Source organism: Aricia agestis, chromosome Z, assembly GCF_905147365.1.
Source record: "Aricia agestis chromosome Z, ilAriAges1.1, whole genome shotgun sequence".
Lineage (NCBI taxonomy): Eukaryota > Metazoa > Arthropoda > Insecta > Lepidoptera > Lycaenidae > Aricia > Aricia agestis.
This window is the reverse complement of record NC_056428.1, coordinates 34,017,564-34,077,779: the sequence shown is the minus strand read 5'-3', so window position 1 is coordinate 34,077,779 and position 60,216 is coordinate 34,017,564. Positions and strand designations below refer to the sequence as shown.

Sequence of the window (60,216 nt, the reverse complement as noted above, 5' to 3'; positions counted from 1 at the left end):
GTAAACAATTTTTGCAATATTATCACTATCATAGTAACAATACAAGTATCATCATTTTCACCTTACCTTAATAAAATAAAGGTTAATAACATTTTTCTAGTAAAAGTTAAAACCATGTAACCTACTAGATGCTTATCTAGCAAAATCCACTGACGATCTCCTCTCGTTCGTTGAGAGGTGCTTAAGTCAAGGTAACTCATCACTGTTGTACCACACTTTGTCTTTTGCTAGTACGCTATTTTAAAGTTTTAAAATTTGACCGAGATTTTTAGAACGACCCCGTTTTTAAAAACTGACTTTTTTAAAATTTGCATAATATTATTCAAAGGTTTCGTAGAATAAATAGGAAAAATTATTCGTATTATATCGTAGAATTAAGATGAGATGTTAAAGATAGGAACAATAATGATTGTTAATACAAAGGCAGTTCTATAAGCACATTCCCTACATGATGAGACCAATCTTAATAAAGATAATAATTCTATAACAATATTATTTATAGAAAGAAATACCAACAAACACGAGATAAAACAAACTAAAGATAAAACACAAAGTTAGAGTTTACAAAAGCTGCGATATAATATTATGTAGGTATGGAAAATACCACAAAAGCGTTGTAGTCTTATCTAAAAAAGCCTACGGTTCGAAACAAAACAAACCTACACTACATTCGTATCTGTGACACAAATATACTCACGTTTTTCATCGCAAAGTAATTATTAAAGTTCAACTAAATGCCTGAGCAAAAATACGTTATTAAAAGTTTTTTCTCGAAATTGTAATAAATCCTCCAATATTACGTAATAAATTCCTCGTTTTCTGTCGGGAAAATACAACAAAAAGTGTCATTACCTATTACCATAAACATTTAAAGAAAGAAATACCAATATCTTCTAATATTAGTCTTTCCTTCTATAAATGTTTATGAATATATTATCTTCTTCTTAAACTCATATTATAAATGCAATAGTGTGTCTGTCTCTCTGTTATCCCTTTATGCTTAAACCACAGAACTGATGTTGCTGGGTATGGAGATACCTGCTTTGGGTCCCTGGAAAAATGTACGGTTACAGCGCGATAAACGAATTTTGGCACAACGAAGTTGCGGGCAACAACTATAAGTAACTAGACTATATATATAAAACTCAAAGGTGACTGACTGATTGACATAGTGATCTATCAACGCACAGCCCAAACCACTGGACGGATCAGGCTGAAATTTGGCATGCAGGTAGATGTTATGACGTAGGCATCCGCTAAGAAAGGATTTTGATAAATTCCAACCCCAAGGGGTTCAAATAGGGGATGAAAGTTTGTATATAATAATACTTCTTAGCGCGAGCGAAGCCGCGGGCAAAAGCTCGTATTTATATAAAATCGCTGTGTGGCGTTGTTTGTTACCAAAGTCCTTCAAAACGTCTGAAATGTATCTGATGAACTTTTGTGTGAAATCTGGGAATCGAGCAACTATATTTCGTACCGTTTCCGGATCAACTAGTAGATAATAAGGCGTAAATAAGTAATTATTACATACGACCTTCTGTCGCCCGCAACTTTGAGCGAAATTGTAGTTATCGTACTGGAAGAGTACCTACGTTTTGTCCGTGGTAAAACTGTTCTGTGTTCTATTGCAGTTAAAAAAAGTTCATAAGAATTTAAATCGGTTTTGCCGCTTAATCATGAAGTTGTACTTGCTACTACAGACATACATACTCACCAATTTTTACGCAAACGTATTTATAATATTAGTATAGATAGTTTATGTTGTTAAAAACCTGTTTAAACCGACTTCACAATAGAATTTCATGAGAAAGATAACAAAAGATTTCTTATTGTTAACCAACACGACTTGACTGGGCGACCTTGCTTACTGAAATCTAAGTTGCCCCAGAAAAAGCGAGAAGAAAGACATTGAGATACCATAAGTTTTTTATTAAAAACACATTCTGGCATTGATTTTTTAGTTTCTTATATTGTCGGTCAGGCTTTAAAATATTTTTATAGAAATGTAAATACTTAGACAAAAATTAGAAATAATTAGTAAAAATTTAATGTAATATAAATTATCTAAAACACAATTTATTTACATAATAATATATTAAGTATATATATACAGTATACAGTATACACTATACAGTACATTAATATAGCCAGGTCTCCATACTAGGCCTAGCCTGGCCTGTATTTTAAAACACATTAGGAATATAATAGAGCTCAGTTAAAAGTTTTTGAATTATGATTGCTATAATTGGAGTTCCATATTTGTTATTATTTTCATTCCATTATAGTGCTCGTATTTACGTAGTTGCATTACAACACAATGCAAGCTTAAAATAAAGAAAATCGGCCAAGTGCGAGGCGAACTCGCACATGAAGGGTTCCGTACCATTATAGAGCAAAAATAGGCCAAAAATTGTGTTTTTGTATGGGAGCCGCCCTTAATTTTTTTTTTTTTAATAAATATAAAAGTGCAAGTATGACTAAGGATATTGTGAAAATTTCAAGAGCCTAGCTGGAACCATTATTGACTATTCGGAGCAAAATATCACGTTTCTTGTATGGGAATTTAAATATTAACTTTATTTTGTTTTTAGTATTTGTTGTTATAGCGGCAACAGATATACACAATCTGTGAAAATTTGAGAACTCTAGCTATAGCGGTTCTTAAGTTACAGCCTGATGACATACAGACAGACAGACGGACATACAGACAGACGGACATACAGACAGATGGACGGACAGACAGACGGACAGATATCGAAGTCTCAGTAATAGGGTCCCATTTTTACCCTTTAGGTACGGAACCTTAAAAAGGTATGGTCGAGATACTTTTAAAGATGCTTTTTATTCTAGAAAAATGTACGATTCCCGCGCGATTAATTAATTGCAAACGTCATGTCGATAATAACTCTGCTTAACTATGAACATCAAACAAGTACCTTTATTTAACAGAGTCCATCCAAATCGTGGAAAACTCCACAATTTTTAACAATACAAAGTGATAATGCTTTAGGGTTTTTATGTGTCTGCAGTGAAAGTGGCAGCGCTAAAAGAGGATTTTTTTTGTTTACACAAAAAAAATGATCATACATATTAATATTATCTATGGCCAAGCGCCCAAACGTCATTTTCCCATACAAAAGTAAAATAAAAGTTACTATTGCAGCGCTGATACTTTTACAGTGAACTTGATATAGAGTACTCATAGACACCCTAAAGTCACCTAGTTTTGTTATACCCTGATAGTGTGTAGTGTATACTCTAGGTAACTCTACAATAAGTAGACAAGTCTGGAGCCTAGACTGTTCTAGACTCGACTTTGGTTCATCTTATTCTTGCCGGTTCGGAGCGTAATTGCTTACATTACAATTTACAACCGTTACTAACGTTACAACCGTTGTGTATTATTGACTTCGATTGTAATTTCGTTTTCATTCCATTCATAACAAACTCTTTTGGACGTAACTAGAGCAAGGGCACACCAAGGTCGCAAGTGTCTCTTATATTTGCAGTGCTTATTGCTAATTTAAAATTTGGGGCCGCATGAAGCTGAAATGTGCTCGCTGAATAATAGACTAAAATAAAAAAATTAAAACTAGATACAGTTGTTTAGTTTAAGGCTATTAATGTTTCTAAAAAAACCTTGCATCGTAGTTAATTTTCGAGTGATTAGCTTTACATCGATTATGATCAAAAATTCCTCTTTGAGTGAAAGTTGTTACCTAAAATCTATTAGGTACTCTTTACTATCTAATCTCCAACTGTATCCAATGGTACAGTTGGTGTTTCAGATAAATACTTCTGTAACTTCAAGGCTTATGTAGTATATATTTTCAATTATTGCTGGCAAGTTAAGTCGTATCCTTTGTTTCACCTCCCGTTATCATCACGTTACCAGAAATGACTCACAATGCACCTGGCAACTTGCCAGCAGCTTAGTCCCGTGCTGCATTACAGGTACGTACACATTATGCCGAGCGGCGTGTCGGGGCGGTGTGTAAAAGGGCCCCCACACAAAACTTCGAATGCATCGCATAGTAATACCATTTTTAGTATGAGTTTTGTTGCAGATTTTTGCGATGCGATGCTAATTCCCAGTTTTGTGTGAAGCCCAAAATCCGCCCAATCGCATTAAAATTACATTAAGGGTTTTCGACATCTTATTTACCGGTAGGAAGAAGGGTAGGGAACAAGAATAGCCCGGTGGACTCGCGTTAAAAAAACTGAAACGCGAATTGAAAAAAACTCGTTTATTGTAATTATCATATTGGCAGGCTTATGCAGCTCGAGTTTTTGCGAGACGGACTTGCGTCCGTGTAACGCAGCCCGTTCCGCTGCTTAGCGTTTGCTGAGTTTTCTTTACTCGTCCAAGGTGACGGGGGCCCTATCTTTATAGTAGGGACTAAAGACAGAGCTCGTCTTTTGGTTTCTTTTATTCCTTTCCTTTTTATTTTATTTCAATCTTAACAGTTTTTTTATATATTTTCACGTATAGTGTGCTTTAGCAACTGGATTAATGAGCACACACTGTATTCTGGCAGTACCCTGTACTGAAACACTCGCTGCGGCTCGGCATAGTGTGTACGAACCTTCACAGGTACCTGGGAAAATATAGAGCTATAACCTCTATACTTTTAGCATGGCCCATTTTTGCCATAGCTGGGGCAGCTTTTGCTGACATCAATTCCTAAGGTTTTTCTCAGTCTAAAATTATTTCAAGTAATAAATTGTATTTAAACTAGGTACATTATCCTGTGTAAAAATACTCGTAGGAGCCGTTGGCGATAAAAAGTTGACTGTCTTTCCCCCTTACTTTATTTATCTGCGCCAATTTTCATCAAATTCTGTCATCCGTTTATGTATAATGCCGTGAGTAGGAAAAATATTATGGATTTATTTTTATAAGAGATGAATTGTATTTAAACTTTAAATCAAACCTTGTCCTAATGTAAGATCAAATTGTTCAATTTAGTGCAGTAGTTCCGAAGTAATGATGATAACGTAATCTTGTATAAAAAATAATATATTGTTGTAGGTAGACCCTGACGTCAAACTGTGTTGTGAACTTATAATAAAAATCTTCAGCGAAAGGTTTATTATTCACATAGTTACAATTAAAATTCAGCTCTTTAAACCTTACAGTAATTGAAATTAAAGTTAAATAACAATTTAAAATAATCCGGCCCATGTGCCTGGGGCCATGCAGCCACCGACTCGCTCTCATTACGCATCAACGACTTTACCACCCACGCCCCACACCACACCACGATTCCAATGCGCTTTTTGTACCGCAATATACGAATATGGGATACATAAAAACAAGTACCTGGATGATCGAGCTTTGCTCGGTATAGCAAACACTCATTGACTTCGTGTTACTTAATAACGCCATCTGCTGGTCGTTAAAACAATTAGTTGCTCACAAATAGTATCATTATTCGCCAATAGATGTCAGGAAGAGTCATATTTTTCAGTTTATCGATTATCGATAAAACACGAATAAAAAGTCATTTTCTGAAAATGATTCCTAGCTAGATTTAAGATATGTTGTTGTCTTTACATCTCATTTTATTTTGAAACTCAAACTATTTTATTCAGAATATTTTTTACAAATGTTTTCTGAATGTCTAAATGGAGCGGGGAGTCACCACCGGTTCATGAACTAATCCGGCGAAAGAAACTCATACGGAACCATCTTTAATCAAAAAGATGGTTTCTTTATGACTAAGTAAAAACTAAATACAGCAAGTGTACAATATTACACAGAAACAGCTCTGCAGGGGGCGGGTGACCCACTTCCCACGGTGTACTATCATTCATGAAAACGAATAACCTACAATTCGCCGTCTGGGCGTTTATTCTCGTGTAATGTCGTTTCGATCGCAGGATGTCTCAACAGTCAGGCGCGAGTGAGACAGCCTGCGATCGAATGAGATTCAAGGAAAGAGAATCAGGGCCCCCCAGGGGAAAATATCTAATTTGGCTTAGCTATAGTTCGTGAGCTGCTTATAAAATCAAAACGTTGCAAAAACAATTACTTTATGATTTAAAAATATATCTAAAATTAAATAATATTATAAAGATGACGTTTGACTCGTCTAATGTCAATTCCATACATTTTAACCGTCGATTGTATAATATAAAAGTGATAAAGAAAAAGTCTTGGCCAGGTGCTCTGTTTATAAGACTATATTTACTATTTGATTTACTAATTCAAATTCGAATTCAATTGTTTTAATTCGGATTTCCATTCATAGTGAACCTTTTGTTACTAACACTATGAATGAAAATTACTCGTGCCAGTTAGGCAGTTACCAATGCCCAATTTCTAAGGTTATTTACAGGGGGTTAATCTTTATATTAGCGTTTCTGGGTGGTTTAATTTTTACAGTAGAAAATATATGAATTGCAGCTAAAATGTAAAAAGTTATATTTAATTAAGTTTAAGTTTGCTTCTTGTATTGATTAAGTAGTGATAAAACACTATACCGAACACTATACAAACAAAAGCTACTCATTAATCAACAAATATCTGCAGAACAAGCTCGCAGAAACAAATAGTGTGGTGGATGCAGATGTTCTATCAGCCTTTAGCTGTTTAAATTTTCGCAAGCTGTAGCTTGAAATATAATACTTGTTTAGCTATAATTGCGTAACCTGTGTAGTATAAAAATAACCACATTAATTTATTTGTTATTTTGCTAAACAATTTTGCCATGCTGCTTAAATTGTGCGTTAATTATGCTCATTTGATGAGCATAAATAACTTGCATTTTTAACCGACTTCAAAGAAAGGAGGTTATCAATTCGACTCGTACGTACCTCATATTTCCAGAACTGCCCAGTAATGTGTCAACTGTCAAATTTCAAAAGTGGGTAATGCATGTTTATGTACGTTTTTAATTTTTACGTTTGTGTTCGCATATCTCTAGAACTCGTATATTTTCCTTAGTCTATGATGGCCTATTTAAGTAATTCTTTTTTTAATGTACTAGGTATTCTTCAACTTAGAGAATGCTGCAAGTTTCATCACAATCGGTTTAGTAGTTTTTGAGATAGGTACCTAACTTTAATTCTTAATGACGTACAATTTTGAAATCGGTTTTATCTTTTTCAATACCGTTATTTATAATATTAATTGTTTACCTTTTTTACCAAAACCACCTACTTACATCAAAATTAATAAATTCTCTGGTATATAGATATTATATAATATGTCTTTTGTCATGGTATTATTCCATAAAAATAAAAGTACACAGAATTAATTCCCCTAAAAGTAAGATCCTCACGTGATAACGTGAAGTATAAGAATTTCATATAGGTACTAAGTCCTTTGTCATGGCATTATTCCGTTAAAATAAAAAGGAAACAAAATACATTCTCCTAAAAGTTAATGAAAAATTTGATCCGAGCATCAAATGGACTAGGTACTGGCCTACTTTCATAGTTCATACGTTTTAGTGTAAGAACTAAAAGCCATGTAACATAGGTTATGAGCAGACATCGGATTATATGCACGATCAAAGTGCCTAAATATGCATGCAAATATGCACGAAAAAATTGCCGCAATATGCACAAAATATACACAGTCAAAAGCCACTTACTATAAAAATGTATTATTTTTGGAAGAGTTTTCCGGTGTTGCTCATAATAAATGCGCCAATTTTCATAATTCCATTAAATCCAAGACTTTTTTCTTCGTTCCGATTACAATCTTAGTGCCCACAGAAGTTCATTACCCACTTTTTTTTTTTAAATGTGGCCAACTACAAAGAAACATTTTGTTTCTAGAAAGATACTGTACTTCGAGTGTGGGCTAAAAAGGGTGGGCTACATATACATAATATTATTTGAAGTATTTTGATCTATCATACCTCTGTTTCGTGGCCTCGATGTGTATTATGATAGCTAGTTTGGAAACTACGAGGGCGTAATGTGGCCGAAATATGCACTATCAACGAAAAAATGCCAAAATATGCACTATCGCCTAAAAAGCCCCATTATATGCATCTGCATATGCAAGTATGCAAATGCATATAATCCGATGTCTAGTTATGAGTTTCGTCTACACAGTACAGGATTAGTGAATATTTTACGAAAAAATTGCTGAAAAATTACGTGAAAATTCATTGAGTTGCGTGAAAATCATGTAAGGTGTCGATTTTGTTGTAATAATCCGACTTTGTGTATGTTATGACGACAGGGATATTTTCATTCAATAATATTATGACGCTAGACGGCAGCTGCACCAGCATAATATACTTACAGTAAAAAAAAATCTAGATGGCCCGGTAAACTCCTTATCATTACGGACTATATTATTACGGACCGTATTGACGTTTTTTTATTTTACTCGCTTTTTTCTTAATGATGACTGTACTGTAAACCTTGCTTGGACATAAAAGAATATATTTTAAATACTAAAATAAGCCAAACAAAACAAAATTTGAAATTCAATTTTATTAATCTAGATTAAGTAGTCCAAGTTGTCATGAATAAGTATTTAATTATGAATAATATAATATAGTAGTATACTCTTTTTAAATTAACTGACAATGCTCGAATTTGTGTATATATATATATATATATATATATATATATATATATATTGTATTTTATTGGTAGCATTGCAAACGCGATTTCTTTAAATAAAGTTCAATATAAAAATTGACGAATATTCTAGAAATCTAAATTACAAAGTTCTGAGGCAAGCTTTAGACAGTTTGTGAGTTCTAATACTAGACCAAGATGAAAGATGGTTCAAGTTCGATAGTTTCAAGCGGTTCTAGACCACATCTTTACGAGGTTGAGCACTAATTTGATCGCCTCATGCTCGGTTTCGTATGAATCCATACTTAATATTATAAATGTGAAAGTTTGTCTGCCTGTTACATCTTCACGTCCATGCAGCTGAGGGCTGAGGCTGAGGGGAATTGCCCTAGGGTTGATTCAAACCGAAACGCGACGCGTAGATATGCATTTCTAAATTAGTATGGATTTGACAGATTCGCAAGACGTCTGACGTAATTGAAATCTGTCAAATCCATATAAATTTAGAAATGCATCTAACGCATTAAATTATTGAATGCGCCAATACGAAAGTTGATGACGAAAATTGAAGATGAAAGCGCAAAGTGTGGACATAGCTAGCAGCGCTGCGTTGAGACGGGTCAGTCCGCACGTCGCGAGCGCCCGCGCCTGGCAGCCGCAGCGAACGCAGCGAACGCCCTGATACGATTTTGTTGAAATTTGATATGGAGATACTCTGCGTCTCGGGAAAGGACATAGGCTATATTTTATCGCGGAAGAATGAACGGTTCCCGCACGATAAAAAAAATTTTGGCGCAACGGAGTGTCGGACTTCATGTAGGTACTGAATAAAGTCTATTTAAAGATTGCGGAAAATAGAACCGGTAGTAAGTTAGTTCTTCCGCGCACTGAAAACTTCTCATGTTCCGAGTGTAAATGGGCGACGGTAGTTGCTTTCCAGCAGGTGACCCGTTTGCTCCCTTAAATACAAAAAAGTAAATAACATTATGTTGCCTGCAACCTTGGAAACGTTACATTTACGTGACAATAACTATTCTCACATCGTGTTATTTGTCTGCTTCTTTCCCGGTTTACTCGTATCTAGATAAGTTTAAATAAAAATGAATTCAAAATGTTGGCAGAATCTCTAAAACTCAAAAACGGTTGAGCCAATTTTGCTAATATTAATCGTCTAGTCTTGAAACATTCGTGGAAGTCCAGGGATATTGGGAGGGAAATGATAATAAGTTCACCGAGTCATCTAGGCTTATAATAGTTTAAGAAACTAAGTACGAAACCCTAAAACACGCTTTTAGCACGCCCTAAAAGGTCATCTTGGATGCCCGCCTTGTTGGATTTAAGTCACGTGACTATTTTTTCGTATTCCTGATAGCTAACCCTTTGATTGGATACCTATATCATGGGGGTGCGTTTCAAATAGCCTGTCCGACATCTTGGGGAGGCCGCCACTTTTCTTACATTTCTTAGCTAGTCATGTATTGTCATCAGAACTCAGAGCGTGGGCAAAATTTCATCCTAATCGAAGACGGGGAAGTGGGTCAAATTAATATTCCAAGATTTTCTTACAAGCGAAGCTAATAAAAGCGTGTTAAAAAAATTACGCTTATAAAATGGAATTGGTACCACTTACGTTTCGCCGTAGCATTGTTAAATAATAGTCATTAATAATAGCTCCCACAGCGGTTTCGGTGACGGTGGCCGGTTTCATTGATACCAGACCAGGTACGCAGGAGTAATTTTAAAGTGCCCAAGTGTGTGCGCAGTACACAAGAGCACTCTTTATTTCTTTAGTCTCATAACCCAGTGGGACGGCAGACCGACACGACCGGCGTGAGGTCAGGCGCAGGACCGACTTTTTACATGCCCGTCCGACGCATGGATCATCTTACTTGTCAAACAATCAGGTGATCAGCCTGCATTGCCTAACCAAACTCGGAAATAACCTGTTTCCAACATGGGAATCGAATCCACGACCTCCAAGTCAAGAGCCGCGCTCTATAATACCACTAGACCACGGAGGCGTTGAGTTGAGAAGCCTACTTATCAGTGACTAGCTGTTGCCCGCGACTTCGTCCGCGTGGACTTCAGTTTATAGCGCGCGATGTCAACAAAATTGGTGTCAAAAGCTTTTATAAAAAAACCCTGGTACCCCTTAAATCAATACAGCTGTGCAGTGTGCACACAATAAGTATTTCATTTTTTTATATTAAACTTTATATTTTATGCCAAATTTTAAAGCTTATTTAGCCCTCCAATTACACAACTTTACCCATAAACTATTTATCATTGATAGATTTAAGGTTACGTCACTGCACAGATAAAGTACTGAGTTATTTAATACCGTAGAATAGATATAACAATCGAAAAAAATCGAAACTTAAATGTAAGATGATACCACGTCTTATAGAAAGACTTTTGAGCAAGCGTCAGCGCGATGTAGAAGACGCACGGCGCCATCTATTATGAATTGTTGGAACTAACTTAATTTGAACAAATTTACGCATTTTCACCCCCTTACAACCCTTTTTTCCAGTAAAAAAGTAGCCTATGTCCTTTCTCAGGCTTTAGACTATCTGTATACAAAATTTCATTACAATCGGTTCGGAAGTTTTGGCGTTTGGCGTGAAAGCGAGACTGACAGACAGACAGACAGAGATACTTTTGGCGTTTGGCGTGAAAGCGAGACTGACAGACAGACAGAGATACTTTCGCATTTATAATATTAGTATAGATTATGTGCACACTGCATAGCTGTTTTTGGGTATTTTGATTAATTAAGGGCCGCGCTACACCGCAAGCACTTACCAGGGTTTTAAAAAGTTTTTAAATTTGACACAAATTTTGTTGACACCGCGCGCTATAAACTAAAGTCCACGCAGACGATGTCGCGGGCAACAGCTAGTTATGAATAAAAACAATATTATATAGTAAAGTAGGTATGATTAGTTCTGTTACAATAATAAAGTAAAAATTAAAACGCCATCTGTTTTCATATATTAGAATTAAAATGTTGATTGCATTGATATATTTTCTGGATGGAATATAGGCCAACACGGTACACTCGAACTCCTTTATTTTAGAGCGCCTTCTGTTGTCAACTTGTCACATATATTAGAAATGCAGTAGGAGTTCTATAAGATAAGATAGATTGATTATTATTATACCAAGTGATTATATTATTAAACATAATATTCTAACGTATTAAAAACTATAAACAAAAACATACTAACTAATAAGTATGATTAGTTCTATGTTACAATAAAGTAAAAAATAAAACGCCATCTGTTGAATCGTATTAGAACTAAAATGTTCATTCCATCGATATATTTCTGGATTTTTTGTAATATTATACATAAAATATGTTTAAGATTTTTGAAATTTTATTTTCATACACATCCAAGACCCAGGAACATTGAAAACTTTTTGTTCCGCCTGCGGGGAATAAGATATTTTCCCACATCAAAATGTAGCCTATGTCCTTTCTCAGACTCTAGAATAACTGTATACAAAATTTTATTGCAATCGGTTCAGTAGTTTTGGCGTGAAAGCAAGACAGACAGACAGACAGACAGACAGAGATACTTTCGCATTTATAATATTAGTATGGATTATTATATCATTAATAATAATATAATTACTGATAAGTAGGCTTCTCAATGCGGAAAATGTACAACGTATATAATGTATTCTCCCGTTTCCAATTAGCGTAGATTCATGATTATATTAAAATATATTAATAACTAGCTGTTGCCCGCGACTTCGTCCGCGTGGACTTCAGTTTATAGCGCGCGATGTCAACAAAATTGGTGTCAAAAGCTTTTATAAAAAAAAAAAAAAAAATATATATATATATATATATATATATATATATATATATATATATATATATATATATATATATATATATGTAAGAGACGCACGGCGCCATCTAGTATGAATTTTTGGAACTAACTTAATTTGAACAAATTTTCGTATTTTCACCCCCTTACAACCCTTTTTTCCAGTAAAAAATGTCCTTTCTCAGGCTTTAGACTATCTGAATCGGCTCCAACGATTTTCATGAAATTTAGTATATAGGGGGTTTCGGGGGCGATAAATCGATCTAAAATGTCATTTTATTCGTGTTTTATCAAATACCGAGCTGAGCTCGGTCAAATAGCTAGTTATTACTTAAATTATACGCGGGAGAGCCATGCTTCGGCATGAATGGGCCGGCTCGACCGGAGAAATACCACGTTCTTACAGAAAACCGGCGTGAAACAGCGCTTGCGCTGTATTTCGCCGAGTGAGTGAGTTTACCGGAGGCCCAATCCCCTAACTTATTCCCTTCCCTGCCCTCCCCTATTCCCTTCCCTTCCCTACCTTCCCCTATTCCCTTCCCTTTCCTACCCTCCCCTATTACCCTATTCCCTCTTAAAAGGCCGGCAACGCACTTGCAGCTCTTCTGATGCTGCGAGTGTCCATGTGCGACAGATGTTGCTATCCATCAGGTGATCCGATTGCTCGTTTGCCTCCTTATTTCATAAAAAAAATGCCATTAAGCTTCCAAATATCGACTACAATAATAATTACCTGTTACTTTATCCGACTACAAAAAAGGGGTGGAGTCTAGGCAAGTTTAGAACACTTCTTTCGAGTAAAAAAACTAGATTTTTATTAAATTAAAATATATATTTCGAAACTCAAAGAAGAAAACTTAACCACTTATGATAAATCTTTTATGAATTTTTAAATTAGGAAGCTTTTTATTACATTCTCATATTTCATTTCATTCCAAATGATTATACCGATAGAATATATTATGTTATCTATACTAATATTATAAATGCGAAAGTATCTCTGTCTGTCTGTCTGTCTGTCTCGCTTTCACGCCAAAACTACTGAACCGATAGTAATGAAATTTTGTACACAGATAGTCTAAAGCCTGAGAAAGGACATAGGCTACTTTTTAACTGGAAAAAGGGGTTGTAAGGGGGTGAAAATGCGTAAATTTGGTCAAATTAACTTAGTTCCAAAAACTTAAAACAGATGGCGCCAAGAGTCCCCTAGATCGCGCTATTGCTTGCTCATACGTATTTCTATAAGAGGTGGTACCATATTGAGCTAGATTTTTCGATTCTTTCGACTGTTATACACGTTATTAACTAATAACTCACCTACCAACTTAGACATCAAATTCAAAAACAACAGCGCCAAAACTACTGAACCGATTGTAATGAAATTTTGTACACAGATAGTCTAAAGCTTGAGAAAGGACATAGGCTACTTTTTAACTGGAAAAAGGGGTTGTAAGGGGGTGAAAATGCGTAAATTTGGTTAAATTAACTTAGTTCCAAAAAACTCAAAACAGATGGCGCCAAGAGTCCCCTAGATCGCGCTATTGCTTGCTCATGCGTATTTCTATAAGAGGTGGTACCATGTTGAGGTAGGTTTTACGATTCTTTCGATTGTTATACACGTTAATATTAACTAACTAGCTGTTGCCCGCGACTTCGTCCGCGTGGACTTTAGTTTATAGCGCGCGGTGTCAACAAAATTTGTATCAAATTTAAAAACTTTTTAAAACCCTGGTAAGTGGTACCCCTCTTAGGGCCGCGTTACACCGGAATGGCAGCGCTGAAAGTGCTCGCCTCGCCGCTGCCATTCCGGTGTAGCGCGGCCCTTAATTAATCAAAATACCCAAAAACAGCTGTGCAGTGTGCACATAATCTATACTAATATTATAAATGCGAAAGTATCTTTGTCTGTCTGTCTGACTGTCAGTCTCGCTTTCACGCCAAACGCCAAAAGTATCTCTGTCTGTCTGTCTGTCTGTCTGTCAGTCTCGCTTTCACGCCAAACGCCAAAACTACCGAACCGATGGTAATGAAATTTTGTATACAGATAGTCTAAAGCCTGAGAAAGGACATAGGCTACTTTTTTTACTGGAAAAAAGGGTTGTAAGGGGGTGAAAATGCGTAAATTTGTTCAAATTAAGTTAGTTTCAACAATTCATAATAGATGGCGCCGTGCGTCTTCTACATCGCGCTGACGCTTGCTCAAAAGTCTTCCTATAAGACGTGGTATCATCTTACATTTAAGTTTCGATTTTTTTCGATTGTTATATCTATTCTACGGTATTAAATAACTCACTACTTTATCTGTGCAGTGACGTAACCTTAAATCTATCAATGATAAATAGTTTATGGGTAAAGTTGTGTAATCGGAGGGCTAAATAAGCTTTAAAATTTGGCATAAAATATAAAGTTTAATATAAAAAAATGAAATACTTATTGTGTGCACACTGCACAGCTGTATTGATTTAAGGGGTACCAGGGTTTTTTTATAAAAGCTTTTGACACCAATTTTGTTGACATCGCGCGCTATAAAGTACTATAAACTGAAGTCCACGCGGACGAAGTCGCGGGCAACAGCTAGTTATAATAATAATAATACTATGCAGGCTTTAAGAGATTGTCATTTTGTATTGTGGCTTAGTGCAGCTTTATAATGAGGTATAAAATTTAATACCACCTTTGATAAGCGATTACTTACTGCAATATTAATTTGCTTGTTAAACTTAAATATTAATATAAAGTTACCTGCATCGTCGTCTTGTGTAATTTATGTTTATATCATCAGATCTACGAATAATAAAACTTTTTATTATTCGTAGCATCAGATAAATAGATTTCCGGCCTATATAATTTGGTCGAGTTATGTCAAACTCAGCTGACAGACCACGATTGATTGACATTTCATAACCCGACTAAATATCGTCCGTCATTTGCTTATGAATCAATGTGAATCCACTTCCCTGCGAGTGCCTGCGGGGCTAAAATGGTCGCTTTGTGGGTGAATTAACTTATGAATTCAATTGATTTTTAATGTGGAAATACATTTTCTCTTTGAACCTACGTTACTATAAGGTTCGTTAACACATTTATTATGAAGTTTTTATAAAAATTACACGATATAAATACGTCGATTATGCAAATAAACCGTTTTATTTGCAATACTCGTTTTATTTGCAAAAAATGTATATTATAATCAATTTCATTTCTGTAATGAAGAAGAATTTAGGATTCGATATCGTCTGAAAAATTTAAATTCGGAATTCTGACAAATGAACAAAAATAAACAAATCGCATGTCAAATGAAAATGATCACAGATAAGTAATTTTCGTCTGGACAATGTTTCAAAAAGTATCAGATTTGAAATTCCCAGAACATTTTTGAAAGCTATGACAGTCTGCAGTTCCTTCTTTTGACATTTAATTTGCATTTTTGATAGTTAATAGTGAAGCAATGAACGAAAACAAACAAATCGCTATTCAAATTAAAAATGTTCATAGATTAGTTAATTTTCGGCTGATCAATGTATCAGAAACTCAAACTGATTTGACATCCATGCTAAATTAACAGCAGTGTTAGTTGATCAGTGATTTGACAGGCCTTTCAGAAACCGGGGGAGTATTTTGGAATAGAAAGGAGGAAAGAAAACCAGTTGATTTCACTAATCTTTTCTTTCTGTAGATAGCTTCGTTGACACTTGGCGGATTTAAATATATAGTTATCGCGACAGTGACAATTCGTTAGTTTTCACGGCGTCGGTCAGTGATTCGTTATTCGAGCTGAATGTTCGTTTAACAACTGACTCGTGAAGACAAAAACTGCTTTGTTTATAGTATGGTGGGTGGGATTATGTCACGCTCTCGACGCGTGACTCGTGAACAAGGATTTTTTATTTCGCTACCTTCAATTATAAAAAAAAATATTTTTTTAAAATTCAGGTTCATTCAGGAACTATCGATGAACCTATAGCGGTTCATCTTCTATCTAACTTTGGTTCTAAGCTGGTTATTGCTACCTATTTTGATCTTGGACTTGAAGCAATCCGTGACTAAAACCGCAAACCTGTAACTCGATTCTACTTCATTAAATATTAATAAAGCTGCGATCCAGTGTAGTTCCTATTGAACAGCAGAACAGTGCTTTCAAGTACGTCTAAAAAAAGTCGAAGATGCATTATGACCAAAAGCAGCGGTATAGAATTATTGTACTACTAAAATAATTCTATACCGATACCTACGATATCTACGTATCGTAGTTAAACGTACCGCAGTCCGTAGTAGGACACAAGTCCTACTACGGACTGCGCTACGGAGTACAAACTCCGTAGCATTATTCGCGTAGAGTGTCGTAGCATGTTTTACGACGTAGCATGTTGTTGGAAGGTTACATATATACGTAACAAGATATTTTAGAGGTACATTAGTTACCTACGTAACCTATACGTAACTAATATTTTTTAGAGGTACATTAGTTACCTACGTAACCTATACGTAACTAATATATTTTAGAGGTATTATATATTCTTGTCTAGCTAGCCTCCCTTAAATTTTTATTTCATTGAGTATTGTTAGGTATTAAGTATTATTAAGTATTTATTAAGTACATATTAAGTATTATTAATTATCAAAGTACACAGATAATTGAGGATTTTAAGAAAATTTCAAGTGCCTACCTGTTGCCATTATTGAAGTCGAGATCACCGATATCAATAATGGCAACAGACAAGACCGAAGAAATCACGTTTGTCGTATGGGAGCCCCCCTTAAATATGAATTTTATTTTGTTTTATAGAAACGTCAGAAACAAATTTGTTATTAAATAAATAAAAAATATAATACACGATATTCCTATGAAACGTCGAGCACTTTTTAGTTGACTGAATACGAAATAAACGAAGTTATTCAAAACCAAATTTTAAATATCGTTGCCAATGCTTTTGATTTTTTAATTCGGAAACTATTTGATTTGATGCATCCAACTTAAAAGTGTGTTAAATATGAATAGTGAATACCGATATTCACGTTTTTGTTTGGTAATACTTAATAGTAATACATACATAATACAACTATGTTGGAAGCACAAATATAAACGTTTTATCATTATTCATTACTATCACCGTCGCGTTGTTATTCATAATAATAATAATAATATAACTCTTTATTGCACACCAAAATACAGTACATAATACGAAAGATACAATAATAAATATTACTAATTGATGTACAAAAGGCGAACTTATTGCTACTAAGCAATCTCTACCAGTCAACCTTTTGTAGCTACGATAGAAAATTGGGAATGATATAAAAATCGTGTAGGTGCGCAAACTAAACTAATACTAGTGCTTATGTTACTAAAACTAAGACAAATTCTAAAACTATTACTAACTATTACTAAAACCAGGTCTATTTATGTTGGCAGTTAACTATAATTATTGATGATAAAGCAGATATGACTGTGACAGGAATAAGCTAGTGCATATTAAGAAAATGAGATTTAGGTTTATGACATTTCATTAACTTGTTATTATTATAAATTACTTAAATTAAGAGAAACAAAGTTGTTTTCATGAATTATATGATATAATAATAATTATATTATTTTAAATGGATACGAGTTTCAAACACCGGTACCGGTTCTTCTCGCTAGGTTAGCGTCGTTACTATTGCACTGGCACCAGTAGTAACGACGTTCAGAAAACATTTGCAAAAAAATATTCTGAATATTATAGGAAACGGTGTGGATCGATTGATGAACGAGGCTAAATTCTTGTTGAATTAAAAGAAGAATTAAAGTACTTAAACATTGGAAACTTAGAAAAAAGTGTAGGATTTTGTAGCCGAATAATGTGGTTTATCCTTTTTAATTCGGTTCTAATCTTTTTAGTTTTTATAACTTGGAACAAGTGGAGTCCGTCTAGAAGATTCTAGACTATCTTTTTGTTATCTAGATGACTTTGCCAGTTGTAGGACAAATGTCGTTGAACCCAGCCGTCGCGGCGAGACTCTGGGTTAAGGGCTATGTAAATGTTAAAGTATTCTATGTAACGTTTTAATTATATCTCATAGACGGTGTACATCAGCGATTTTCAAACTTATTTGATGGCGGAACCCTTTCGAGAAATCGCATTTTTAGGGACCTCTCAAAAAAAGTTTTGTCTTTAAATTAATAAATTATTGTCTAGTGTCAAAAAAACTATTTATTAATCGCTCGCGGAGCCCTTACAAGGCCCCAGGGCTCCACGGATCACACTTTGAGAATCGCTGGTTGGTGTACATGATGACTATGAAAGATGGCTGTACTAAGCTACTTAGCGTAGGTTCTGAAATATAAACTGCTGGCGAGATGTGCTCAGGACGCCCAGTGACAATCCTGTAACAATAAAAAATAAACGAACTTAGCGTAATATTCGAATCATAACAAATAATGATCGAATAATACTTATTCGTCGTTGAAAAGCAGTTCTGAAATTGCTCTCAATTTATTTCATTCAGAAAACTTACAGCTTGCAAAAAGAGAGTAAGGTTTTAAATTGTTATTAGGAGTAGTATATAAAATTTTATAAACTGTATTTTTAATTAAATGAAAATGGTTTTTAAACTCGTCCGTTTCGTGTGCGTGCCCAGCTCAGACGAATTTATTACGCTAGTTTTAATCGCTTTGTAACAGACTAAATATTCGCTGCAATTAGCTCACGTTTTCTCCTGAAGCTACAATAATTACTACTAATATAATCTAGCTATAGGAGATACAGCACTCACTAATTAACTGGTATGAACTAAGGATCTTCTTTGTAGAGAAAGATGAAAACAAAATAAAAAAATCTTGGAAAAACATTTTAATGTACGAACTACGAAGCATAAAATATACTATAATATTTTTAACATAGTAAAATTCAATGTAACGCAAGCATAGACTATATGTATCTAGAGAGAAAAACCGGCGAAGTGCGTGTCCGCTAGTACCGCTTTTTGATAATAATTTTTGAATGGTAAATTTTGAATAATATTTACCGCCTTTAAGTTCAAATAATTCCTAACTCGTGTAAAGTAATATTTTAGTTCATAATTGTTGTCAAGGTGTGTCGGGGGACCGCTAATGTAGATGTTTGATTTCACATAACATAAGTAGGGGCATGATAAGTCTAAAAAAATATATGATGTACATTACTATAAAAACTACCAACGAACATTGTTTTGAACGAGATCTAGCAAGTAGTTTTTTTTATACGTCATAAATGGTAAACCCACCGATCGTGGAATAACGAGACACAATAGCTTATCTATTGTTATCGCGGCCGGATGCGGCCGCTTAGGGCTTCATGAATTATACCAACAAAAAAAATTTTTTTTCATCTAACCTTAGCGTGTGGGGTATCTATGGACAGGTCTTCAAAAATCATATGATCAACTGAATAATTTACTAGAAATCCATACATATAAGTATTATAAATGCAAAAGTGTGTTTGTACGTTTGTGTGTTCTGTTCACGGCCAAAACGCTGAACCGATTTTCCTGAAATTCAGTATGGAGATACTTTGAGTTCCGGGAAACGACATAATACTTTTTATCCTGGAAAAATGTACGGTTCCAGCACCACAGGGTTGCGGGCATCATCGAGTTTTTAACAATTAATGATAACTAGAGATCGGCCAATGGTCGAAATTCGACCTTACTTGCAACGACATTAGGATTACTACCGATATTTTGTAAAAAATATTATTGACTTTATCATAGTTTTTTTCAACTCTTGTCTCTGGGACTCAGCTGATCTCAGACTGGCCGTATAAGCATTGTCTAATAGTATCTAAAATTAAATAAAAAAAACAATTATCCATTTTCAATTTGTCACCTTGTTGTCAACAGACTTCAACCATAAATAAAAGAGTATAATTCGTATGTATAGGCTTGTCACTCAAAAATCTGTCATTTTTCCTAGTAGTTGTGTCGTAGTGTGTGTAACGTTTTATTTGTTAAAAATATATATGATAAAAGCATAATTTTAAAATAATATTAGCTCGATGCACTCCTTCACCATATAAACTATAACTGTGCGAAATTACATGCACTACGTTTCCCCATTTTACGTAAAAAGGGTTACAAAGTTTTTTTCTCACGTATTAATATATAGATATAATTAGAATGTTAAAGATACAAGTTATGACGTGTTGACAAAAATTCGTAGTAAATAATTTGGCTTTTCCGACATGACTGTCTCAAGTCGCAACACCTAATATAGCCACAATAAAAACTCGGTAAGAACCTTTTTAAAAATAAAGTGAGAAAATAGAACGTAAACCGGCGCGCCACTTTCTGTAAAGAGATGGACGTTAAAGGTAATTGCTGCGATTTTAGCTCAAAATAGTAATTTATGTCGCTACTCACTCGTCCTCTTTCTGTCCCGCTCTTAGTTCCGTTCATGTAGCGCGACGTCTTATTAATACAATTTGTAAGATCGTAAGATTTTCTGGGCCTGTAGACGAGTGGCAAAGCGCTAACGCTAACGCTAGCACTACAAAATGTATGCGATTTGACATAAGTCATCGCTTCGCTAGCGAATACTAATGTCAAATCCATACATTTTGTAGCGCTAGCGTTAGCGTTAACGTTTTGCCACTTGTCTACGGGGGCTGTTGAGACAAAGAGCAATCGAGAATCTGTGTAATAATGTTTCATGTTTGACATGACAGATTCAAATGTTGTTTTAAATGGAGGTAGCGAAGCACAGGTTCAAAAGTTTAGTTTCCGTTACGATCATATTTTTTTGTTCTCCAAATATGGGAGGCTAAAAAAACTGGGATAACCTGATTCATCTTGATTTCTCGAATCAAAGTTGCGCGACATAGGTGTTTCGACCAAAAAACCGCATTCGGTTGGACTCTCGTATTATAATATTAATACGCGAGCGAAAAACTTTGTATCCTTTTTACGAAAAATGCGGAAACGTAGGGGCGTGAAATTTTGCGCAGTTATATTTTATATGGAGAAGGAGGGCATCGAGCCAATATTGTTTTTAAATTATGGTTTTAGCAAACATAATTTTGATAAATAAAACATTACACACACTACAATACGCACACTACCATCTCTTTGATTGACAAGCCTATACACAAGAACTATATTATACTCTTTTGTTTATGGTTGAAGTCTGTTGTCAAATTAAAATTGGATTATTGTTTTTTTTTTTCTTAAATCTGAAAAGTCAATACTTTAAACGGGGAGCCAAAAGAAAAAGATACTTAATTAAAGGTCGAATTTCAACCATTGGGCGATCCTAGTACTTATTAATATTTGTCAAAAGTATTGAACAAAGCGTTAAGTTCATGATATCTTTGAAACTTTTAACAAGCAACTTATACCTCTACTGTGATTTATTCATATTTTTATAAGCAACTGCCTGCACAAGGCGCTAAGTTTGTATTATGAACTTGGATCATGGATGCTAACAAATTCTTGGAATATTGGGATCGAATCTAATAAGATTTTGGGTTCACTAAATTTGTCTTTGATCAGAATCCTAGATGTTTCGGACTCCGGTGTACAAAGGACCGCATTCATCTTCAACAAAGGTGTTGTATTGACACCCCTTTGGTCTCGATAGCGTTCCGATTTCCCACACACCTGTCAACAGAATTCGAATTTTAAACGATGAAAAGCTGGAAATACAGCCTTACTACCCTGTCGTTGCTTTATTCTTTAATAGTTTTAAAGCAAAAATGAAATCTGTTAGAAATAGAATAGAAAATGTAAATAACAAAAAATAAAAAAAATACCCTATTATTGACAGTCAGCTCATAAGTGGCATCTTAAATTTTTGTTTGTAAAACTAGGAGTGAACTCTGATACCAATAAATGTTATGTCAAGAGTTTTCTCAAGAGGACCTAAGAGTCAAGAGGTATTATTATTTAAGTTATAATTTATTTATAATAGCTTAGGAGTTCAGAACATGGTCGTGAGAAAATACAAAATTAGAATATGCGACTTTATGTCAAGAAAGTTACAGAAAGGTGATATAATTAATGCATACACTTCAATACACTTTAATGTAGTTTCGTAACTTGTTCGATTCAATCCGTTTCAAATCAAACAAAACAATAATAATTAATTATTATTATTTATATTATGTAATATACTCGAATACGTTATTTTGACATTCGATAATACCATAATATAATACCTACAGGTTACAGGTTCTTAGTTATTTTTTTTGTTACTATCAAGCTAATTTTTCGTGAGTAGCTTCATTTTGATAAGATGAACAACAATTTCCTTTGCTAAAATTCTCAAAAGTGATAGCTAACAGAGATAGAAAGGATTTAATATTTCGATCTGATGGTCCTAAAGTATGGATTGTTCTATTTGTATCACAATGTTACTTTAAGGGTTTACTTTAAGGGTCAACGAGAATTTATTGAGAACAGAATCCTAAAACAGAAATTTATTTTTGTTAGAAATTGGAGTAGATCGAACAAGGCTTAGGCTAAAGCAGCATTAATGTTGGAATTATGAGAGCAGAATAATTGATTCTTTAGAAATGCAAAATAATTTTACGATCAATTAGGAGCGAGTGCGCAGTACGACTTTTTGCTGCGTGATTTTTTTACTGATCGACCAAAATTCAAATGAAATGTCACTTTATGACATAGGCTTTAGTTTTCATTTTCTATCGACATTGGTCTAGTGACCCATGCTTCCGCTGCTTTTAGTGGCGAAGAACAACATGAAACCTGTAGCGTACGTCATAAAGTGATATTTTATTTGAATTTTTGTAGATCGGTAAAATAATCGCGCGGCAAAAAAGTGCGCGCGAACTCAAAAAACCAAAAAAAAACGGAATTCCAGGTTCAAATTCTAAACTGGAAATATATTCAGAATTCGTAAACAGCATTGCTCTTTTCAAAGAATGAAAATCGATATAACGAGTGGCCCTTGCACGTGAATAAGAATGAAGCCTATTATGATTTTCCGAAGCTTTTCCGAGGAAAAGCCCGAATACACAATGTACGAGTATAATAAATGCTTCGTTTAACTTAAGGCGATTAATTACCACACTTTCACTTCAAGTGCACTTTGATAACACATTAGATGTAATTTAACTGCGAGAATAATATTAGATTATCTCATAGATAAATATACAACGAATATGTAATGATGACTATTATGATTACTATTATTATTAATAACTATTGACATTGACTTTGAAACCATAAATGCTAATTAATTTATTGACATATTAATATCTATATTAGAATATAATAATAATAATCATATCGAAATAAAATAAGATGATAATTCATGACATAAATATTGTTCATTATCTAAAATTTAAATTGTTTATGTAAAAAAAGCACAAATTGACATAATATTATTGTATTAAGTTCTTTATAATAATTATTTAAGTATTAGAAATAGTATACTTGAAAATATAATAAGATAAAAGGACAAATAATTATAAGTAGTATTAGTATAAGTAAATAAATTATAAATTAGAATGTATAAAATTTGCACGCCACCCAAAGGCAAAATAAGAGAGCTTGATCATATTACTTTAACATCATATTGTACCTTATTTCAGCAAATAAATGATTTCTATTCTATTCTATAACGCGGAACAGTTTGTTCATTTGTTTGAAAGTGCTTTTCTCACGAACTACTGGACCTTTCTTGTCCTTTGACGTAGATATAGAGATTAAGATAAGAAAGGACCTAGGCTCCTATTTTGCGGGAATGTGTGCGGTTCCTTTAGAATACATTATGTAAGCGGGGGGAGCCGCGCGCGACGTCTAGTTTAAATAAATAAATACTTTATTTATTTATTTTGAATATTCACTTTGTTCTTTTCACGGACCTTCAATACATAATATGTATACATATTATTACGTTATATAAACGTCGCTTGATTCTTTTTTCTCAATTAAACAGTCGAGCGATAGCAATTGCTGGGCTGCTATTCTACCATGATAAGGTTGAATGAAAGAAGTTCTACCGGCTTGTAAACAGCTAATGTGTGGAATGATGGCAATCTGATATGAATTTATAGAACTTATTACATTCGAGTTGCGATAACTCGGTATTCTTTCGACTAAAGTGTTTGTTCAAGTGATGATTATACGATATTCATAGCATTTAAAAGCTGAGAGAAGTGCGCCTAAATCGCGTCGAGAGGACGTGGACAGATCGCTCACTCGACAATCGACATAATATTAAAGATTTCTCTCTCCATCAATAGCTGTAACAGAAACGTGCTGGCGATTTTATATGACTTTATTTTGCTAGTTGGGTAATAGGTAGACTTGATTTAATATCTATCTATCTATGGACGCTTCACACCACGTCAGTCTGGCCCCGTTCTAAGTACCTGAGGGACTTGTGTTACGGGTACCAGACAACGGAAATATATTTAACTAGCTGTTGCCCGCGACTTCGTCCGCGTGGACTTCAGTTTATAGCTCGCGATGTCAACAAAATTTGTGTCAAAAACCCTGGTACCCGTTAAATCAAAACAGCTGTGCAGTGTGCACATAATATTTCATTTTTTTTAAATTAAACTTTATATATTATGCCAAATTTTAAAGCTTATTTAGCCCCTTAACTTTACCCATAAACTATTTATCATTGATAGGTTTAAGGTTACGTCACTGTGTAATGTATATAATATTAAGTACTGACTTATTAAATAACGTAAAAAAGAAATAACAATCAAAAAAAAAAATCGGGATTCGAATGTATGATGATACCACCTCTTATAGAAAGATGTTAGTCAAGCGTTAGCGCGATGTAAAAGACGCACGGCGCCATCTAGTATGAATTTTTGGAACTAACTTAATTTGAACAAATTTTCGTATTTTCACCCCCTTACAACCCTTTTTTCCAGTAAAAAAGTAGCCTATGTCCTTTCTCAGGCTTTAGACTATTTGTATACAAAATTTCATTACAATCGGTTCGGTAGTTTTGGCGTGAAAGCGAGACAGACAGACAGACAGACAGAGATACTTTCGCATTTATAATATTAGTATAGATATAGATAATTTTATACTAAACATAAATTTAAGATTTTTATGATATTATACACATATTTAATACACCATCCACGACCCAGGAACTTTGAAAACTTTTTGTTCCCTGGGCGGGATTCGAACCCCCGGCCCCCGGCTTGAGCTACCAACAGCCCACCACCACCAACTGAGCCACAGAGATCGTCGATTTATATGCCTTCGCCTGAGCGCGTGGCTAAGCGGCAAAAATATCGGCGCGGTCGCGCTGTAATTCGACCCTTATATTAGACACAGAAGCATGTAACATTTTAGAAATTAAAATTAGTACAGTTACAATAACTACTCGCTAATGGTAAATGTATGGGTGGGTCAGCTCCTAGCGAGACGATAACGTAGTGTATAATAATATCCACATGGAAAACTTTTTTAAAATAAGATAGATCTTATCTTGTGCTTTAAAATTACCTAAAATATACTACAACTCAGACGATTCAGTTGTTAATTTAGGTAAGGATAATAATTTTATCTCCGCAATCCGAATACAAAGTAGGTCATATTCGTTTGCCTTTGTGATCCAATTTGTAAGTCAATTTTAAAATTATTACTGTGTGTAAATGTTGGAATTCGTATCTTCAATTGTTGCGTATTATAAGGCTGAAATAATTAATAATGGAACTTCTGCTATAATGTAAAATAAGCTTTCATTTTAGAAAGAAAAATGAAGTCGAGGATACTTGTAAAAAGTTAAAACTTTGAGACTGACCTTCGCAATGGCTTTTTATGATTATTTATTTCACCAAAATTCTATAACTAAGCATTATAAAATACAAACACAACATTTTAATTAACGTTACAACTATGTGCTTAAACGTCACCAACGAAACTCAATATTTAATAGCATCAATTACGCGCTGGTGTGGGCATCAATTTATTTCGCTTCGGGGAAAATATCTTATAAATAGTTTCCAGACTTCTCTGTATCAATTTTCCGCGGTGTAAATACAGTCGGTAGTTCTAACCTCGTTCATTATTCCCACCGCTTTCGTTATCGCCCAGATCGGTTCCTTCCTCTGCTGTTCATTTTATAAATGCAATTCCAATTTAAATCATTCCTGATCATAGCTCGCTAGCCTTCTCATCGAGCCTGATCAGAAAATAATGATAGATGTTTGGTTTCTTTGTACCTTCTTGTATTTAAAATAACACCGTAAAGTGTTCACACGTATGTTGATTAGATATAAAGTTTTTTCTCTATATTATTTTTGTAAATATTTTAATAAAGTTAAGTTTTAATTTGCTATAAAAAATATAGAACTGCTTTGGTCACCGACGATTTTTACCAAGTCAAGGCGAGATTACAGTACAACTTTTTGTGGTTGTCAAAAAGTTACTCTCGTGTAAATGAGGTCGGCTAAACTTCTCAATTAAAAATAAACGATACTCCGAATAGCCTCGATAAAAATAAGTACAATAAACCCTTCACCTCGGGTTGAATAAACCGTAAACAAAACAACCTAAAATAGGTAGGTGCCTGGTCCTTTATCGTTGGCCTTATTTCCTGAACTCCAATAAAAGGTTGCTGATACTCCTGACAGTATATTTTGAAGGTTTCCTGAAAATTTGGATAAGATGTACCTACTGTTAAAGAAATTAATGATAGGCAGAGGCTGCTGTAATTCGGACGACCAGTAAATAAATTGAACGCTGTTAAGCATTTCACCCACAAAAAATTACGTATAGAGTAACAAGACTGCGTTCAAAATTTAACAACAAAAAATTTTTGGGTTAGGACACTAATGCTTAACAGCGACCAGTTAACAGATTACTACATTGACTTGAATATACGCCGACCAAATAACGTAAGTCCTACATTTGCCTATTTCTCTATACGGCTACTAAGTGCAGGCCAATATAATTTTATTTTTTTCATTGGGAAATGCTTTGCGCATCTCCGGCTGATTGGTGATCTATCATCAAAAAATATAGGTAGATTCATCGGCAGATGTTGGACCTACAACTGGTGTCAACAGTCAAGTTCAAGGTTATTCATGAGTCGTGCAAAGCCGCGGAAAAAAGCTAGCTGGTAGTATAACAAGAAAGTCGTAAATCGGAACTTAACCAAAGAATTCTTTGAACTTAACGACCATCCCGCTTATTGCTTGACTATGTTATTTTTGTATTGAATGACAAATTATGACGTAGGAAAGCGACGAAGCGCTTATTACAAGGAAATCGAATACGGAAAACTTACACGTTTGCAGCCAGCCTTAGACTGCGTTTCCACCAGAGATGTGTTGCGAGGAATGTGTTTTTGAGAACCAATAGAATCGCTTCATTGATCTCAATGAAGCGATTCTATTGGTTCTCAAAAACACATGCCATGACATCGCTCAAGGCGGTGATGCTATTGGATCCTAAAAACACATTCCTCGCAACACATCTCTGGTGGAAACGTAACCTTAGGGCCGATTCACACCGGAATGTCAGAGGCCGGCAGCGGCCGGCAGCGGCCGGCAGCGATCGGCAGCGGTCGGCAGCGGTCGGCAGAGGCGCGGCGAGGCCGGCCAGTGTTGCAGAAATGACATTTATGAAATCGGTGTTGCTACCAACTAAAAATCGTGAGAAATAGGGAGATTGCTACCAACTTAAAATCGGGAGAAATAGGGAGATTGCTACCAACTTAAAATCGGGAGAAATAGGGAGATTGCTACCAACTTAAAATCGGGAGAAATAGGGAGATTGCTGCCTAAATAAATCAAATTATAACACGTGTTAAAGTTATTAATCATTAGCCTCCTTCTTGCAGCTTAGACAATAGGCGTAGTTTGCATCTTTAATATTACTGCTTGCCTGTAACCACCCAGCAAAATCCGGGCGTGTTTCCCACTCTTTTTTCTATATTATTGTAGTATATCTTTTTCTTTCGAACGTACCACTACTAGTGGTTGGCAAATCACTGTCTGGGTCTGAACTAGACATTTGATTTGCGTTAATACAATATGGGAAGTTGCGTATCGGACGAATGATTAGAAAATGAAAAATTGAAAAATCACTAGCAAATGTACGTAAATAACAGCGCAACCGCTGTATACAAATTCAGCCTTGAAGATGGACTTTGAGTCCTCGGAAAGGATTTGGTAACTTTTTATCAGGAAAAATATTTTGGATTCCAAACGATTTTTACCGCAAAAATATATTGTATCATCGTCTAGGTATATAATATGAGTAACAAGGCATATCATCAAGAAACGCGTACCATATTTTATGTAGATTTTCATTTTCGTGGGTCATCGGTATGCTTAGAATGAGTTGCTATAAATCAAGCTTATAGCTATATCTGTATAAGATTTGTAAGGGCTGGACGCGCATGCGCCGTGCCCCTCGTATTCAGCTGTAAAAAATATGAGCTCGGGCAAACATACCCCTGTGTACTTACAAGGTACACGGGGAATAACAAATCTTGCTTGTGCGATTTATGATTTTTACTTACAAACTTTTTTTAGTTAAAGAAGTTTACAGGAGACTTTGTGTAGTTTTACTGCCTCACTCAAAGATGAGTATTAATAACTTAACTGTAGTTAATTATGATGAATTTGTATGTAAATCTTCATTTAATTTGCGATGTGGTAGAAGATAAGGTAGAGTTCAAAGCCTGTCTTATCCGTTTTAGTAATCCTCCTTATATTATTATAGGTCCTTGCGAGTAAAAGTCTGTGTGGGACGTGGATGAATGTTTGTTGCTCTTTTACTAAAAATTACTGAATGGATTTTGATGAATCTTTACAGTTATATAAAAAAAGATAGCTTACATATTAATAAAATTATGATCGAAATTTCTTAAGAGGATACACTAGGGGCGAGAGAAATTGAAAATAGGTATTTGAAAATGTATTGCTGTCTCACCAATCTCAAGTCTCCCACCGCAGAGCGCGATAGAGACAACACGACAAAAGTCCTAATAAAAGAACAGAAAATCTTCGATTCGTTTTCCGCTGATTCCTTTTCCAAAACTTAACCGATTTAAGTACTTTTCTTATTAAGAATTAAAGCAAGGCTTGAGCTGTGTTCCTATGTTTTTTTTTTTTTGTATATTTTAGCCAGTTTTGTTTTTGGGTGTTTGAACACAGAGGAAAATCTTGCCATTTTTTTGGGTTTTTGGACGTTCTTATCTTTTTTAATAATAAAATTATGAAAAAAGAAAACACAGGGACATGCTAATAGTGGCCATAGATATTCAGGCAAAAAATCATAACTCTAGGGGCATTATCCAGGGAGGAAACAGGGGACAACGTTTGTATGGAAAATCGTTGGTGTGGACTCCTCTTAAGATGGATCACGGAGGGGGGGTTGAATGCCAGCTACGTAGGAGAGAAAACAATTATTATATTCTCTTTTTCCGGCGGGGAGAAAATGTTGGTAGGTCTACTGATGATTTGCTATCACTTCTATCGGCACTTCCGGAATCTCTCCTATTTTTTTCAATACGTTGGTTGCTACGCTACTACACGGTATCATAAAAATAGGACAAATAGTCTAAAAATCTCAATAAGGTATTCGCTAAAATGGTTCCTCACTTTTTGTAAAACTACCAGACCGACTATAATGAAATTTTTCTACTTGATTAGTTTTTTATTCAGTCGATCTTTCAGAAGTGATTTGTTGGAAACTTATTCATATTTACTTGGTAGCGAGTAACTCGGGCGAAAGTATTTTGCGCCAATATGATTCACCAGAAACCTTTAAATATTGTAGATTTTTTTTTTCTTTTCGATGTTGTTTACGTATATATTTTAGTTACTAGCCTTTTCATGTAGACTTTAATATTAGACATAATACATATTCCTAAATATTGTTTACATATAGAAATACTAAACACTAAAAATAAATACTGTAAAGTTTAGTCTGATTTGCTTATGGGCCATGGCAAAGGCCTCCTCCGGTCTCTTCCATTCGTTTACATCTTGCCAGCTGCGGTTAGCCAAAAATAATTTACGATTAATCACTTAAAAATTATTTGTATAAAACTGTGTACAAGTCTGAAATATTATATTACAGCGATTGATATCGAATTCCTGATTCAAAATGACTCGACCAACTAGGCTAGGCAAGTAAGTTACGGTAAGTTCTATCGTACTCGAAGTCTGCCTGAAGCGGGAGTGAAGCACCATGATATTTTAGTGGGTAGACCCTCCTGGGGAGTCCCACATACCCCGGCCGATGTCCCCAATTCGCCGGGAATGCGGAAAGCCATGTTACAAAAAGGTAAGTAGGTTTTAGCAGCTTCGTTCCTTGTTCGACCTCTGCTCCTATAAAACTACTAAATATAAAATAATATTATCTGAGAATGTCGATGTTGCTCGACATTTTGTAGAACACAATTTTGTAAAATAGACTAGATCGACCAAGAAACAAAATTTCAATTCTCTAACGTAAACTACGACAGCGAATAAAAAAGTAAAACAATACGACCTCGTAAATGAAAATTAAAACGGTTTCCTCGCGTTTGGTGCTCAAAAATTCATAAAAAGTATAAAAAGACAAGTGAAACCACGATTGTTTCCGTTATCACATTGAAGTTTGCACTAGCTCTTGATTGGAAGGAATCAAAATAGATTTTCCCATCTATTGTTTGAGTGCTCCGTCGCGAATATTCGGCGATATTCGGTAACGTTTACTTGAGGGTAAAATAATGCTTCCCTGGGAATTGTGTGATCTTCACTATCCAGCAAATAAGCCTCGTTTAAATTTCGATCACTGCGAGTTGTATGAGCTGTTGTGTATGTTAAAGGAGTGAGCACACTGAGACGGGCCGTGCCGGGGCTCATCGCAATAATCCGCCTCCATACAATTTGTATGGAAGCGGATGCGCGTATCGCACACTGTGTCGGGGCGCAGCGGATTTCCGCTTCCATACAAATTGTATGGAGGCGGATTTTTGCGATGAGCCCCGACACGCTGAGCTCCGGCACGGCCCGTCTCAGTGTGATCACTCCTTAATAGGTGTAAAACAAGCAAGGAGGTTACTAACCTAACCAGACTCTGACTAGTCTTAGATCAGAAGCCGGATACAAAATAACCATGATTACCTAGGTTTTATCTTTTTGCACCGGATGATAAACAGAAAAATCTGACTTGCCTTAGTCAGAGTCTATTCTGGAAGGAATTGGCATTCTCCACAGCTAATATTATGTAGGACTCGCTGTTCTGGAAATGAAATAATCTTTGAAATTTGCCACCGTCACCGAAACCGTTGTGAAACCACCAAATCAATTTTTTTAATAATTTTGAGAAAAATGCAGCACTCAACACAACGGACGCGATTTATGTGAATCAACAATTTAGTTTCAAGATCGCATATGTTTTTTTTAAATTATTTACATACAGGTACATATGCACATAAGCAGACAGACAGGTATCTGTCTCAGCCTTAAAAAACGTCTGCATACTATAATTCGAACGCTGCGTGCATCCGAATATTTTGGGTGTTCGAACTATCGAGGCCCTACTGTAGTATAATTTTATTATAACATTGAGAAAACAAATACATGAGATTTGCCGAGACCTCCTCTCTCCCCAACGTAAGATTAGATGAGATTTGACTCGACCTCTCCTTTAACCTGTCTGTACAGGCAGATCTATTTCGTGAAAATAAAAAGGAACCGATTTGAATACCGGAAAGAACACACATCTCCAGCCAACTTTATAAAGACAAATTTTACCTAACTCTACCATAGAAATATGTTAACATTCTGATAAACTGGTTTAGTGTCAGTTAGAGAGTGTATGTGCTTGCTCCCATTAAATCAATGGAGGTTAATTGTTAAAGGATGTGCGCGCACGTTTGGCGTTATTAGATAACCTTGACTGGAATTTAGCATTAATTGTTTAATAGGGTTGTCACAGCCAATTTAAAAGTTGAACTAGTTTTGTTAGTACGATGTAATAAAGATAGTACGGTCTTGTTAACATCCGAAACTATAGCTACAAATAAGAAACTTTCGTTTTGGAAGTCGTATAAAAATTGAAGCAACCTGCATTAAAAATCAAATAAAATGATTTGTTTCATACAAAGAGTTTTTATGCCAATAGAAATTGACAGCATCAACAGCATATAATTATTACGTATTTGAACAACATCATTTTTGGTCGAGTGGCAACTTTGCCGAGATTACATAGTCTACTTTACAGATGCCTTCACAAAATACCTGCGCAAAATACACTATATTCAAACAAAAATCACGTTACTCTCAAAACTATCTTATATACTACTATCTGTCCCGGCAAACGTTTCTTTGCCATATAAAGTATTTCGCCCGTATTATTTTATTGAAGTGACTAAATAAGTATGTCACAAATATATGTATATTCATTAGGTCTTAGAATCGGCTACTGGCTTATACTTTTTATATTGATAAGTGAATTTGTTGAATAAATAATAGTAAATTATTACAACTCGAGACTGACGGTGACCATTGTTTGTGCGACGGGCGGACGAGCGATGGACGTTGCCATGGTGGCATATTATACTTATATTGTAGCCACTTCGATAAAATAATATTTGTGAATACTAGGTCTTTGGAAATACTTTATACATATTATATTGCAAAACAACGTTTTGCCGGGAAAACTAGTAATATTATAAGTAAACTATATATTTTTTATTTGCCATTAGCGTGTACAAAATGCCTTGTACACAGCTGTAGGTGGCTAGTGTAAGAAACGAGTGTAATTAGGTGCCCCCACCACCTCCCTATCGCCCCCTACCGCGAGACATCTGTGGATCGTTTACGTGTAACAGAGGTGTAATTAACTGGCTTAAGAGTCGGGAAGCTTAAATTTAATTCACCGTTTAACTACGGTGAAGTCAGAAGAGATTACTTTTTACTGTGGCCTAGACGCGAACTCTGTTGCGCTAATATTCGTTTATCGTTGTAACCATACATTTTTCCGGGATGAAACGTATGCTATGTCTTTTCCCAGCCTGCCTAGCATACGCCAACGAGATATCTCACTCTACTTGTTTTCTCGATATTTGATGGTTTCTCTCTTCATCTCTATTGACCCTAGCATGACAAACATTTTTTCTCGCGTAGATCTATCATCGAAGTAACACATTTTTATAGAATTTTGTTCGAGTCGAGATTTTGACATTATGAGACGAGTCGTTTTTAATTATCTCGAGAGTGAAATATCTCGTTGGCGTATGCTAGGCAGGCAGGACTCAAAGTATCTCGAGTAACCGACAGACAGAGACAAATTTCGCATTTATATTATTAGTATGACCAACCATTTATAATATCATTAGTATTTATAATGACCAACTAGGCCTTAATTTGCGTAACTGACCAGTTTGTTTCTACCTTTTATCAACAAATTACAATACACACCCAGTCACTTACGCGACACCGGTAGCATTCGCTTATATTGTAACGTTACAGAGTCGAGCATTACAATGCGTACAGTGTGCAATATCTTGATATAACTTGTAACATCAACTAGCTATGGAATGCTCAAAGTCGAGTGTTACATTACACGTGAATGCTCGTCAGTTAGGGAGGTAGTATTGTATTTTGTAATGTAATTCTCAAAAACGAATGTATAATGTTACATTACAATTTACAAGTGAATGCTCGCACTGAGTACTCGGGCTATTGGACCCATAAAAATTGGACCCAGTAGGTCCAATGACTAGATATGAATTTTTAACATTTTTTCATCTAGCGATTGGACCCAAGTAATTATTTTTTATGACTGTCGGGTTTATGTCCGTAGGACCAGCAAAAAAGTTGTAGATTAGAATAGAAAACAAAATAAATACTTTGTATGAAAATATTTATTCAGATCGGTCACGGCTCAAGACAAATTAATACTTCAAACAATTAGTAAAAATAATAGAAAATAAATCAATATTTGGCCAATAATGTTAATATAAAGTATTTTAAAACTAATAACATAAGATTCTTCGTACTTATTTTGTTTAAAAACATTGAAATAAAACTAAAGTAGGTATTTTTTTCTATCAAATAAAATCACAGGTTTTATCGAAATATGTATTTTTAATAATTATTATAATATTAAAGATATTTTTTTAAAACATAATTCGACGCAGATTTAGGTACTTAATAGTAATAATTATAATACAAGTTAATGATAGTATTCTAAGTTTTAAATATGCAAACGAGCAAACGGGTCACCTGATGGAAAGCAACTTCCGTCGCCCATGGACACTCGCAGCATCAGAAGAGCTGCAAGTGAGTTGCCGGCCTTTTAAGAGGGAATAGGGTAATAGGGGAGGGTAGAGAAGGGAAGGGAATAGGGGAGGGTAGGGAAGGGAATAGGGTAGAGGATTGGGCCTCCGGCAAACTCACTCACTCGGCGAAACACAGAGCAAGCGCTGTTTCACACCGGTTTTCTGTGAGAACGTGGTATTTCTCCGGTCGAGCCGGCCCATTCGTGCCGAAGCATGGTTCTCCCACATATTAACTGATTACTTTTGTGCCAACCCTACTTTAAAATTTCTTGCCAGAAAACAATTGATCATAAAAGTGGGTCCAATCGCTAGATGAAAATATGTTAAAAATTCATATCTAGTCATTGGACCCAATGGGTCTAATAGCCCGAGTACTCCTCGCACTGAGGGAGCACCTTTATAGACTAGAAGTCAAACGTGCACACTGCACAGGTACAAATTGTAAAGGCATTATATGTATACATTGTATACTCTATCTGAATAGATTATTGTCATATGCGAAAATAGTATTTAAAATCATAGATTTATCACACATCGTCTTATTCTTACCCACATTTACCCGCAACAACTATTTACTGTTGGTACTATATCCCACAACCCCTTTTACGACAGTCTGATGCCGTGATATTGGAAAACTAACTGTGTAAACTAATTTTGGTCTGGATTTACTCACCAGTCCTTTTCTTCGCTAGTTTCAATCGACGTTCACTAAAAAGCCCCGAACGAATTAAATTTAATTTCAACTTGGGTCAGAGATTAAATTAGCAGCTATTAGCAGGCATTTATTTTCTAATTTCGTACATATCCATGGATGACATCCGTAATTCCATTGTTCGAAATCCGTGGATAGTTTGCGTGTAACAGGTGTTATTAACTAGCTTAGGAGTCGGGAAACTAAAGAGCATGTGACATTTTAGTATGAAGCCTGGTATACCTACAAATTCGCGATTAAAAAAAAGTCATTTTGGTGGCAAGAGATGAAACATGTGCCAATCGATAGTGCATCATAATATAAATAGAAAATACTCTTTGATAATGTCGTAACTGATACGGTTTTGGAATAAATATGAGTTAAAAAATATATTTTTATGCAGCATTTTTTAACTCTTATTTATTCCGAAACCGTATCAGTTACGACATTTTACCAAAGAGTATTTCCTATTTGTATTTTGATGTACTATCGATTGCCACATGTTTCATCTCTTGCGGCCAAAATGAGTTCTTTTCCAAAATTTCCTACTTAAGGTATACCAATTAATAGGTTCCTTGCTCTTTTAATTCGCCGTTTTATTGCGGTGAAGTCAGAAGAGGTTACCTTTTTTAAAGTGTCCTAGAAGTGAACTCAGTTGCGTTGCGGGAACCGTACATTTTTTCCAGGATAAAAGTACATAATAAGTCCATTACCGGGACTCAAAGTATATCCATACGAAAATTTTAGCTATATCGGTTCAGTGGTTCGGGCGTGAAGGGGAAACAGACAGACAGACTTTCGCAATTATTATAATAATATTAGTATGGATTTATTTCATTTCTCGGTAAATATAAACCTGATATGATATTGAATGTACTGTCACTTCTTGGTGGAAATTCATCTTCAATAAAATAATTATACACTTTCCTTGCCAGTGCCGTAAATAGCCTTTTTTGCGCTCTGTGCGAGCTTCTAAATAACTGCAGTCTGCACCTTCGTTTTTTAACCGACTTCAAAAAAGGAGGAGGTTATAATATGTTCGGCTGTGGATATTTTTTTACTACATTCGGAAACATCTCTGGGGCGCAGCGGAAACTTATCGGGAGCAATTCGAAAAAGAAGACGTATCTGTCTGGTCTGGCCATTCTTGCGCCCCCCAGAGTCTACGCCCTGTGCCTGGGCACCGGTGGCACCGCCCTATTTACGGCACTGTTCCTTGCACATATTCCACTTTATTTAAAGATATTTATTACAAAACTGGTTTCAAAAAAATCATCATCAGGTGTATTTAACAATTTTGTAATAAATATCTCAAAATAAAGTGGAATAAGTAAGTGCAAGGAAAGTGTATAATTATTTCATTGAAATATAAACCTCCTTTAGTTGATGTCCGGTGAAAAGATCAATTTAGCGTCGAACCAATATTTAATATTGTGGGAGCACTTTCAGTAGAACTAATAAATTACTTGTATAGCTGTCAGTACCGTACTATGGTTTCCTTCAGAACTTTTATCCCTCGCTAGTACTTTGACATGTAATCTAATATATTAAATTCTCGTGTCACGGTGTGCGTTATTAAGTTCCTCTGAAACAGCTTGACCGATTTTCGTGAATCTTAGCAACCATATTGGCTAGGGTTGAGAATCGGACAGCATCTACTTTTTATATTGATATAAGTGCATTTGTTGAATATATAATAGTAAATTATTACAACTCGAGACTGACTGCGGCCATTGTTTGTGCGACGGGATAGCCATTTTTATATAAGTACCATTTTGTCGCCATCATTAAGATGTGCATTAATGCCGAATTACAGCTTTGTAGGCCTATAGCCTCTGAGAAAAACCGCGGACAGAGAGACGGGCAGACCGAAACTATAAAATATAAGGTTCCTTGTTGACTACGGAACCCTGAAACTGGAAATCAACGGCACATCTGACGTAGGTAATGACAATAACTAAGCGTTGTAACGTAATAGTCTTGAGGTTGCGTTTCCACCAGAGATGTGTTGCGAGGAATGTGTTTTTGAGTACCTACCAATAGGTTTAACATTTAGCAATTCCTCTCAATCAATTCAGCAAATGAATTGTCAAAACTGTCAAACTAACGTGTCGAAAAAAGGAACTAACAAATGATGGCAGTGTTAGTTCCTTTTTTCGACACGTTCATTTGAAGACTTGTCGAGTTGTAGACATGAATTGCAAGCAGACTTGCATTTTGCGATTTAAAAAATGAATCATACTATGATTCTTAGTGTGATACTCCAAAGCGACCATTTTAGCCCCGCTGGTGGAAACGCAGCCTTACGCCTGGTTCAAGTTCACAAGGTTACGTTCGCTGTAGGTGGTTTATTAATTTATCACAGGCCGCCTCATAACTTAACTCACTACAATCTATTGCTTTATTTCCAGGAACTCTGTATAGAATTAACTCCTACTAAGTAATTAGAAGTGATGGTTATTATCTAAACTAATGATTGATATTTATTATTAGTTCAAAGGTGGGTCTGTCTGTAAACACGCTTAAACTCCTAGACTGATTTTTATAGGTAGCTGGTTCAGCGATTTTAGCGTGGAGAGGTCACATAATTATACAGTGTGTAACAAAAATAAGTGATAATACTTTAGGGTGTGTACGTGTTCCTTATAGAGAGTTTACTGTGAAAGTAGCAGCGCTGAAAGACGTTTTTTTTTCACTTTTGTATGGGCAAGGGTCCGAGCGTCACGAGTTTCCCCATACAAAAGTGAAAAACATTTTCGTCTTTCAGCGCTGCTACTTTCACAGTGAACTCTCTACAAGGAACACGTACACACCCTAAAGTATTATCACTTATTTTTGTTACACACTGTATAGACAGACAAACAGACAAAAGACATACTTTTGTGTTGTGTATGCGCATCGTCAGTGTTACAATTGTCAATTACAATAAACCAGTTCACGCTCGACTCCCGTCTTTCATTGACGTGTCCCGAGACATAACACTGGCGACGAGGACTACCTAATCGCGTGCGAAATTTCACAATGCCTATCGGCCGTATTGAACCATTTATTGTTGAAAACAATAACTGGGACGCTTACATTCGCCGAGTAAATCAGTTTATTGCATTAAATAATATCGGTGACGAATTAAAGGTTGCAACCTTAGTGACGGTAGTTGGTGCGCAATGTTACGAATTAATGTGTGATTTGTGTGCTCCCGAGACTCCCGAGTCAAAAACTTTTGATCAATTGGTGGCGTTGATGAAGGAACATTTCGAGCCTGATCGATCGGAAATTGCTGAGAGGCACATATTCCGTCAAAGAGTGCAACGCCAAGGTGAGAATATTCGAGAATACCTACAAGCGCTGAAACATTTAGCGAAGACTTGCAACTTCGGCACCTGTTTGGAGGTGTGTTTGCGAGATCAATTCGTATCGGGACTACTCAACGAAGACATGAGGTCGAGAATCTTCGCCGAGAGGGGTGTGAGCTACAAGCGGGCCGTGGAGTTGGCGCAGGCGCTGGAGGCGGCGGAGCGGCACGCGGCGACGGCGTGCGCCTCGGCCAGCTCGAGCACCGCCCTGGCCAGCTCGCGGCAGAGCCTGGCTTCCCCGGACGACGACGGCTTGCATCGGATTGGGACGGCAGCAGGCGGTGCACGAGCTCCGGCCAGGGGCGCGCGGGGCGGCACCGGCGGCGGCGTGGGCGCAGACCGGGCGCAGCGTACGTGTTCGCGATGTGGTAAAACTGGTCATTCGGAAGGCAAGTGTCGGTTTCGTTATTATAGTTGTGACTCCTGTGGTGAAAAGGGCCATTTGAAAATAGTGTGCAGGAAGAACAGAAGCGAGAGAGGATATAAAGGTCAGTTCTTTTTAAATGACTCAGACTCGGACGAAGATAGTTGTAACTTTTATAATTTAGTGGTCAGTAATGACGGCGACGGGCCGTATTATGCCGATTTAAATGTCGAAAATATCGAGTGCCGATTTGAGATCGACACTGGCAGTAAAATTTCTGTAATTTCAAAAAAATATTACGATAAGTATTTTTCAAATATTCCTATACAGAATAAATTGTTATCTTTAAAATCATATACGGGCGACATCATCGAAACTATCGGATACATCGTAGTTAATGTAATTTGTGGTAAACACCGCGCTAGACTAAACCTGTTCGTTATCGATAACGGAGGGCCGCCCTTGATGGGGCGCGTTTGGATAAAACATTTAAAACTTGCAGTAGTGGAATGTTATAACTTAACAGATGATGATTCGGTGGCGTCGTCGTTGCTTAACGAATTCCCGAAAGTATTTTCTGAGGGTCTCGGTACTTTCAAAACTAAAATTCAGCTGCTCCTGAAAGATGACAAACCGGTTTTCGTCAAGGCGAGGACGATACCGCTAGCGTTACGGCAACCCGTCGAACAGGAACTCGAACGTTTACAGCGCGAGAATATTATATATAAAGTAGAAAGATCCGATTATGGTACACCTATTGTTCCTGTTATTAAAGCTAACGGTTCTATAAGGTTGTGTGGGGATTACAAAATCACCATCAACCCTTTATTAAAAGATTATCACTATCCGCTGCCACGGATCGAAGATCTGTTCGCTGTTCTCGGAGGGGGGGAGCAGTACACTAAATTAGATTTGACTAACGCGTTCCAGCAATGTATTTTGCATGAGGAGTCGCAAGCGATGACGGCGATTACCACTCATATAGGCACGTTTGTGTATCGTCGAGTACCGTTCGGAATTAAATGTATACCTGAAAACTTTCAGAAGATAATGGAGGAGACTCTAAACGGGTTGCCGTCGACGGCCGTTTTCGCGGACGATATTTGTGTGACCGGGAAGGACAAGGCCACACATCTCAGAAACTTGAAAGCTGTGTTACGTAGGCTGCAGGATAACGGTTTAAAAATTAATTTTGCGAAATGTCAGTTTTTTAAAAATAGTGTTACTTATCTCGGTTATAAAATAGATAAATTTGGATTACATACAGATAGTAAAAAAATCGAAGCTATCGTTACTGCGCCCGAGCCTACGAACGTAACCCAGCTTAAAAGTTTTATGGGCCTCGTTAACTTTTATTCTAAATTTTGTGTCAATATGAGTGACATACTAAAGCCACTTTACGGTCTACTAAAGAAAGATGTAAAGTGGGCCTGGACGAGTGAATGTAGCAAATCTTTTAAAAAAATAAAAAACGTGTTAAGTAACGCTCCCGTTTTGACTCACTACGATCCTAGTTTACCGTTAATTTTATCTGTGGACAGTAGTGCGTACGGCGTAGGTGCGGTGCTGACTCAGCGGTGCGCGGACGGTACCGAGCGGCCGGTGTGTTGCGCCTCGCGAACTCTCAACGCGGCCGAAGTCAACTACTCGCAGATAGATAAGGAGGCGTTGGCTATCATATTCGGTGTTACGAAACATCACCAGTATTTGTATGGGCGGCATTTTACGCTGCGGAGCGATCATCGTCCTTTGAGTTATATTTTCGGCGATCGCAAGGGCATACCAGTGACTGCCGCTAGTCGACTACAGCGATACGCGGTCAAGTTGTCCGCATATAATTTTAGTATCGAATTTATTTCCTCGGAAAAAAATTGTTTTGCCGATGCTCTCTCTCGTCTTCCTCTAAAGTTGACTTCGGGTCAACTCAGAGGTAACGACGACCGTTGTAGCTATTTAAATTTCGTGCAAGATAACTTTCCGATCAGTTTTAAAGATATAAAAATTGAAACTAGGAGAGATTCGCTCCTGAGTAAAATATACGGTTACATAATGTTCAATTGGCCCGACACACTAAACGATAAAATAGAAAAAATATACTGGGATAGGAGACATAGCATGCATATCGATCAAGGTTGTATACTCTGGGGTTATAGGATAGTCGTACCTACGTCGCTGAGGTCCTCAGTTCTGAGAGAGATCCACGACGGGCACCCGGGGGTGGTCAAAATGAAGCAAATCGCGCGTAACTACGTATGGTGGGAGAACCTAGATTCTGATATCGAGCAAGTGGCGCGGGAGTGTGTCGCGTGTAGGCAGCTGCGAGCTGCGCCCCCCGCCGCGCCGCTGCACTCGTGGCCCTGGCCAGCCGAGCCTTGGTCGCGACTGCATGTCGATTTTCTTGGTGCGTTTAACGGTTGCTACTTCCTCGTCGTCATAGATGCCCACTCGAAGTGGATAGAGGTCGAAAAGGTGACCTCGACGTCGGCGAGTGTAGTTATAGGGCACCTCCGTAAATTGTTCGCGCGGTTCGGCCTACCTAAGCGACTCGTCAGCGACAACGGTCCCCCATTTTCATCTTTCGAATTCGCACAGTACCTGGAACGGAACGGCATCAGACATACGTTAATTCCGCCCTATCATCCTTCCAGCAACGGGGCAGCCGAAAATGCGGTCAGGTCAGTTAAGCGGGTGCTTAAAAAGGCGCAACTCGAGAAGGAAGACTACAATATAGCCCTTAATAGATTTTTGTTCACGTACAGAAATACCGAACAGAGTACGACGGGCCGCGAACCGGCAGTAGCGTTGTTAGGTAGACGGCTCCGGGGACGCCTGGACCTGCTGCGGCCCGACGTCGCCGAGCGCGTGCGCAGCGGCCAGCTGCGGCGCGAGCTCGACGACGCCGCCACCCGCCCGGTGAGGGTGCTGGCCCCCGACGAGCCGGTCATGTTACGTGACTACACCAAGTCCGATCGTAAATGGACCGAGGGTGTCGTGATGGAACGAAAGGGTCCAGTTTCCTATAAGGTCAAGGCGGATGATGGTAAAATTCACAAACGGCACATCGATCAGCTACAAACTCGTAAGTCGCGTCACTCTTTGAGTAAAATTAGTAGGCCGCCGATGGACCGAGATCAGGTTTTTGTTGATGATAATAACGTAGAATTGACGGAAGATACGTGTGAGACAGGCGATAAAGAGGAGTTCTTTGATAGTGTTGGGGAGGATGATAACAGCGCGCCGTCTCGAGCGACACCGCCCGACTCACCGTCCACGTCCACTGATAAGAATGATAATAATAATCGCGCGCGCAGGCGCGCTGCTAAACATTGTTTAGAAATAATAAAGGACAATAAAAATAATATCTAACAGGCTATCTACTAAGTTTATAATTAAGTATATTGTAAAACTTCTGTGTGATTCTAACAATTTTTAGATTTAAGTTTACAGTTAGAACTTGTAATATTTTTAATAAATATAGTGTAGGTTTATTTTTGTGAATTTCAAAGGGGGAAAAGTGTTGTGTATGCGCATCGTCAGTGTTACAATTGTCAATTACAATAAACCAGTTCACGCTCGACTCCCGTCTTTCATTGACGTGTCCCGAGACATAACATTTTGCATTTATAATATTAATATTGAGGATACATTCCACCCATACTTCTACTGCGTCAAATTAAATCATCGCCTACTCACTAAAATATTAGTGCATAAATTAATTGAAATTATTTTATGATAAATAAAATTACTTGCAATTAGTGTATGTAAATAATATAATATTATATTGTATGTTAACCCTATTTTAAATTGGCATGCGGCTTAATTAACCCATACCTGATATTATGTTCAGAGTTTCGGTTTATGTTTGCATTTAGTATTTACCTACTTGATCGCTATCTATAATTATTATGAAACGAATTTACTACCTCATAATAATAATATAATACTCCCCACACCGGTTTCGGTGACGGTGGCCGGTTTCATTGAAACCAGACCAGGTACGCAGGAGTATTTTCTTATAGTGCCCAAGTGTGTGCGCAGTACACAAGAGCACTCTCTATTCCTTTACTCTCATAACCCAGTGGGACGGAAGCCCGACACGACTGGCGAGAGATCAGGCGCAGGACCGACTTTTTACATGCCCATCCGACGCATGGATCATTTTACTTGTCAGACAATCAGGTGATCAGCCTGCATTGTCCTAACCAAACTTGGAAATAACATGTTTCCAACGCGGGATTCGAACCCACGACCTCCGGAGTCGAGAGCGACGCTCTAACCACTAGACCACGGAGGCGTTACCTCATAATAATTGATTATTAATATAGACATTCGCATAATAATATCATTCAAAAGTATAGAGGTAGTTTAATTTACAGGGTGTAACAAAAATATAACGTTTTAATACTTTAGGGTGTGTATGTGTCCCTTGTATAGAGTTCACTGAGTGAACGCCTCCGTGTTCTAGTGGTATAGAGCGCGGCTCTTGACTCGGAGGTCGTGGGTTCGATTCCCGCGTTGAAAACATGTTATTTCCAAGTTTGGTTAAAACAATGCAGGCTGATCACCTGATTGTCTGACAAGTAAGATGATCCATGCGTCGGATGGGAATGTAAAAAGTCGGTCCTGCGCCTGACCTCTCGCCAGTCGTGTCGGTCTGCCGTCCCACTGGGTTATGAGAGTAAAGGAATAGAGAGTGCTCTTGTGTACTGCACATACACTTGGGCATTATAAAATTACTCCTAATATTTTTCCATACAAAAGTAAAAAAGTTACTCTTTCAGCGCTACCACCTAAGTACCTACGCAGCGAACTCTATACAAGGGTGAATAAAACAAACAGCGGAGTAGTGTAGTCGAACATACAAAAAAAAATATATATCCACAGCCGAATATATAACCTCCTCGTTTTTTGGAAGTCGGTTAAAAATTAATAAGTACTTCAATAGGTATAAAATGTTTTACAGAATGAACGTTAATTAAATGATTTAATATTTTGGGATGGAATGAAAATTCGGGCTTTATTTAAGTAACAAGAGTTACCAATAATAAATATCTGATCCGTTAACCATTGCTAAAAGAATATTTTTAAGTTTTCGCAATAGCCAACTATTAAAATAATTCGTACGTTACGTTAACGTACCGTGCCACGTTACCGCACCGTTCCACGTTGACGACGTCCTGACGTGGAGACAGGCACTTTATCAATATTATATCGTTTTCGGCATCTAGAACTGCCCCGGGGCAGGGCTGCCTGAATGGACACGAAAATAGCCCAAGTTTAAATTACTACCTACACTACGTATTATGTAGTACTAAGTCCAAGTATACTTCATGGATCACCGGTTTTGTTCGGCTATTTTCATATCCATTCGGCCTGCCCTGCCTGCCCTGCCCCGGGGCAGTTCTAGATGTCGAAAACGATATAATATTGATAAAGTGCCTGTCTCCACGTCAGGACGTCGTCAACGTGGAACGGTGCGGTAACGTGGCACGGTACGTCAACGTAACGTAAAATGCACATCACGTCGCCACGCCTAGTAAAACTGCTACATTCTTCACAACTGATCTAGATGTGGACCGCACAATACGTATACTGCTTTTGCTACTGTTAAAAGCGGAGAAAGAGAAGAAAAATACGTGCATTTTCCGTCAGGTTGACGTAAATTTATACGTCACATCAACGTACCGTGCCACGTTACCGCACCGTTCCACGTTGACGACGTTGTGACGTAAAGATGTGGACAGGCCATAATGCGATATGTCGACAGATTAATTTTCTTTCAAAGAAAACAGATTCCTCGGACACGTGGCAAGGCACAAGGAAACTTTCACGAGATGAGCACGTTTGATACTTGATAGCCATTAGCCATTGTTCTAAACTTCACTACAAGAGACTAGTTCAATCTTGATACTTCAAAACTTTTTATCGCGTTAAGCCATAAACTATCATAGAGTGCATTAATTTATAGGCTGTCTTACAGTTTTACTTTTTATTACTCTGGCTCATGACTGTTAAGTTTTACTTACACAGTGCCTTAATCACTCTAAATACTTTAGTGTCTGGGATAGGTAATTTTAAATTTTCGTTTGAACAAAAAATTACTAATACTTTAAAAATAAAAGAACAAAAAATTAAAAAAAAAAACAATGCCTGACCATAGTTCTAATAAAAAATATATTACATTTGTATATTGGCAATAAAAATACTTGTACTTCAGATTATTTATTATTTTACATTCCGTACAAAACGCTGTTAATACTTTACAATAATGCACCATTTATGACTTGTGTGTTTCTTGAAAAATTTATTTTAGCCTCCCGTTTTTTTAGTACGTCCATGGCATCTGTCTTCTCTCCCCGCGACCGGATGTATCTAATCAATTGTGTTACTAAAATCAATCTTCCGGAAATCAAAATATTTACCATTATATTTTACACTTTGTAATCACCAGATGCTTATTGATATTAACATAATATTATATATCTAAGAATTGACATACCTTTAATATTTTGAAACAAAACAAAGCTTACACCTATATGATTACCGAAGCGCCTACGCTAGTACCTCAAGCGGATCAACAGTTTAAGCCCAAATCGTTAAAGTTAAGTATATAATAACTATCCTTTGACCTTTCCTGTGACACCAAGTATCTGCATAACAAACTTATCTTATTCGGTTAAGAGGTAACAATCGGAATAAAAATAATAATTCATAGTGAATGAAAATATTAGAGTTTTCAGTTTTCTGCACAAATTACACTTATAATATTATAATTACTAGAGATCGCCCAATGGTCGAAATTCGACCTTACTTGCAACGACATTAGGACTACTACCTATATTTTGTAAAAAATATTGACTTCATCATAGTTTTTTTTCAATTCTCGTCTCTGGGACTCAGCTGATGTCAGACTGGCCGTGTAAGCATTGTCTAATTGTATCTAAGATTGAATAAAAAAAACTATAATCCATTTTCAATTTGTCACCTTGATGTCAACAGACTTCAACCATAAATAAAAGAGTATAATTCGTATGTATAGGCTTGTCATCTGTCATTTTCCTAGTGTGTGTTGTAGTGTGTGTAATGTTTTATTTGTTAAAAAAATGTATGATAAAAGCATAATTTCAAAAGAATATTAGCTCGATGCACTCCTTCACCATATAAACTGTAACTGTGCAAAATTTCATTTACCTACGTTTTCCCATTTTTCGTCAAAAGGGATACAAAGCTTTTGGCTCACGTATTAATATATATAATTATGTGCGTCAGTGCTTACGAAGTCAGTGTGAAAAACTTTGTAGACATTTCCATCGTTCTTCAACAATATTTACGTTAGGACTTGGAAATATCGATGGCAGTCAACTGTGATAAACCTGTAGAGCACTCGATGGAACATATTCTTCCGATGTAAGTGAGCTGAGTACTCTGCACAAGTGACAAGTGTAGTACGTTATTATAACATGATTTATCAATAGTCTTTTGAAATGAAAACTTGTTATTTTTACTTTATTCATTTAGGTTCTGAGAAAGTGAAGTACCTTTTGGGTCTCACATGCCACGTCATATTAACCTTGCTGTCAAGAAATTGTGTGGAGTATAATAAACGACTAATAATTCTTAAAACAAGGGTATTCAATGTTACCAAAGCCATAAAACTATCTTATATCTTTAAACGAGCAATTCTTGTATATAAGTATTATATTTAATTGGAATCTCGGAATCGGCTCCAACGATTTTCATGAAAATTAGTATATAGGGGGTTTCGGGGGCGATAAATCGATCTAGCTAGGAACCATTTTTAGAAAATGTCATTTTAAAGGTGGAAGTTTATTTCGCGGAATATTGCTAAAATAATAACAAACTAAATTTTAAGAACTAACTTAGTTCTGTCTACTCTGGCTACACTATTCGTTAAATGTTCGACCATTATATAGTATACCAAATTTTTAATCAATTTCATCATGATACTCAGTACCTATATCTATAACATGAAAAATAAAGATTACTGCAACTTTCACGTAATAGGATTTTATTGCAGAGAAAAACAAAGCAATTTTTCAATATTAGAACCATGTTTCATATCGGCTAATCGCATTTGTTAATCTTTTGTAAACTTCAAAGCGTCTATTCTTCTATTAGAATAATGTCTGTGAGTATCACAAATGAAAAAAAAAGTTTTTATTTGTTGTTTTTATTGTAAGTCTCATATTTTGAATAATTTGAAATATTCAATTTTACTTTTCCAAACAGAAAAAAATTATACCTTGATTTTCAATTTTAAACCAATATTAATACTTATTATGTAATTTCGACATGGTTCGGATGCGGTCTTTAAACCACAAAACGGTATTCTCATATGCGTCGAACAACATGCTAAGTTTTCAGTCATTTGACATTTGTGTAATAAGTATAATATGAGAATACTGTCCTTGTGTTTGACGGGATCCAAACGGGACCGAATCTCTATTATTGCTGGATTAGGCTGCGTTTCCGCCAGAGATGTGTTGCCAGGAATGTGTTTTTGAGAACCAATAGAATCGTTTCCTTGACGTGAAAGTATAAGTTAATACATAAAACTCAAAGGTGACTGACTGACTAATGATGATCTATCAACGCACAGCCCAAACTATTGGACGGATCGAGCTGAAATTTGGCATGCAGGTAGCTGTTATGACGTAGGCATCCGCTAAGTAAGGATTTTGATCAATTTATATTTTAACCCCCAAGGGGTTAAAATAGGGGATGAAAGTTTTTATATAATAATACTTCTTAACGCGAACTCAAAGGTGACTGACTGACATGGTGATCTATCAACGCACAGCCCAAACCATTGGACGGATCGAGCTGAAATTTGGCATGCAGGTAGCTGTTATGACGTAGGCATCCGCTAAGTAAGGATTTTGATCAATTTATATTTTAACCCCCAAGTGGTTAAAATAGGGGATGAAAGTTTGTATATAATAATACTTCTTAACGCGAGCGAAGCCACGGGCAGAAGCTCGTAGTTAATATAATCTTATATATAAAATTCTCGTGTCACAATGTTAGTCACCGTACTCCTCCGAAACGGCTTTACTGATTTTTACCAAATTTTATTTGCATATTCAGTAGGTCTGAGAATCGGCTACTGGGTACTTTTTATATTGATAAGTGCATTTATTGAATAAATAATAGTAAATTATTACAACTCGAGACTTACGGCGACCATTGTTTGTGCGACGGGATAGCGATGGACGTTGCTAAGGTGACATACTTATTTAGTCAATTCAATAAAATAATACGGGCGAAATACTTTATATGGCAAAGAAACGTTTGCCGGGACAGCTAGTATCTTTATATATTTTTGATCCTTATTAGCATTTAAAGGTGTACTTACACTATCCTGCCGCATTACTTTTTACTCAACACTCTTTCGTAGTATTCATCTTAAACCTAGGGGCTAGGTAGGGCTAGGGCATATTTTAGCACAGAAATTATGCATGTAGTAGGTATTTGAGTTCGTAAGTTGAGTTACGTGCACGCACGTAGCCACTTCCCCGGTCGTTGAACTCAAATGAAACTATGACCTTTCAATCTAATTTTATTATTTCATCGACTTCTTTAAGGCTTATTTGTACAGCAAATGCGTTACTCATGCAGTTCATGAAGTTTTTGACTGAAGTTTATCGATTCGCTAGCGCTTTCCATAGGCTGACGAGGGACACATACACATTACACACCCTTTTTTTTTTTTTTTTTTTTTTTTTTTTTTTTTTTCCGGAGGGGGAAATGCATTACGCATACCACCCAGGCGCAGGGGGCGACCCGAGTGGTTATGTGGGACTCCCGTAGCTAATGAGACCACGGTATACCCACTAAAACCCCCCCCCCCCCCATCTTCCGCCACGCCGCATATTGACGGGGCCACAGGAACGATACACACATCTGCGACCCCGCCAGCGGCCCGAAGACTCCACGATGGGCGCACAACACATGCGCCCTCCTCCTCGGCCCCCACCAAGGCTGTAGCAGACGCCCCCCGAGTCTGCTACTTGGAGGCCATGTGGCAGATCAGGTCTGTGGCTCTGCCACCGACCACACCTCGGCCGCAGAGGATAGGGCAAGCGGCGCACCGTAATACCTACTTGCCTCTTCCTCTGCGGCCCCACCAATGCCGTTCAAACGGAACGGCCCCGCCAGCTCGCAGGGGGGGTAGGGAAAGCGGCAACCTACCACAATGCCTCTCCCCCCCGCGATCCGTCCTCGGCCGCAGAGGATAGGGCAAGCGGCGCACCGTAATACCTACTTGCCTCTTCCTCTGCGGTCCCACCTCGGTGCGCATCCGCAGCGGACTCCTCCAGTCCGCTGGGAGCGCCCTCCTCGGGCCAGGCGGCGACACCGGCCGGCCCTGGTTGCCTCTTCGCTTCACCGCGGTTGTCCAAGCCGCGGTTACTAAGCCCCACCGCCACGACAAGGCGTGCAACCATCGGGGGGACACATTACACACCCTACAGTATTATCACTTAGTGTTGCTACATCCTGTATATAATTAACCTGTTTCCAGCAGGAGTAGTGACAAAAACGAGAACTTATACGTTTATGTGTAAATCTGGATATACATGCGTCCGCCCGAACGCGCGGTATGGCGGCTACAACGCGAGATCACAAGCAGTTGTATGTAAATTACAGCGCGACCGCGCCGCTATTTAGATAGATCGTTACATACATCTACATATTATGCTTGTAATCTAGCGGTGTATTCGCCAAACCGCGCGTTCGTGCAGACGCATTTATATTCTTTATATATTATTCAGCCTCAGAGTAAATTATAATTACGTGGTAAAAAGCTTTATTCATGCCTTTTATGTAAATATAGTGGTTCCTATAAATAGCACGTTCAGCAATTGATTAACTCAACCGCCGCGTCGGGAGTCAATAACAAAATAGTAAATACTGTTTACGTTTATTTTAATGGAGGTGTTTTTATTAAGTGATATCGTTTCATTGGAGTCAAAAGAGGAATAATATGTAATTCTACAATACTTTTAGGCCTTATTATTTCTTTATTTAAGTATATTAATAAAATACTTGTTATAAAATTTAATTTGTTATTACATGCCAATTATTTTACTACTATTATGATATTATTATGAAGCTAAAGCTAAAAAATTACTGGACCGATGTTTATTTAAATTGGCAGTTGGCACAGATATGCAGGTGTACACCACGAGGAAGGACGAAGCAACCAGGGCCCGTAGGGGCTACTGGCGCCTGTGTGCAAAATAAGGATTTCAATGGTGACCCTTTAGGCAAATTTTTTGGGTCCTTGGTTTTGGCGCCCATAAAGATGACGATTTGGCGCCCCTAGAGGATGGCGCCCGTGTGCATTGCACACATTGCACATATGGTAGCGGGGGCCCTGGTAGCAGCTTTTATGTGTTGAAAAATGTACGGTACCGTACGGAGCCGTGCGGAATGTCCAGTTATAAAAAAGTGGATTATTATTCTGATAGTTCAAAGAAAGTCTTTCCTAACTCATCTAGTATTGCATAGGGAAAGAAACTGACTTAAGTTGTATTTTTAAACAACGTTTTGTAAAGCTTTACAGCGCTATAAAAGTGCATGTATTTTCTTCGTATTTCCCGCAAGTTGTTTTGCGGAAAATAGCGGATATCATTTCCCCACTCTATTTTCTTGATGAGACGCCGTCTAAAATGCGATCGCTCAGGAAACCAAAGGATATTGTTGAAACTCTAAACCTCTTCCCACAAGTCTTGTTTGAACGTAAAATACGTTGTACTGTCGGTATTTCGGAGTAGACCCGCGACTTATATAACAATACTAGCTTTTGCCCGCGGATTCGCTCGCGAAATTAAGTATTATTATTGAGTAGGTATCAGTCTCAGGTCGATCGATATAAAATTGACAAAGTTTCGTACAAACTTTCATCCCCTATTTTATCCTCTTGGGGGTAGAAGTGATCAAAATCCTTTCTTAGCGGATGCCTACGTCATAACATCTACCTGCATGCCAAACAGCCCGATCCGTCCAGTGCCCGCTGCGTTGATAGATCACTATCATGTCAGTCAGTCACTTTTGAGTTATTTATATATTTAGATTGGTGATATACCATATTTTATCCCCTAAAATTTAATGAAATTACTTAATTTTTAATAATAGAAGATATTTTGACGTAAGCTCCAAAATTTTTCTGTGTAATTATAATTGAAGTCCATCCATTTTTGAAATTTATATGTTATCGTCGTTGGCATTGAGATGAAATCATAAAGAAATCATAAATCATAAAGAATAGAGAAATAAAGGTCTGAGCAAGAGAGATGTCACTATCAGTAACACTGCGTGGTAAAAAGAGACGTGTGATACATGACAGCAGCACTCTTTTTTTGACGCCCAGTCGGCACGTGCCGCACGTTGACAATCTAATCTTATAGAATTCATGTTCAATCATGCTTGTGTAAGTGTATACGTACACATATTTTTCACACAGATGAAAACCAATTTCAGTTTCGTTTGACAGCTCGAGATTGTTACTCTATTCCGCTAGGTATATTAACTTTATGGATGAAATACTAATCGAAGTGACTATTAGTCCGGGTACTGTACGAATAATTCTTATTTATTCGTCCGGGTATATTAGTTTTTTGACAATACAAGACATACAAGACAATTGTTTGACAATACAAGACTAGATGCAGCCAATACTAATTTGACAATGGATGATTAATTAGTTGCATGTCAGTGCAAAATAAAAATGCATTTTAAGCCACTAATACCAAATTTTCCGGTGTTCATTTCCTCACATGAGGCGAAATTGACGCTTCATGCGAGGAAAATGCAAAATTGAGCCTGAGTGAAGTTAATTTTTTCATGGCTCACCTAAAAATGCATAGTGCCATATGAACTGACCCTAAAACACTTTGGACACAAATCCCGTGCTAACATATCAAATCCGTGTCTGATGGCAGTCGCCTTGATACTTGTTCGTGAAGACTTTGCCTAGTACTAGTTCACTAAGACTTGCCACTTAGCGTCTAGACCCGTGGTCCGCAACTTTTTTTAATCCGGGCCACAAACATGTCTTGGTATTGTTGTCACGGGCCGCAACAAAAATTTTTAGGGTTAAAAATAACGTTCATAAAAATTAACGACTTAAAAGTGGAAAAAATTTCACGTTTTTCACGAATTTCAAAATTATTTAACATCACGCGGGCCACAGATAAAGTCCCGGCGGGCCGCATTCAACCCGCGGGCCGCGGGTTGGGGATAGCTGATCTAGACGATAAACTTATGGTATTGGTGCTTCAAGACCGCTTCAGCTAAACAAACCAAGCTTATTAAGTGTATAAGTTTAACAAGCCCTGCTGTTTCAATACCCATCTTTCAGCTTATCAGATTAAGCGTGGAGAGGTAATGTCAGATGCGCGCGCGCGGCCGAGCCGAGCGGTGTCGGTTTTTTGAAATGCTCAAAGGTGCCTCGGTAGTTTGCCTCGCGCAGTGTGGACGTCACATGTTTTGGTTTGTGCCGTAGTCAAAAATGAACGATCAGAGTCGACAACTAATAAGCTTAAACGCCGCAAATGTATGGCTTTGGGATGCCAGGGATCCCAATTACACTAACAGAGGGATGAGGGAAGATTCTTGGAGAAAAATCAGCCGCAAAATGAATATTCCTGTTAAGGATCTAAAAAAATGGAGTCTTTGTTAGGATCATACAGACGATATTCTCCTATTTTTTATAGTTGTGTATAGCAAAATAAAAGCATAAGCTGCCACGGCTGTGCGTACGTGCGGTGCCATCGTGTCTTTGTGAGCAATGGCTCGGGCTGTTCGAGCGAGGCAATCTTGCTGTGTAAGCCCGTCCGCCTCGCCCTCGGCGAGCATGCCTCGCCCGCGGCTGCTCGCGTGCCGCGCGCGGCGGGCCTCGGCTGAGGCGGCTCGCTTGGTGGGGACCCGCCTATTTCAAAAAGTACAGTTCCTAGGGGCTGGGCGCCATATAACTTTTTTACCTACTCACTAAGAGCTATCTAATGGTATATATTTTATCTCTGTTGAGACTTATATCAAAATGCCCATGATCCTTTGGTTTAAGCGTTTTTAATCCGGAAATTTTGATATCAAAGATGCACGTCGCTCTGGTCGCCCTGTTACAAACAAAACTGATGCCATTTTTGAAAAAGTGGAGCAAGATCGGCATATTATTTAGCAGTTACAATGTAGCTGAAGAACTGGGGATTGCCCATTGACCACAAAACGGTTTTGGCGCATTTGAAAAAAGCTGGGTACACAAAAAAGCTCGATATTTGGGTGCCTCATGAGCTCACTGAAAGCGCCACCCCTTCTCACGGCGCGTGGCTCGAGCGGGCGCGGCGCGGCTTGTGATATTACGCGCCGTGAGAAGCCAGCTTAATTATATTATATAAATATTTTGTTGACAGTTCAGTTACTAGTTAATCTAGTTATAAATCAGGGCCAAATTGACGCAGTCAGGGAACAGATTCAATTATACGACTCCGAGTTTCAGAGTTACGTATGCCTGGCAGCAAACTCCTATATAAATTATATTATAATATACAAATTAATTATTTTATATTGAAAAGAATTGAAATCCAATATCCAGTTCATTTTGCAATGCCGCGATAAGCGATGCAATTTGAATGATCTTGTGAACTTGGAGTCCACACTCACTAGTCAGTGTCTTCATTAAACCTTAGATTTTGATCAATCACCGTTCTTGAGATACAGCCTGGAGACAGATAGACGGACAGACATCGAAGTCTTAGTAATAGGATCTCATTTTAATATTTTGGGTACGGAACCCTAAAAAGAGCGTATGTATAGATTAGGGTTGGACCTCATCTGGCAGCACGGAATCGCATTTGTTCCGCATTTTGTCCGTGATGCCGATCGCCTCGAGGACTCCGCCGCGTGCTATCGCATTATGCTTTCTGTCTCGGTCTAGCAAATGGCAGTTCTAAGCGACAGAAAGAGAAAGGGCGACGGAAAAAGGCGTTTCCGTGCTGCCAGATGAGGTCCAACCCACGTGAAGTGAAACTTCTTTCCAAAATCGTGACAGCCCAGGCGTCGTGACGCAATATTATTATTACTAGAGATCGCCCAATGGTCGAAATTCGACCTTAGTTTCAATGAAATTAGGAGTACTACTATATTTTGTAAAAATATTATTGACTTTATCATATTTTTTTCAACTTTTGTCTCTGGGACTCAGCTGATCTCAGACTGGCCGTGTAAGCATTGTCTAATAGTATCTAAGATTCAATAAAAAAAACTATAATCCATTTTCAATTTGTCACCTTGATGTCAACAGACTTCAACCATAAATAAAAGAGTATAATTCGTATGTATAGGCTTGTCACTCAAAATTCTGTCATTTTCCTAGTGTGTGTGTTGTAGTGTGTGTAATGTTTTATTTGTTAAAAAAATGTATGATAAAAGCATAAGTTCAAAATAATATTAGCTCGATGCACTCCTTTACCATATAAACTATAACTGTGCAAAATTTCATTCACCTACGTTTCCCCATTTTTCGTCAAAAGGGATACAAAGTTTTTGGCTCACGTATTAATATATAGATTCCGACCGTCTTTTTCACGACACTACCGTTTTTCTTCCTCAACGCGCCTAAAGAACTTCCGGCACCAATCTCGAATTTTTTTATTTTTTTTTTCCAAATCATAATAATGTACTTAATACTTATGGTCGCTGCTAAGCATACCCACATTTTTTTGTTGAGTTATGAATGGGGTCTTGTCCTAAATGATCTAAAGAACGTGACTGCTAATGCTGTAATAACTCTACAAGGTGTAACAAAACTAATAAGTGATAATTCTTTAGGGTGTGTGTGTGTTCCTTTCATAGAGTTCACTGTGAAAGTAGCAGAGCTGAATGAGCATATTTTTGTGATTACTGATTTGTATAGGCAAGCGCCAGCGCGTCATGAATTTTTCTATACAAATATGAAAAAAATTGTTACTTTTTCACAGCGAACTCTATATAAGTAGAGGTTTTACACCCTAAAGTCACTTAGTTTTGTTACATGTCATGTACTTAAGTATACGTAATTTTTGTGGGATGATACCTACGAATAATAAAAACTAAGGACTAAATCGTAACTCCCATACTATTACCGTTTTAAATTTGGTTCCTTTTGATCTGTCATGTAACGTCAGCCTGGTACCGCTCAAGGTCATCTAAATATTGCAAATGTATTGAAATGTGTACCTAAGGTACACTTTTTTGACAAGTATTGTGGAGCATGTTTTTTGACGTTACTTTTCCTTAGTTTTTATTATTCGTAGGATGATACACATAAAACAAAATATGATTAACAGCGCCTATATTTAATATTGTGGTAAATGCATTTGCTAATTTAATTCTCGTGATGTGATTATGGATAGATCGGATCACGGAGGTGATAATGAAACCATGCTGGTCCTTAATTAAACTCGTTATTGTATCCGATTGAAGGTTGAGTTTGGAAATTGATTTTCAATATGTTATAACTGCTTTATTATATAATTCTAGTGCGCATTAGTTAAATTAGAGTTAGCGTTTTGAATTTTGTATTCTTAAGGTATAGTCTGGCATAAATCATAATAGTGAAGAAATTAAAAAAATAAATAAGGAATTTAAAAAAAATCACCAATCAATTTTAAGAAGTAATGAAATAATATTACCTAACTGACTTTAAGTTTAAATAATTCCTAAGTGTAAAGTAATATTTAAGTCCATAATAATTATTGTTGTCACACCCTTATAACCTTAAAAATTTGCTTGCTAAGACTAGATATTATGTCTATTATAATAGTCAATCATATCCCAATTTTGGTGTATATCTATTCTTATAAAATATCAAAATAACGACAAAACTAGTTTTAATAATGACCGTTACAAAGTAATTTGACGTTAGAAATAAATAAACAACACTACTAGCCATTTTTAGGGTTCCGTACCCAAAGGGCAAAAACGGGACCCTGTTACTAAGACTTCGATGTCTGTCTGTCTGTTCATCTGTCTGTCTGTCTGTGTGTCTTCAGGCTATAACTCAAGAACCGCTATATAATAGCTATAAATACTCAGTTTTATTTATTATTTAATAATTTATAATAAAACTAGCTATCCCGGCAAACATTGCTTTGCCAAAATAGGTATAAATTATTTCGCCCATATTATTTTATTGAAGCGACTAAATAAGTATGTCACCATGGCAACGTCCATCGCTATCCCGTCGCACAATTAGCAATTTACTATTATTTATTCAAAAAATGCACTTATCAATATAAAAAGTACCCAGTAGCCGATTCTCAGACCCACTGAATATGCAATATGCATATAAAATTTGGTTAAAATCAGTAAAGCCGTTTCGGAGGAGTACGCGGCCTAACATTGTGACACGAGAATTTTATATATAAGATTTAAATAAATTAAATAATTAAGGGGAGCTCCCATACAAAAAACACAATTTTGCGAACCCTTCGTGCGCGAGTCCAACTCGCACTTGGCCAATTTTTTTTTAATCTCGATTTTATTTTTTAAAATTCTCGTGTCACAGTGTTTGTGCGCGAACTCCTCCAAAACGGCTCAACCGATTTTAATGGTACTAGAGATCGCCCAATGGTCGAAATTCGACCTTAGTTTAAAGGACATTAGAACTACACTACCTATATTTTGTTAAAAAAAAATATTGACTATATCATATCTTTTTCAACTCTTGTCTCTGGGATTCTGCTGGTCTTAGGTCGTGTAAGCATTGTCTAAAAGTATCTAAGATTCAGTAAAAAAAACTATAATTCATTTTTAATTTGTCACCTCGTTGTCAATTACAGACTTCAACCATAAATAAAGGAGTGTAATTCGTATGTATAGGCTTGTTACTCAAAAATCTGTCATTTTCCCTAGTGTGTGTGTTGTAGTGTGTGTAACATTTTATTTCTTAAAAAATGTATGATAAAAGCATAATTTCAAAATAATATTAGCTCGATGCACTCCTTCACCATATAAACTATAACTGTGCAAAATTTCATTCACCTACGTTTTCCCATTTTTCGTCAAAAGGGATACAAAGTTTTTGGCTCACTTATTAATATATAGATTTTGGATGTACAATTATTGTACGTTCGTTAGGCCTGAGAATATGATTTTATGCCAAAACAACGTTTGCCGGGTCAACGGGCTCACCTATCCAAAGTCCAAACCAAATGTGAAGTTTGCACAAAATCGGTGGAGTGGTTCTTCATTAATGCAATGTGGATTTGACTGTCAAATTGAAACTTTTTTCAGTGATGACTGATTACGATTAGTGATGACTGATGACAGTACAAGCATATACAAATTATTTTTTTCCCCTAAGCTATGTAGCGAAACACGTACCGGGCCGCTAGTACTAATAAAATATTGTTGTGAAGAAAATGTTAAGGCCCTGTATTCCCAAAAACGGACGATTTTCGAGATTTAAAAGTGACAGTAGACACAATAATATAGTAATTTAAATTTTGAAAAAAATATATGTGTTAGTTATGGACCTAACACAGTGGATTTTGTATTCCATTACACAATATCATGAACTTCACTCGATAGAAAAACATCCCAAACTTATCTCTTTTTTTAACGAATTTTCCATACTATGTCCAAATTATTTGGAATTTTCAGATAATTTTTGCACTGAATTAAAGACAAAGAATATATCTAGGGCGATTCGTTCTTTTGACTCGATTTAATTGATGTATAAAAAAACGAAGATCAAGAAACTATAAAATAGCAGGCGCAAAGGTTCGCCTGGTACGCTTTCAGTCACACACTTTGCGCCTGCTGTTTTATAGTTTTTTGATCGTCGTTTTTTTATACATCAATTAAATCGAGTCAAAAGAACGAATCGCCCTAGATATATTCTTTGTCTTTAATTCAGTGCAAAAATTATCTGAAAATTCCAAATAATTTGGACATAGTATGGAAAATTCGTTAAAAGAAGAGGTAAGTTTGGGATTTTTTTCTATCGAGTGAAGTTCATGATATTGTGTAATGGAATATAAATTCCACTGTGTTACATCCTTAACTAACACATATATTTTTTTCAGAATTTAAATTACCTACTAAGTATATTTTTGTGTCTACTGTCACTTTTAAATCTTGAAAATCGTCCGTTTTTGGGAATACAGGGCCTTAAGCAGGCTTAGCGGCTAATTGATTCCTTGAGCTGTACCACGATCTGTTGTTAACGGTTTGTTCTAGGAGGCACTTTAATCAATTGTGTATTAAACTTCAATAGCTGTGAGATTTAGTTTGTAACGATAATCCTATTTATGTTATGTTCTATCGGTTAAGATTTAATGATTATTTATCTTTAGTTTATTGAAAATTTTCGCATATTTTGTGTCCTTAAATTGTTAAGTAATAATTAAATGTCTTTGAGTGTGACTGTAAGTTACACAATTTTATCTTATAAACCTTACAACATTATTATTAGTTACATTATAAATGTTAAATGAATTGAAGAATGTTAAAAAAATCCGCATTTTTAGAGCCCGTTTTTTTCTCAAAGATGTTACATTAAAAAGTATTATTATAATATTATATTTGATCGTAATTTTACGGAAAAAACATTCCATTTACCTTGCCAGCGACTGTTTTAACCGACTAACCCACTTTTTAATACTTTATAACTTGCTTATTCACCTTTGTATAATCGCACAAAAGACGTATGAAAACCCATTTGTGCTAACATGAAAACTAACATGTTTTAAAAAAACAAAAGTTAGCTCGACCAACTTTTACTAGCAAAGAGAATATTATTTAGTTTTTTTTTTTACTTTAGAATAACACAATATGATATTATTAAGTTCTACATTGTATAAAATGCTCTGTCTGTTTGTATGTATGCATAATGTGACCAGACGACCCGTTTTAAACGGGACTGTCCCTTTTTATAGTTACGTGTCCCAGTGTCCCCGAAATGATCTATGGGATTCCGCTTGACAAATGTCCCGTTCTGACAAAAAAAATGGTCACGTTATGTATGCAGCTTAGCTAGCTAGCGTATGTTTGCTTCGTTTTTTTGTATTTTTTTTTGTTTTCATTAAACGGAAGGTTTATTGAAAATAATTGTTATGTACGATACATGCATAATATTATACATAGTACAAAATACTGATGATTTCAGAGGCTTTGCACTGATGCTAAAAGTTAAGTGATCCTTGTCTCTGGGTGCGGCCGTCAATATCTTAGGCCCAACATCCCCGTACTAAAGTCTTCCAACAAAGACACTTGACTGTAGACAACTCTGTTGCAGATCTGGAGTACTATGAGGAAGAGGATAGCAGCGATGTAGACCGAGAACTCAGGCGCGTGGTGCGAAGGACCGGGAAACACATAGCCGCGGGCGAGGAAAGACCTAGGATCAACTCCAGTCAGCAGACCACGCCGACAGAAGGTAAGTGGTCATTTAGGCGGGTAGAGCGAATATACGAGAAAAGGAACGCCGGTTCTTCTCGCAGGGTTAGTTCCCGAACCGGTGGTAGGCACCTTAGTATCGACATTCGGAAATGTTTTTTTTTTTAAATTACTCTGAATAAAAAATATTTTGATTTGATTTGATTTAATTTGACACGAAAGTACGCAGGAACCGCCACAAGCACATACAGTAAGCAATCTGAATATTGACAGAAACGTTGTCAAACCAACTATTATCTATTCTGTGGTCAAACGTCGAACAAAGTGTTTGTTTACTGTCTATACCATAAAGTTAATATACCTAGCGGAATACAGCAACAATCTCGAGCTGTCAAACGTAACCAAAATTGGTTTTCATCTGTGTGAAATATATGTGTACGTATACACTTACACAAGCATGATTGAACATGAATTCTATGAGATTAAATTGTCAACGTGCGGCACGTGCCGACTGGACGTCAAAAAAAGAGTGCTGCTGTCATGTATGACACGTCTCTTTTTACCACGCAGTGTTACTGATAGTGACATCTCCCATGCTCAGGCCTTTGTTTCTCTATTCCGCTAGGTATATTAACTTTATAGTATATACTGATGCCGCCTCTAGCTTGAAAACATTGCAGTAATATTATGTCCTAAATCCTAATCAAGTAGCGAAGGGACAAACTTCAGTTCATGGGGTCTTTGCAACGGCTCGCACCCAATTTCCGAAATCTAAATTT

The 60,216-nt window shown here is 36.7% G+C and overlaps 1 protein-coding gene across 1 annotated transcript; it reads left to right on the top strand.

The window, feature by feature from the left end:
* Positions 1-38,204: 38,204 nt before the first annotated feature.
* On the top strand, positions 38,205-42,423 carry LOC121739048 (uncharacterized protein K02A2.6-like). The gene has a single exon (XM_042131362.1). It carries the CDS (start codon positions 38,339-38,341, stop codon positions 42,398-42,400), a length of 4,062 nt encoding a protein of 1,353 aa, XP_041987296.1. The 5' UTR covers positions 38,205-38,338; the 3' UTR covers positions 42,401-42,423.
* Positions 42,424-60,216: the final 17,793 nt, after the last annotated feature.

Coding starts and splice junctions, on each gene's coding strand:
- LOC121739048 (XM_042131362.1), top strand. CDS start 38,339: ATGCCTATCGGCCGTATTGAACCATTTATTGTTGAAAACAATAACTGG.